This window comes from Opisthorchis viverrini (genome assembly GCF_000715545.1).
Source record: "Opisthorchis viverrini unplaced genomic scaffold opera_v5_280, whole genome shotgun sequence".
In the NCBI taxonomy this organism is placed as follows: Eukaryota; Metazoa; Platyhelminthes; class Trematoda; order Opisthorchiida; family Opisthorchiidae; genus Opisthorchis; species Opisthorchis viverrini.
The window spans coordinates 628,361-681,616 of NW_008751939.1; the positions used below are offsets into that span (position 1 = coordinate 628,361).

The following is a 53,256-nucleotide window of genomic DNA, read 5'->3' on the forward strand; positions in this document are numbered from 1 at the left end:
TATATACCCTTGCGGTAACGTGTCTAGGATTACGCAAACGTCATTCCGTAGTGAGTACTTTCACCGTAATATATATATATATATATATATGTATATAATCACCTCGAGTTTCTTCCGAATGCTGCACCAACAGATGTGGACTCATAGTGGGACGAGATTGCCACCTATTTATATAATGCTGGGAACTTTGCCTGTAGCACAGCACCACCAGGCTCACTCAGGCACTAGATAACAGACCTAACGATGGCGCTCCTTAAATCTCGCAGAAATATCCTATCCGGCCGTGAACATAACTTGATGCGACCAATTATCAGACGTCAAGTGAAAGTGGGCGTGCACGCCGTCTGTGAAGTGTGGCGGACACAGAAAGCCAAGAGACCCAGGAAGCCGGTGATGTCCGAAGATTATTTCAGTTGATTCGTGCGACCGGCCCCCGGAAACCACCTTTGATTGAAACCATCAAGGATCGGAAGGGAGTGACCATCTCGAATAAACAACAACGCTTCAACCATTGGGCGAAAAATTTCGAACAACAATTGTCATGGCCACCAGGGGGCACTCATCTGTAACCCACAGGTGACGTAGAGCTCGGGACGGTGAATGTAGAACCGCCTATGGCTTCCGAGGTTTATGACTGCATATGCTCTCTTAAGCGTCGCCGAGGTTCTGTCCGGATGACCTCTCTCGGCATTGTTCAAAGACGTGGGTGAAGCCCTCAGTCAGAGCTTGTCTGTCTGATCTGTTTGCTTGCATTTGGGAAGACGAGACTGTCCCGAACAGTTTGAAGAGATTCGGTGATAGTACCCATTTCTCAAAAAGGGGCTCGTAAACGTGGCAACCACAAGGGAATCAGCTTGCCCCCTGTCCTAACGAGACTGTTGGCGTCACTGGTGCTTCGTTGTAAAGCACCGAGTCGAGAGGAGCAAACGGGATTCCGGCCTGGTAGGAGTTGTGTGACCTAATCTTCACACATCGTCAGGCACTAGAGCAACGACTCAGTTTTAGTATTCCTGGGTTTCCAAAGCGCATTCGACTCGGTTGACGGGTTTGTTATTCTTCTCACACTTGTCCATCAATGAATGCTCCGGAAGTTCATGAACATGATAAGCTCTTTGTATTTTCGGACTCCCGAACATGTGAGTATACGGTGAGCTCTCGAAAAGCTTCCGTACACAAAGCGGTGTCCGTCGAGGATGCCCACCCTCTCCATTCCTTTTTGACTTCGTGGTCGATGAAATCATGAAACGAAAGAAGGTCTCCAAAACCCCGGTGTCCAAATAGTCTTGTCGATCTGGTGTACGCAGACAACATCGTTCTCATCTCTGAAGGGGAGGAAAAGGCGCAAGTGTTTTTGGATGAACTGACCAAGTCCTTTGGTATGCAATTTTCACCCACAAAGTGTAAGATCATACTCGTGGAAGTGCAGTCACTAAACACTCTACTTACAATCGAGGTAGAGGTACTGGAAGTGTTGGGGAGTTTTACATATGTTGGAAGTCGTGTTAGTTCTGATTGTAGTGTGACAGATGAGGTGAATGCGCGAATCTGCAAGGCTCGGGCCGCGTTTGCTAATTTGAGACACCTATGGCGTCAGAATGGTTTATCTCTGAATCTGAAGGGATGTGTGTATCAAGCTATAGTACGGGCTGTCTTGTTGCATGGCTGTGAGACTTGGCCTATTCGAGCAGCGGACCTGAGACGTCTTCAGGTGTTCGACACTCGTTGTCTCAGAAGCATGGCTCGTGTGGGTTGGTGTCGGCGAACCCGTGAGAAGGCAGTTAGAAAGCATGTTTTCGGTTGTGTAACGGGTACTTCCATTGAAAAATGTGTCCAGCACCAAAAGCTGCGTTGGTTGGGACATGTGTTACGTATGCCGAACCATCGTTTCCCGAAGAGAGTGCTGTTTTCCATGCCCAAATCAGAGTGGCGTAAACAGAGAGGTGGCGGGGGAGTATGAAGGAGATCACGAAACGCTTGAGTGCTGTCGGTACTACTCGCCTTCCAGGGTGGGGACCGCGTGATCCTCACTGTGCCTGGTTGGAGACACTACAAGATATGGCTGCCAACCGATGTCAGTGGCGTTCTTGTTATTAGTTTCTATCCAGATTGCCTGAGTGAGTGTTTGGAGGTATAGACACCTCGGAAGTATTGTGTTAAGCTAGCACTAAGTCCCTTTCCCGTCCACCTTTACTCTTTTCTTTACAATAAGGCTTTCAAATAAATCATGGTTGTACGGCAGTGAAGCATCGGTGTTGAACATTGATGTCATGCTGTCGATGCTGATGATGACCATAATCCCGCGATGTGTTTTTACTGGCTTACAATGGCTGTCGTAAGCTCTCGACTTTGTATATGAAAAAACTGCACCGAATCCCGTGACGTTTTCTAGTTCTTTTTGGTTTTCAGCTCAAACACACGTTCCACTTGGTATGTCATACCGAATCCAACTTGCAGAAGTTGATTTGGGCAACCTACTGTTTGAAGACAAAGCTCCTTTGGAGTTCGACTCTTCGGGAAGTGTGTACGTTTCTGGTTGTGTTGATGGACTACCCCTTTCTGCCACAGGTCAGATCAGCACTTGCGTGATATTGCCAAGGAATGTACTCGTCATTTCTTTAAACTTTTCTGGGCCGTAAGTTTGGGAAGCTATCCATTCGTGTTATTTTTCAGTTGCCAACTGAGGTTGTGGATAACGTCACCATAAGTAAAGTAAGTCTGGTCGGCTTTCCATTACCCTGTTTTTCGCTTCTTGATGCCAAAAGCATCTCATTTTTGTTCGCTAGCCTGTTTCTCATGTATGCCCAGTATAACCTTCGTCAACCCCACCACCGAGCCACAGCAAACAGAGTCCCTCATCCGAAGCACCACTATACCTGACTTCGGAAGTCATTGCACTTTGTTTAGTGAGCAAAATTGTCACTGTCTGTTTACTAAGCGTTGATTCACTACAAATTGGTTGCGATTCTGCTATTATGTTCACTCCACATGATTGAAACTTGGAAGCACAGCAATGAGCTCATTATCCGCATGAGTCGCACTGGAATTTGGGTGCAAGTGAAGGGAGGCAACGTAGTAAGTATGATGTCGAGGAAATCTACCCTTAGTCTGACTCTGAATCCCCGCTTTTTCCTAAGAGTTCTGTTTCCGGAAAATTCGGAACATGTTACTGTCGTCATATTCTAACTTCTAGCTGGTGTTCCTGCTAGATATCCACTTCAAGGATTTCAGTCTTGAGTGCGCTTTGAGCCCAGAATATTCTGTGTACGTACAGTTTGATTTTGGGTGACGAGTGTTGTGATTTTTTTACATTTAGAGTAATTGGCAGGTTGACACATCCATCGACAAGCGAAATCTCCATATAATGAAAGTGGTTGGCGACAGTATAATATATTTCTACGAGTCTTTGAGGAGTAACCACTAGACTCGGTGACCAACCATCCTTAGAAAGCTGCTTTCAGATGTATGTCTTTATGTCTAAGAGGGCTTCAGAGCAGCTTCTGACCCCAACACTAACATCCAACGAGCGACCTCTGAACGGCAACCCATTTGCCATTTATTTGGCGTCAACATTGTAGGTCTTATCTCACGTAGGGTTGATAACACCACGGCCTGGTACTTTTGTGATTATAATGCTCAACAGTCCAGTAAACAAAGCGACGCCCAAGATGACTACCCCAGACTTGTCAACCGTCTTACAAAGCTCCGGATTGTAAGATTATGAGGATAAGGAACTCCGTGGTACTGTATGAGCGAGGCACAATAACTTGGTTGAATGAATCTAAGGATACTAGGGATTGCAATGCCTGAAATTAACGAGTGTGTTAAAAGCAGGTTTCGGGAAGTAAGTTGGGTTATGATTCATTCAGGCAGTGAAGAGTATGTTAGATGCTGTGAGAAATGAGCAAGCAATCGGGCCTCAACAACTCCCTTTTGTGCTATAAGGTAGTTGGAAGAGGCCCCGTCACAGAAGTGACAACATTATTCTAGGGGGCGACTAATCCGTTTTTCATAACGGAAGCACTGATAGCAATCATTTTGATCTGTCGTAGGAGTTGAAACCTAGAAAGTGAAGAATGTAGAACGAAAAATACATCCCCGTTGTAGATCAGGGGCTGTTGGTCTGTCAGCCGAATATGACAATTAGCTCGAGCTTCCCGTCGTCAACGGGAGAAACATCGGCGCGCACCATTGATATTCCCTTGGTTTGGGACAGTAATAAAGGAAATATTTTCCACTTGAATTAAAGCATTTAATCAGAAGAATTAAAACCTAGGTGCGGTAAAATCGAACTAGGGTGAGTTTGTAACGGACAGTAAAAAAAATCGTTCAGCTGTAGCACCCTTTCGGTGCCTAGCTGCCATGCCACCAAAGGGGCACGAGGGCTGGGATACTGACTGGTCGCCCAGCCCTATACAAGGGAAGTCGAGAGGCAGAGGTCGGATTCGAACCACGGACCTTCCGGTCAGTAAATTCGCGCTTGAGCCATCTCGACTCCAACGGACAATAAAGAGTGAATGTAAGCACAAACCCCACCGTGAAAAATGAAAGTAATGAAACAGAATCACTCGGGGACTGAACGTCAGTTAAATCGTTCGTTTCAGGTATTTACGTCCAGATGAGAAACAAACAGAGTGATGGACTAAGTTGTCGTCCGTGTCTTGGCCTGAGGGCAAGCTTTTTGTCGTTTGGACCGGTACGATCCAACCCGGAAGCTTACACCGATGAACCACATGGGCATTGGTTCCTCGCGACGGCAGCAAAGGCCGCCTTCCGCCTGGTGCGTATATTGACAGCGCTGACAGTCAGGGAGAATGTAATGACCAGAGGTAGTTTTGCCGTCAAAGCACGTGGTCTAAATTCAACCACAGTTTTTTATTTCTCCGGCTTTGACAACCGGGCAGTATGTCAGCCGTCATAATTCCTTCAGGTTACGTGATAGCCGTGCACTGAGAAGTTTAACTATTGAACGACTGAACTTTTCAAAGGACATCTGCTACTTGTTGTGAGAGTTGGTCAGATTAACTTTAAGAATGTTCTCATTGTTGTCAACTGTTATATTGTGTTTTGTGAATGAATGCAGAATCTATGGTTAATAGCCAAAAAAGCTGAATTGTGCTGAGCAGCTGGTGCCCATCACCCACCAATCACCAGTTGCACGCCACTAGGTTCAATGAGCGTAGTGGCATTGCTTAATTGCTACTTTTCATTGGGATATTTTCCTTTCTCTCTCAAGTGACAAGTCCGAATAAGCGTAGCATGAAGGGAAAGATACACCGGCGATGGGTTGGACTCGAACTGCCTACCTATTGCTTATCGGACGAGTATTGTTGTGTGACCTCCGTCATGGATATGCGTCCGAGCTTCACAACTGACTCACCGTTCCTACTAACAGACTAACAATTGGTGTTTGTTAGTCATTAGGAGGCCACTTATATGGCTTCCACATAGGACCAGACGTTGAATTTGTTCCGATGCCGAAAGGTTTTATGGTGTATGTTGTCAGAAAACGGAAGGGGATTCGGTTGGTTTTCTGGATAGTATAGTCCAGATACCTGGAACTGGGTATCAGTGGTTCGAATCCGTCCTCAGACGTTCTTTTATGTCACGTGTGCATATTGTTCATGTCGATGTCATATAAATTCGCCTCTACCTTATAAATATTTCCTTTTCTTAGAAGTTAAAATTGGTACTCGAAATACTTTCCACGTTCAAGCGCGTCGGTTCGTATACCGACGGTTTTTGTTTTGGTTACTATGTGGCTGAATACTTCGAACATTTTTGCATCTTTCTTGAAAACTAGCAACCAACATATTAGCCTAGTTAGCTAGTTGTTACGGTATTGGAGCTGATCGTGTAAAACACCAGGTCAGATTAATCCCATCCCAATTAAGCCGCGTAGCGCTTTGTCTGCTCACAACCAAGTACTTACGTTAATGTTTTCTCCACTGTTTGTGGTTTGAATCCACTCCTGGTTGATTGCTTTTGTTTGGCCCCCGAGAGCCTGATAGTATCTCCGCATCCGTGCTTCCCCCGTTTACCGTGTCAGTCATATGACCAGTGTCACAACCGAGAAACATAGTCTGTATACTGGCAACCATCCGGAGTTAGTCTCTTCAAAGTGGTTTGATAATGTCCTTTACGTCTTTTTCGTATGTCTTTTCTGTACGGTGGTTAAGTACTCGTGATCTCACTCTAATGTTTTCGTCACTGGCGTTAGTTATTATAAAACCCTATTCTAAATGTTCCAGCTCCCAAAACCAACATTCCGTCTGCCGCGTGAGAAAAGAGTACGTGATTCCTTCTTAATGTACCGACGATACCCACTTATCAGATCCCAGCTGTACGCGACTTAACCAGATGGGAACGTTTTGCAAAACTAAAAGGGATCAAAAACAAGAAAAAGTCACGTAAAGTTTGGGATCCGACCACACAGTCTTGGCGGCCTCGATGGGGCAAGGATCGTATTAATGCTCCCAAGGACAAGTGGTTTATCGAGGTTCCAGATAATGCGGGCAAGTGCTTTCTATAGACTGTTTGTAAATTTGCTGTGAACTAGATCCTTATGAAGACCAGTTCGCCAAACTGACCAAGGAGAAGAATGAACGCAGAGCGAAAAATGAACTGCAGCGGTTGCGAAACATTGCACGCGTAGTCAAACCGGGCCAAGGTATGTTTTCTCCGTGATGCTTGGACTTCCTAGTCAAAACTTTGCTGAAACAAACGTTTTGCGCCTATACAAACTTTCTTCCTCCAGTACAGCCCTACGCCGTTCGTGTTTGCATAGGATTTCTTGTTCCCTGTCGTTGACTAGCGTTCCTTAGGACCCGATGGCACCAACATCGAAAAAAGCACTCACACAAGAGTAATACGGCGTCTGTGAATCGGCCTATACAGACGACCTGTGCAAACTATGGTCGAGATTCTCGCCTCTTAGGGTGTTTTTGAGAACAGCTTATTATGGTTGGGTGTACATGAGGAATGATTGTTGTGGTCCAGACTTTCCTGAAGTGCAAAAACATTTCATTACCGATCGCAATTGTCAATTACGAAAAAATCGCCTAGCTCGTTGGACAGCCAACAATTATCTATGCTATCCGACATACTACAGAAGCAAATAGTCTAAGTATGTGTTACGAGAGACTGACTACATTCAACCACACGTCGTAACAAGTCACCGAAAGTGGGCAGTACAAGATGTTGGGTTCAATGTATAGTAAGAATGCAGGTTCGGCTAACCGTACGAAACAAACGCTATGATGAAGCGTTCTTCCCTACTATTGGTATGTGCCATCATTGTAACTGGTCATTGCTGATAATAGTAGAGTCTTGGATGTCACCTGTGTACATGCAGGAAAGTCAGTCTTACCTGATGAGTTGGGTTTTACTCTGATATATCGTGACAGAAGAATTCCCGCGAAACCGTTGAACGATAATGTCACCCACACAACCATCCAAGATTTACCGGTCAACTACACAAGTGAGGAATAATTTAAAGTGAGCAAACTAATTGAACAAATGATCCTAACGAAAAAGATCGAATTCAAGCACTGCAATCGTAATCGCACCTTGCACGCTCATATGACCAATTCAAACCAATGATTTCTTCAAAGCGTCGTTGCTGGTCCCCACCACACCAAGTTTGTGAAGCGGTTTAAATGACACAATGCATCTGATTTTGTTTTTGTTGGATTTTCTGCCAAATCCCGTCCTTCGGACGTACGGTGAACCAGTCTGGAAGATTGAATTCATAAGTTCATTCCAATCTGAACCGATTTAAAGGATGCGTTTAAGAATAACGATCTTCAAAGCCCTACTGCCAACCTGTGCATGCCCATCATCCTAAACTCCGAGGGACAGTGCCATTCATCCGTCTTTTTTCTTGTGAATCTATGATTTTGCTGTGGAGAGTCCGCGTTTGAGCTGCAACTTTTCTGGTTCCACACACTGCATAGTGTCCTTATTGCATCTTTCACTCTCAGATCTTGTGGTCCCGTTTGCCTCCGATTTCTTAGCCATTTTCTGGTTCAAACGCTTCAGGAGTGAATTTTAGGCAACTCTTACTCATTTTTGTCAAGTCCATAGCCTTCTACCTTGAAGTTTTATACTCCAAATGTTCAACTCTGTTGGATTGAACTCAACTGTCCTTGACTTAACGAATAATTGACCTAATTCATTCAGTCGGTGAACCGCGACACTGCTTCTTTTCCCAGTTCATCGAGAGTCAACCGCTAACAGATTCTTCAGTCTGACTGCACCACAGAATTTTGCGTTTAGACAATGGTGGTTCCTGTCTCCTTCTCATATACAGCCTGCCGCGGATGATTCATTCCCAGTCACCAGTTCCCTTACCCAGCTTCATTTTATCACGTAGGCTTCTTCGCCTCTTTTGATTTTACGCCATTTACTATTGTCCTGAAAAATCTCATTTCTTCATCGTACATTTTGTAGATACTCTTCCACTAAGTGGTTTGATGTGCGCTAGTTTATTAACCGCTATCTCCGGACCTGTTCTGTTTTGAAAGATTCTGAGCTTATCCGAAAATTAAACCTGTAAGTCACCATGAACTGATCGTTCTCTCTTTTCAACTAAACGAACAATTCACTGGGTGCTTCTCAAGTTCCCCACGATAATAGTGAAAAATTAACTAATAACACTTAACCCCTCTAGTAGTCGAATTTCCCGATAATTTTCAACGCGAGAACGAGGCCCAGAAATTACTGAAATCATGCTACACTGAAAACTTTGGGTGATTGTGCTCTGCTAATTGTATTCTTGTCCCTACTCAATGTGGGTATTGTGTTGCTGGCAAACGAACAACAATAGTGCGATAGAAGGAACCATTAGTAGGTCTACTACTTTGCAATAATTTCGGCCGGATATCACATTATTTCATGACTTGGCTATTATTGTATCCCTATGATATTGTTGCTCATCACCCTCTCACTTTTTTTTTATCTCCTCTGTTTCGTAGCTCCTCCTGTAGGTGTTTTATCAGAATCGCAAGGGTCGAGAAACGAACTGAGCAGGGCGCTCTCAATAGCCAAAGTGTCTGATGCCTCTATGGGACGGTTTAATGCCCCACTGGACGAACGGAAGATATCCAAGAAAACCGAGTAAGTCTCTGTATTCTGTCCTCGTGTTATCTCCCATTTTTCTAGGAAAAAGATGAAGCCACGTCTCAAATTGAGTCAGGTTGTCGGCTCTAAATCCACAAAGAAGTCAGCAAAAACACGGAAGCCACCAGCTAAGAAAAAACCTATGAAAAAGAAAGGATCCCGCACTGGTAACAAGAAGTGATGAAAATCCCTCACAATCTTCGTTTTGCAAAGAGTAACCTTTGTACAGCTGGCAACCTCTTTCATACAACCCTTCCGAATGATGAAAAATACTTTTGCCTTAGAAGAATGGTTCACATTTGTCTCTTCGTCAGACGTTCACCGCATTTCTTTTGTTCGTAGGCGCTGGTGTTGTGAACACTGTTGTTCGTACACGGTTGTAGTTAGATGGCGATTCACAATGATATTTTCAGAAGTACTGATTCTTTGTTAACTAACACAGTAGCATGATTAATTGATGTTCTTCAGTCGAGTTGAATGTAGCCGTATACACGATGGGTTGACTCAAATCGAACTCGAATCGACCAATCCTCCTACTTGCCAGCATATATCGCCACGTTTTTAGATTATGGCCAACACTGTGCTGACAGATAAATGGCCCCCCGTGTACCACACAGACGCACTTCTAAAGAACGATGCAGCCTTAATCTCGTCTGGTGATGATGCAAAATACATATATGTGATTTCTGCTGGGTTAGGAGGACCGCTGAAGCCTAAGCTGTTGCTGTCCTTGTAGCGTCATTATCGACTCGAAATTTCTGGACGCAAATACAGTCGGTATCACCGCACTTTTGTGTTCATGAGCCCACAGGTTACAGAAACGCAATACTAGATGAACAAACTTCTGTAAAATCCATATTTATGAACAAACCGTCGGAGCAATTAGAAAACTGTTTCGTTAAGGCTTCTTTCGGTTTTATTAACCTTTCATAAGATTCTGGGCAGCCACCAGTTCCGGACAGTTTCTCCGGGAGAGACAAACGAGTTTAAAGAACAAGTGATGTATGCACTTTGTGGTGACAGGAGCACATGACTACCCGTCAAAACGTGGTGTGTGAGACGTGTTGACTACAGTTAATTGCCTTTATTCTCCTACCCTTGTCACTGATGTCGTCTGACCTGAATGCCTTATGAAGTTGTGTGCCAAAATATGAGACCGTGTTGTGTGTTTGCATGGTTTTTCAACGTTGCGTATACGCTCGTGGCTTCGGATTTTCAAGGATAAAGTGATGAGTGGCTGCCGTCTTCTTTGATCCGAGTATTCTCGTCCTTGGCTTGATAGAGAAATGGTACTTTTTGGGTTTGTGATACAAGAGCGCCACAGCACGAGGTTCATGTTTGATTGACCATGCAGTAGGCTATACACACCTAACTGCCCAGGTACTGATGCCCCATGTCATAGATATTTATCATCACAAGTGGCTGGCTTCTTCATCAGGCTTCATTTGGATCGTTCTTACCCGGACCAGACCATCTAGTGTCTGAACAAACGACGTTTTGTGATTGCGGTGCTAATCTCGGGTAGTCTCACTCACTACATGTCGCTAATTTATGCCCTGCCTTGGTTTTGTAGCACCACCGATGATACTCACAGCTTGTTTATGATCAGTGTGACGGTGTGTTAACATTGAAATCACCGTGTTGTTACATGGTGCATGCAGACCTATCGCTCACAGGGAGCACCGTGATCAAGATTTCGGGATGGAGGCAGCCTAATTCCGAGAATTCAATATTCCGACATGAGAATTTCTTTATTCCTCCAAGCAAATATCAGTGGAATCTTGTTAAACATAGGCTAAATTTCATAGTGTAACGCAGATGTGTTTTATTTTATACAACACCGGTCGGGTGATGCCCCTTTTGAGTATATCACCTTAATGATGAGTCCCACGAGTGGAATTCGAGTCGCTCAATTTATTTGCTGTACCTTAAAGAGACACGAAGACCGAGAAAACGGCGATATGATACGTTGATGCACCCAGAAATATCAGTGTTTGTTGTAAGGATATCAACCTCAGTCGTTCCGTGAACTTTAGTGATGTGGTGAGGATAATGCTCTTTAGGGGAAACGGTGGAGAGAATTAACACATTGCATATAATAAAAATGTCCATCTATGCGGTTTTCTATTCCGTTTGAACGTACAAACATTCACCTGTTAAGTTTCTTAAACACTCAGCCGGGCGTACCACAAACGGGAATGATCACGTGAATGCAGACGATGGATTCGCACAATACCTGACCAGCAAATATTTCGATACCTCTGAGGATGTCACATCCGTTATCATTTTACCGTCACTTGCACCCTCCTCAGCAGAGCCACGTTTGTTATCAAGCTAACGCCGAAGTCCATGTGAATGACATTACACTTACAGAGATAGTTCAGTGGTTAGAGCACAGATTTACTGACCCGAAGGTCCGTGGTTCGAACCCGACCTTTTCCTCTCGACTTCCTCTCTTTAGGCTTGGGTAACCTGGCAGTATTCCAGCCCTCGTGCTTCCTTCTGGTGGTATGGCACCGAAAGGGTGCTACAGCTGAACGACACGATATATATACACTTACAGGTGCTTCGATGGAATTCTCGGATCTTTTCACTGGCGAACAATTCTAAAAATTAAACCGGATGTCATTTTGTAGATTGAGCGGAAGCAGAAAAAGTATGGACAAAAGATTAAAGTGATATTTTGGGGTTTCTGAGCCAGGTATCTTGACTCAAGTTTATTTGACCTTTCAACGAAGTAAGCCCATATAATTTGAGGTAGCACTTCATTTCAATAGCTAATCAAGAGACTTTCAATTCAATTCAGTGACATTTGACCAGAATGAGGTTTGTTGTAATCCTGTGGAAAATGCTGACGGAAGGCGCAATCCATAGCATATGTACGATTCCTACACTTTTTTGCTGGCAACCACCGAACACCGTAATTCCCGGTGAATTTAGAGTAGGTTCAACAAAACACGATGTCTTCACTTTAATGGTAGACGACGGGCATCGCAATCTAGCTTTCCTGTATCTCCACAATGAACTTGACGACGAGAATAGAACACTGTGAGTGTATAACTTGCCGACACCTAATAACAAGTCTATTAGTGTTGTGAATGTGACACCCAGCACAGCACAACTTCAAAGCGTCAAGCTATTTCTCCGCCACTACTTGTCGCAATCTAGTTTTGAAGTGTGAATATTGGTAACAAGAGTCAGTTAAGGTGGAGTCCAGTTCCTCACGTCCGGTTAGCACGACAGTATCAGGTCATAAGACTGATCGTAAATATTTTCAAACATTGGCCTAAACCGATGATGAGAACGACACAGACAACATACCTTCGAGCCTAATAGTAGCACTTCCTGCAGCAAAGAAGGAAGATATTTATAACTACAGCTCTGCATCTGTTGAACGGTCTGTGTGGACTTGGAAGGATTCAAATGAATGGGCAGATTCGCCATTCTTGCGTCCAGTTAGTCGTCGCAGAAATCAATTTTACGCAGTGATGGTGACTGCAACCTGTGGATGTTTGGGGTGCTGACAGTTTGTTCCCAGGCGAAACACTGCACTGAATGCTTCAGGTGTCAACGTGGAAACTGGTTGTAAACTGAAAATCTCGGGTAGATGTTCCCAGAACTACTCGTCTGTACAATCAACCGCAACTAACTCGATTAGATGCATTGCTTACGGCCATTCAGCACATCATTTGATCGGCCGTGTAAAAAAATTTGCTCCGAATATACTAGAAAGCCCGAATCACCAGTCACCTGCTGAACAACNTCCGGAAAAGAATCAAAAGTGTTACAAGATGACTTAGGGTGCCTGCCAAAATAAAAACTCTTCTCGTTAAAGTGGACTTTGCTACATAATCGGTGGATTTATTTGTGTACCAAATCTCCCTGAAATAATGAGTTCTCCGAGTATCTCAGTTGGATAAGATCTGTTGCTCTCCCATCTAACATGAGTTCAATGCTTCATTCACAATGACCAGTCCCTTATGTGATTAGACCCTCTGCGATTGAGGAATTGCAAGACTACATTAGGTTGGCGTACTGCAGCCCAGCAGCCCAAATCAAATGCATCAGAGTTCGCATTAGTTTGGTTCCGGATCACATTTTAACCCGATACTTTTGAAGATATTTTGACCGTTAGTGCATTTCTGTTTGATGACAGCTAGTCATCAAAGGAGAATTTATGGTCGAGCCACAATCCTTCTTGGTTGTTTCGTCCAACTGCCAGGACGTATTTTATGAAGCTATGACAGCACTTGACTGAACTCCCCATACATTTTACGACAGATCATTCGTCCCGCGTGATGAGATAATAATGAAGCTTCGGCAAAACAATTTGCGCTACCATTAACGCTAATAGTTTAAGAGCATGTTCATGAACATAAAAAGTTAATCCGAGCGATAGATATGGAAGAATGTATGGGAGAATTTGAGATAAAACGGGGACAGCGGTCCATTCGAAGGCTTGCCATCAAATATTCCAGTCAGACAAGATGACCCCCATCTCACAGTGAAAAAATGACAAACAATGTTGAATGCTGTTCAAGACGCTGGAACAGTCAAGACTCGCACATCAGACGGTGTCCGTCATACTGAGTCAGGTGTGAGAGTCACTGGCAAGAATAGGTACTCACCACCATGTGCCGTGAGTACGTAGAAGGGCCAACATGGCGAGCAAACACAAGTCAGTGCCCTAGTCCAATAACAGCCTTGGTGAGTTGAGCAGAGCAGATCTCTCAGTATGAAGGGACCATCGGTTGATGGACCGAAAATTCGACATCACAATCGATTGAACGTAGCGCTGAGGTGATGGCGAAGGAGCAATCATCATCGCCATACTTCTGCTTTTTCTCATTCCACACAGTCACTCCGCGCGCATCCGAGACTATGCTAACATCTATCACGGTTGCTCGGCGCTTCCGAACAGCGATTAGGTCAGGCTTGATGAAAGACATAGATGTAGGTGCTGTCAATTCCACGAAGAAGATGTGTCCCAGGCGACGGAGACGTTTCGCGAGTACCCTACAAGCCGATTATGACGAGCACATCTAGAACCACACGTGAGGAATATGCATCAAACTCTCTGGCCGACCACAATTTTTACGACAGAAGATCGTCTGGCCACCATGACCAAGCTGGACGCTTTTAACTCTCGTTCTAAGCAGGTTGCACTGGAGCTGGGTGCCGCGTAACTTTCCGAGGAAACACACTCTGGAAACACAATCCATCGATTCCAAAGAGGCGAGGCGATCAACTCTTGTAAACTTTAACTGCTAACGCCGTTGTACAAACTATCGCTTTAAGCAGCCACCAGCTCCTTGGTTTTTACCCATGCACCGTGGACTCCGATCGGAAGGCTGAGGTCCCGAACAACCTTGCCAAATGTGGAATCGTGGACAACATTGCGGAGTACTCAGCACTGGGTGGATAGAAACTTTTCCATACGCACTCTCCACCGCGCTGGGAGGGTTGAACTCAGACTTGGTATACCAGCTCCCCCATGTTGTTTTGCAGGATGGATAAACCTTTCAAAATATAAAAAACCGAAATGCGGTTAAAAGCAGCCACTTGAGAGTAACGAGGGAGGGCGTGTAGCAGCGATGTAACTCCTAAACAATCGTCTCGACGTAGAAGTGCAAACCGGATTGAGGGCAGTCGCAACCTACGGCCCCAGAAATTAGCGACCACCTAATGAAAGCATCGAAAAGAATGAATGACACGGAGATCAGTCCCATGTGGTTTGGTGAAGGTGGGTCTGTGACCTTCGGGACTACAGTAATACGAGCACGACATAAATGCGGCGGACAGTCCTCAGATAAAGGGAGCAAGTTGAAGTACCCAGCGAGACCGTTGGCAGTGAACGGGTGGAGTATCCTGGACATGAGGTTGTTCACATCTGGGGGTGAATTACCCACTAAACGGATCGTACTGGCGGCTTGCTCACATGTATTTGGCTCGATCGAACCCAAATCGTATGGTTACACTGCTCGAACTGGCCGGCTCTCCACATGTTTTGGAGCCGGGAACACCTGTTTCCAGTACTGCTTGGCGTCCAGAGTTGGGCCGCACTCACATTTGTATAGTTTTTCTCATAAGCCATCGAGCATAGCAGACGCTACATATTTCCGTCTCTGATGATAAAGGGTCAAGATAGCGACGTACTCGGCTTGGCAGATCCACCATCCGTTGACCGACACACAATGGGCTTTCTGACAACGGCGTCGCAAGATAGGTTTCCACGTGTGTGGAAATGTCTTACATGCGTAGAGATCCACAGGTGACAGGACTTGCTTCGATAGCTACTTCAATGAACTATCAAGATGACTGGATAAAGACCCTGTAGTCGCTTCAGAGATTGACTCAACTTCACGTTATGGTGTCTGAAGCACTTTTGCGCCAGTAAGACACCGGGCGAGTTATGCTCCTATCAGAACAAGTGAACTGTGTATTGGACCATCTTTAGACTCCCACTGGGATACTTCAAGATTCATGCCTGGTTACAAGGAAAATTTTACATTTTTGGCATAAAACGCCATAGAGTGATAGCACTGGTCATGCACTGCAAACAGATATTTCTAACGTTGTGAATTCTCAGCCAACCGCTGACCCAGCTAGCTGATCGTCGTAATAAATGACGGGTTGGATCGCTATCTTGCCGAAATCATCAGGGATACTGAAACCAATATTTGCTTCAAATAGCAAACGCTCAAATTAACGTGTGGGCCGCCGAAACAAATAGCCCGAGTTCAAGTCTCCCGACAACAGGAGCTCCTTTCTTTTGTAAAACAGTGTATGAAGAATGTCTTCCTATAACTGAACTACCTGTTCCTCGCTGAATAATGTGAAAGACTGAGGACATGTGTTGTAAGTGCTTCACGAGACAATTTAATCAATACCAGAGATTCAGAACCGTCGTTCAAGAACATTGATAAATTTTTATGATGCCTATTAGGACCAGTTAAACTGGCCAACTAGGCTGCAAGAGCAGAAATATCGGTCAGGTAATTACGCGGTCACGAGTTATGGTGACCTTGACCAGACCAATTAACAACATTGGTAGGTATTTTTAAAGGCTTTAGGCCAGGTAAACACTTTCTGATTTGTCACTATGTTTCGTCCGACGAACAGCCTGTCTGGTAGTACCCTGCTAATAGGTGCTTTTGGCTTCCCAGTTTAGAATATGCTGTCAGGAGCAGCGACCAGCATGCATCGTTCTGGAAGAATAAACAAGCAAAAATGCACAACAGACCCTTCTATATGCTTGATTGGGCATAATCGCAATGTTGTTCAGTCGGTTCAGTTTCTCAGTCGCAAACGGTGCACTGGCCCCAGCCGCTACATGGTTCATTCACTGAGGATAATCATAGTACCGTGTTAGTCACGTGTTAGAAGCAATAACCTTACCAATTGATTGACGTTAAACGATTCTGTTTTTCCGGTGTGTTAGGGATCCAAGCAGATATGCAGCGAAGGCGGTAGCCTGGATGCAAGACCACCCTTGGTTGTGTGACACAGCCATAAGCGTCAGGGCCACCAGCCGTCGGTTCGTTCCGTCCCGGGGCCCCCACCTGTGGAGACGGCAGCTACTAAAGTGACTGAGTTGACTAGTAGGAGCTTTCATGCTTCGTTGTGAAGTCATAGGATTAGTGTTCCTCGGTCGTCCCGATCCGATACAAGGCTGGGTGCAGATGGATCTGGGACCCAAACGGTAATCTGGCATCTGGGCACGGCAGCTTAAGTTATGGAATGCAACCAGCTGATCTACCGAGGAGAGTGAACTTTCCCTAGAGACACCGGGCGTACCTCAGCATTTCTGATCTGATGTTACATCAGACTTGCGCAATGCTTCGCAAGCACCGCTGATCGGACATGTAGTCTACGAAGACCTGCGCGCGTCTCTGTCTCAAAGTGGTACAGATCGAACCGCAGCAAAACACTCCAATCCTGACAACTGAGGTCACATCGGTGCCACAAGCGTTGCCCAAGTCCTCCCGATTCGTGAGTTGAGTTTATCGTGCGCCGGTCCTCCATGACATACGCAGCTATCCAGGTGGGTCAACTTAGTTTCAACGTCGATCGGTTAATCTATCATGGCGAACATCATTTTGGAAGCTATGGAGAAAATATTGATACCCCGGTTGTTTTCGCACGATGTTCTTGCTTCATTTTTAAAAGTAGATGTCATCGTCGACGGGGCTCTACTCCGTCGATATTTTTTCCCCGCTCCAGGCACTTTCAAGTAAAGTCAAGAAGGTAAACCCGAGGGAGTCTCCACCTTTGAAGAGTTCAGGATGAAAGCCATCTGAACCGGAGACTTTGTTTCGCTGAAGCAATAAAATAGAACACTGAACTTCCGTTGCCCATGGCACCCCGGTGTCGACATTGTCTCCAGCGGTTAAGCTGAAGTGCGCCCCAAAGTCGTTGGCTGATCGTCCAAGACGATGTTTTTGTGAATGAAGTGAGGTCTCAGCTGTTTCGAAGGTTGTTTCACTAACACTCACCTACTCAGGGTAATTTGATCGGACTAGCTAAGAGCAGACTTCTTGTTCAATGTTCAGCTTATCATCACTTTGCTGTCGTCCCGACTCAAATAATCATCTACCACTGAATGATTGTTACATCCAAAAGTTAGCAACCGTAATATCAACTGGTCAAGAAATCGCACAACAATTTGAACATTCCGAAGTTTTGGAATTTCCCAAATAGTTTGTCTCACACTGTGCTTACCGGCTTCTATCAATCTGTAAAAAAAAATTACATTCCCATATTTGTGCCCGTGTTCGTGGTGTTGCATTTCAATTTAACCACAATGGGATAATTAGCCACGAGCTTGTATTCGGAGTTCGGACTGTCCGGTGAAACTCTGCTTTCTAATTTCACTCCTTATGACTGTGTTTAGTGACTCATCTACAGATCTGTTTTCTTCTAACCTATGGTTATCCAGCTCAGCAGCACAGTAGGCCAATTGCTCATCGGTTCAGTCTAATGCCCTGAACAATAATGTTTCCAACGCCATGATTGTGCAACTAATTCTAGCATACTGCAGTCCAAATTGGTTCTAACCGTTGTGTTTACACACACCCCTATACTCAGGGGTTTTGATAGCTAGTGTCAGTGAAATTAGTGAGTGAATATCCCAATTCTTGGACCACCCGATCGCTGTATGTCATTCCCGTGCTTACTTCAGGCTGTGGCACTATTCACGATAACCGATTTTTATTGGTTTGCTACTTGGGATTCTCTAGTTTTTAGGCCCACGTAATTGCCTGACTACTTATCATTTTTTCCCTAAGTAACTGCTCACAGACCCGGTCCACTCAGAGCAGAAAAGCAGAAAAAAAATAAGTATATTGCAAAGCCGGACGCTGCTTTGCTCCGTGACATCCAATCGTATTGGAACAAAGAACTTGTCTTCTGTGCCGCAGCACAGATGGGTTGAGGTGTCTATATACATGACTGGTAAGTGCTCACCAGTGCAGCTAATTATAAAGATGATGGTAAACATGGCGGCTCACTCACTTGAAGCTTATTGACGCCATGCCCGCAAGTAGGAATTATCACAATAGAACCAATCAGCCATTGCGGAAATCTTCTTCCGGTACGCCGGACAATCCCTTCGGGCGTTTGTGATGTCACGTAGTATTTCGCGAGTAGAGCGACATATTCCGGAGAACTCTTTTGAAAGTTTTATTGCAGCAAACGCTTCATCCATTTCTCGTTTGTTCCAAACCAATTCGGCTAGCCCAAGTAAATGGGGTACAGTTTGCGAAATGTGTCCGATTTTGTCAGGTTCTTGGACCGTTTTTTCCGATTCGGAAAGCCTGAAGGTAAGGAAGATGCAGAAATGAGCAGCGGACCGTGGGATTTTTTTCCTCATCATAGGTATTCACCTCTAGTTAGGTGTCTCGAAGTGACAAATCAATAGCTGCCCTTCATGAGAAAGGAACAGTAAGAAACGAATATGACAGCCGAAAAGTGACTGGCTGTAAGACGTGAATACGGCCCTCTTCGAATAGACTGTGGTTGGTATTGTGTGCACTATTTTTACCCACACTGTCACAATTTGCCCTCATCACATCTATGGCTTCTGAATGATCGGTTTCCCCATCGAACTGGTCACGAAGTTTGTAGTTCACAATCACTGACACCAACACCGTCGAAAACATTAGGGCGTCACTGTCATACAACCATGTCACTTTATATCAATAGAGCTTTGTTATGGTAGGATGGGAAACGAGGCCCGGGGGAAGGTCTAGTGCTGTTATTAAGCACATTAAATGTAAACTTGACAGGATTCTCTGAACTCACAACATCTATTGAATTTCATATCAGTTCTACCGCCAGATGAGGGGAAATTGAGTCTCGAGATGGTCATTAGAATTCTGTCATTCAATACGTTACAGAACCTAGAGTTCTATACTTCACCATAACTATTTATTTAATTTATCCCTTCTGCTGTCTAACTCGTAGTCTTGTAAGCTAGTGCACGGCTCCTGAATGTCAAAAGGCCCGACCCCCCACTTTGTTATCCAATAGCCCCAATGCTTAGATGGTGTTCGATGCACATAGCGACTGTCTTGCTTTGTTCAGTTGATTGGCGCTTAGTTGTATGTGGTTGTGTGATTTGTAGGATTCATTTTGTACATCCCTAGCACAGTTGTTCCGGTTAGTTCACATCAAACGGGAAGCATTAGTTCCGAGCTTCGCTCCTACGAGAGCTCATCAGCGGTGCATAGCCTTGGTGATGCAGGAGTTTGAACTCGGGACGTCTGATTCCACCAACGTACCATGGAAATACCTGGACACAGGAAGTTGTTCACATGAGTGAGGTGCTTGGTCTACCCGATGGTTCTAACACCACCCAGAAACTGCACCGGTTAGACCGATCGATGGATGCACATTTCAGGACCTCTCTGTCAGGTAGCGCCACGAACATTTGAAACCCGCTGGACAATTTTTGATCAACTGTGGGTGGTTGCGGAGGGCAGCGTGATGGCTTGTTCGTGGGACACCCAAAATACATATGCCTAGCTAGCTACCGCTGGTTAGTAAGCAGTTTGTCGCTACTTAAAACTCCGGAGTATCCCAAGGTAAAAAACAAGGTGACACCAACAACCCATACCATAGGCATTCAATGACGGACACATGACAATGTCTCAGATTTGAGCAGTGATACATATCCATATGTTGTCCGGATTGTAATTTCCCTTTAGAGAGTCAACATGTTTTTCCTAGGAAAAATCTTTCGGAAAGCATTCTCAATCTGCTTTTAGTGCACGCTTGTGTTCCCTATGGATAGTAGCGATTACTCGCTAGACGTGGAAATCGACCTCTGACGCCAGTTGGGAAAAAGAGTTCAAGAAACAGAATCATAAAAAGCCCCATGTTCCGCTTTTCTCAATGAAAAACACTGCAAACAGGATTTTCAAGCTACTGAAGTAAAAAGCCATAAAACTGACCAGTTTGCACGCACTAAATGCGCCACAAACGTTGGAGCAATGCCAGAGACAACAACATACCGATACCACTGCTGCACAAACACATCAGTTTCTTTGAAAAAAGCCCTCTGATAAAAATAAGAAAAATGGAACAGAGGGAACTAGGACTGACCTACCACAAACAGATGAGGTACCTAAATTTCCAAAACTCAGTGAAACAACTAGCTAGAATTTGATAGCAGAGTTTAATAACCACGGACACTGGTTAGCCGCCATAAGACTGCAGAAATTTAGAGCTTTCTTGGTGCCGTCCTCCGGGATGAGCCCCAGGTAATTGTCTCCGTGCTTGGCTGGAATACCGGCGGAATCAGGTGGTTTGTTCACCTCTCCCAAAGTGTGCAGATGGTAAATTCGTAAAGTATCTTCAGGTGAGTGGTATACCCTCGTGAGGAAGGACAATCCCACAACTCCCTACGAAATAAGCAAGTCTGTTTGGAAATTTCAAATAATTATTCAGTGTTCCGGTCAATGTTAGGGATATTAGGGAATCCCTCTATGAGAGATGTCCTAGAGGGAGGGAACAAACTGTTCCATACCAACGTTATATTTGTTCGACACAAGTATCCAAAATATTAATGTGGTTTGCGTTACCTAAGATTCGTTTGCTGAAATAGGATCGGTTGCCCTCAAAAACGGATGGTAGCAGGCAATTTGACACAAAATCTGTGTCAAAATAAAACTCCCGCGACTTTTGGATGCCAGCTGGCGTATGAAAGATTTGGTCCCACCCGCCATTCCGGCGTTGGGATCATCACGTTGACTCCATGCTTATTTCTCTGCTTAATTCCTCTCCCATAGATGGTATTTGAGAACTGCACTTGCATTTTGGCCGGATTTATGGTGCATTAGTCAAGGTGATCACTGTGCCGTGCCATTCAAAGGACTAAGGGGGACTGTGTATTCATCGTATTAAAAAGACCCTATTATGGATAAGTTGTAAAGTGTTGCCAGCTCACTTACTCCATCCTGTAGGACGTCATTGTTGACTCAGCACTGTGAACCTCCTTCTGTGTGTCTGTTGTGTCTGATTTCAAGGATGATCCTTTCGATGCTTCAGACATTTGGAGAATATTCTTCTGGGGGTCCGTTTCCGTCGGCGCTAACTTCTCTTCAGTCTCAAGAGATTTCACAACAGATAGTCTGGACATCATGAAGCCGGAATCCTTTCTGCGTTCTTCTTCTTCTTCAAGATGCTTTTTTTCCAAACGACTGAGTTGCTCGAATGCAGGGCGAATCCTGAATCCTGACAGCCGATTCCAAAAGTGTTGATCACATAATTCCAACATCACCTCAAGCATTGCGTCTTCCAACTTTCGACCTTCCCCTAGCGCAGTACCACGTAAGTAGGGTTTTTCCACAAAACTAATTAACAAACGCCCGTATATTGATGTCAGTGTGTGCCTGCCTGTCAATCTGTCCGGAGCGTACTCCCGAGCATGTAGGAGGTGAATCATTAGAAAAACCAGTGTGTCCGTATGGCAGGTGGAGGACTGAAGCACTGCTTTCATGACCAACTTACGTATTTGGATATTTGGGCGCAGGAAAAAGTCAAACACCGGTGATTGACTCAGTTCAGGCATTAGACTACGATTGAAGTGCAATGGCTTTGCCGCCAATTCGTTCAGAAACAATCGAACCACGACAATCTGTACCGGGTGTTCCATGTCACCAACCAACTTTGTAATGGCTTTATTGTTGTTAAAGACCTTTAACAACTGCAAAAATGCTATTTTTGCACGGTCGTAGTATTCGAACAGCTCTTCGAAAATACAGTTCCATGATGAATTATAGCAATATGCTTCAATAGAGTTAATCAGAATCCGTAACAAATTTGGCACAAAAGGGCTAAGGAAAGGTTGATAGTTTATTAACTTCAAAGGTGCCAGAAATATTCGCTGATACTTGCGAGTACGCACCGATTTTACTGAAGGAAGGTAAATGGATCTTGTTTTGCAGGATTGTCTCCGTATCCGTTTCCGCTCATACGCGTCTGGGTCCACGTACTGGTGAACTTCGCATGGTCCGGCAGCCGTCAAACTGACTGCAAACTTCGGGTGTGGTATCTTTTTAATTGACTTTAAAACCCGCTGTGATGGATCATCCGCTGAAGGCATTTCGGGAAGTGCATCTTTAAGCATTTCCGTGATTTTTACCGATGTCGGGACACGTTTAACCAATCGGCTGAATTTAGGCTCTTCTGGTAAGCTGCTAGGCAAGTAAAATGCTTTTGGAGCAGCTGCATTAATTTCCTTCAAGTCTTTTGACTGTGACTGGTCAATATCCGAAAACCTGACTGTCAGAGATTTTCGCTTTTTGTTCATTCTAGCCAGTATCTTTGCATACAAAACTGGTCCAATCGACTATCTGCTTCAAACTTGTGCACATCCAGCCTCGGGATCATCTGATCTCGGAGGTCACGTGATTTATGTCCCGAGGATGGTTGACTATTTCTACCGGACAACCATGATGGTCAGACCAGGTTCGATTGAAATATCTTCACTATAAGTGATGATGGTGTCCTAGGACGATAAAGTGTGGTTTTTGTAATGGATAGATCTTGCTACGGGTAACGTTTTTAAATGCATTTTGAATAGCTAGAGGAGGAATTATGGTCGTTGCAACCGTTTTATATTTCTGGATTTAACGCTCATTGATGGTGCACTACGGCGTATCTAGTAGGCGTCGTGAATGTCACCTAAAAATGCCAGCACCTTAAAAGCAAAGTAGTCTCGGAATGAACAGGTGTTCCTACTGCCGAATCGGTTAGTATAGAGCACTAGTGGGTAGTCGCTATTCTCCTGCTGCAAACGATCAGGGACTCGTTGACTGATTACCACTAACTTTCTGTTGAGCAAGTTGACTTCTCTGATGCCAGTTTCCATTGACAGCTTACATGCAAGAATTTCAAAGTTCAAATTTTGGCAATAGATCAGTGTAACAGACTCTGAGCCACAAACTAGTAGCTTTAAAACAATTAAATATTGTTATTTCAGGATTTGTCAACATGTGTGTTGTGTCAGTGGAGATTTAACTGTTGGAAGGAATGTAAGCGCCAATGATAGGCCATCGGTCCAAATGTTGCTAACAAATCGACTTTTTTAAAAAGCAACTTGTTAGAGCTTCGGGTGATGATGATGGATGACTGTGTCGTTACCGTCATGGACTAAGTGACTTTTGATATCATGTTCAGAATGCCGCCAAACCAACTAGTTTTCCATGGGAAGGGGCAGAGTGATGAGGCTAAATTTAGGGTGAACAGCTAGCGGGCCGCTCTGTTCGTCAGGTTGGCGGAATTGATTGTTAGATGATCGATCTTATTCACTGGCTGTGGGCAGATGGCCTGAAAAGATCAAGTACCAACCGCGTGATGGCAGCCTATTTGGCGAAATATCTCGAGTGGTGTATCATCCGAGCAGGGTTTTAGAAGGATACACATTCCTTTGATGTTTACTGAATTAAGTTGAGGAACAAGAGAGCCACTAATCTTAGTAGAGTGTTGGACTCCAGATTAGTTTCGTTTGCACACATCAGCCAAACCCCACTGCCATGAGGGAAATATACATAAACTGCAGCCTAACCATCAAAACAAAAGCAGAATCATTCTACTATACAAGGGAAATTCGTTTCCAATTTGGCAGTGGGTGGCTGCAAGCATTCCAACAATGGTGCACAGCCAGACAAAAACTATGTAATCCTGGGGGCGAGATGATCAAAGTGGTTGGAGCGCGAATTTACTGACCGGAAGGTCCATGGTTCGAACCCGACCTCTGCCTCTCGACTTCCCCTGTCTAGGCTTGGGCGACCTGGCAGCATCCCATTCCTCATGCTTCCTTCGGGTGGCATGGCAGCTAGGCACCGAAAGTGTGCTACAGCTGAACGAATTTTATGTAATGCTGAATATACGCATTGTGGTTCCTACTAGCAAGGTTCTCAGCTGGCGCAACCCATTTCAACGATGTTTCATAAAGTTTGACCTGGCAGATTTCTTCAGTTTCGCTAAAACGAGTGTATTTCTTCCGCGTACAGCCTAAAGGAAGCCTGTTACAGCATACACAGGAAATGATCAATAAAATGGATTACCAAACTTTCGCTTTGTAGCGCCATGTATTATGCCATGTGTTTTAAGTAAGGTGTAAAAATTCAAGTTTTCGTCAATAACTCAATATGGTTTATTTGTGTACATAGTAGTATAACTGATAAGGGGCTTATTGGACAGATGGCTGCGCCAAAACTACAAGATCAAAGGTGAGAAGACTTACGAAAGCTGGATGACTGTAGTGTTAAGCTGGTGTTTTCCTAACTTTAAACACATCTTTTTGAAGGCAGTCTCTTATATGGTACATACAGTGGACCATCGAAGGCAGTTTATTTCACATATGAATCTATTACCGGAAAGTAGACCCAGCTCAACTTAGTCCCAATCCATTTAGGCCACTTCCTTTTTGCATGTTTCTTACTTGAATTGCTTACTAAGTGCAATTGTTCTAATCCAAGAACTATAACAGCGAAGCATCAGCGCTGAACAGTAATGTTATGCTATCGGAGATGATGATGATGATGATGACGATGGTGAAGCATGAAACAGTTTATTAGGGGTATACCATTAGTATTCTCTTTTGTTAACAACAAAAAACCACTTGGTAAATCGGAAGACGAGAAAGTGACACTAATAAAAACTGTGTTTTGAGGGAGTGAGGTTATAACAACTAGGTACACCTTAATCAAGCCCAATACAATATCAGAAATAGAAAGGTTCAAACGAAGGATTTATCGTTCTGAGTGCAAGTTGTAATAGTTCCACCGAGTTCGTTTGGGTGCAGGTAGTCGTGTTTCTTTTGGCAGATTCCCTTCTACACGATCCTGGTTGTCCGTAGTTTTTTATGGTTGAGCCCGTCTGTGTTCCGACGAGGGAGTGATGCGTGTGTGTATGCTGGATTTTGTTCCGTCCTTATCTATAGGTCGTTGCAATGAGTTGGACATGAAAACAGTGTGAAATCACCTGGTGTGGTTCAAAAGGTCATGGAACGGGAGTTGACATATTGTCGCGTTCATGTTACGATTTTGACGCGTGATTGTGAGACAGACGAAATGGAATGGGGGTAGTAGGTGCCGGTGTGAAATTGATTAGAGGAATAATTAAGCAGAAGGGTAAGCGTTACAATACTAACAGATGCTGTTTCACAGTACACTAAGCTTTGAGGGCATAGCACCACCACTACCTTAAAACCACTCTTGAGGTACCAACAGCAATAGCTTCTGATAGGTTTCTACTGCGGTGAAATGTTGTAGGTAACCATTTGCAATCAGTGGAACTCATTGTAGGAAGTGAAAATTAACCACCAGGATGTTTAACAGAACAAATTAGATATAACGCTGTACCGTACTACCAAGGTTCAAAATTTCAATACGCAGTGGCTCCAGGATATCCAATCTGAAGCAAGAAGCGTTTGAGAAAGTTCGAATTTCTTAAAGAAAAACGAAGAATATATACAGAATTTTTCATGATCTTATTGAAAGTACCGATTTTTTTTGTGGGTCTCAAGTTGTCTGGTGTGGGAAGTAAATTCTCCAACAGGAAGACCTAATTTTAATTTTACTGACTTGTTCGGTCCTCGTAGATTACTGACATGTAAAGCAGACCTCCCGTGAACCCTTTGCGATGTGTTGTTAGCCGGGGTGCTTAGTTGGTTGCTAATCTGAGAAGCTCGGTGTTTGTGTTGGTAAGGAAGTTCAGGAAAAGTGCTGATCTCCTTGAACCTGCTAAGTGTTAAAATCTCCTTGAACTGGACACTTGTGGAGCGACTCAAAGGAATGGTTTCAGATGAACGGATCTTCCCAGCACTGCTTTAACGAGCACACCACTCAAGTGCGTTAGTCCAGCTAGAGTAACCGAATTCTTACCGTCAACATTTCTTCAGAAAATATAATAAGTGACTGGCCAGAAGAAATTCCATCGAGGAACAGTGCTGTCCGCTGTATATCTGTGTCGTTTTCTGAAATGAGTGCTGTTGTGATGGCCTTTAGTTGGTTCCTCAACAGTTTGGTTACGTGACAAATGTGTCTAATGATAAGCCGTCTACCAGTTCTATAGAGGGCATCCCATCGGGACAACGAATTTTACCGTCCAATGAATCGGACGTGTGTTTAACAGTCCACTGGTAGATCCGCCAGCGAAGCATGCATTCACATGCCAAGGATGTACCGCATCTTGTGACCGGCAGTGGATTTTTGTGGGATGATTCCCATCTGACGAAACACGAGCTGGTAGATGCTGAAGTGGTCAGTGCTGAGAAACCGAGAAACGCTGTACAGCCGTCCCTTCGTTTGGAAATCATCAAGATTACGCATCCCATGAACCACTAGAAAGACTCCAATTTAATGTCTTTCATCGGCCAAATTTGGCTGACCAGCATTTAGAATGGATTTAGCATCACCGTATTTAAACAACACAGCCTTTTTAACGTGATTTGACGTGACTAGTAGCCATTTGAGTGAAAACAACCCGGACGGAAGCATATAGGGTAACCCTTGACAACGGTGAGACAGTTTTACAACCGTAATTCAGGCTTTCAGCATTGAATAGCTTTAGGTGTGGAATGATGTATGGATTGATGAAGGGTCGATCGTATCGTTTACTGGGGAGTATATCAGTGAAAAGTCTCGAAAATCCCTTTGCCATATTCATCCTACCGATCCGATGAATATTGTGCTTTGGTAAGAAATACAGAACATCCTGCTCACTAGTTTCCGACGTTTTCACTTCCCGGCGTGAGTCGGAAAAGTTGATTGACCAAGGTGTGCATCCTCAGCACTGTGCTCATACAGACGATAAACGCACACATTTCTTGTCGCTACTTCTAGCCGCTATGCCAGCATATTTGCCACAGACATTTTACTGATCTGATTTACTCACATTCACCTTTTCCTCTCAACACGGGTTGCTGTTGCTCGTATCGTTTGCACTGGTACTGGTGACCATAGGTTGGTCGGATGCACCGATTGCTCCTGAGACGGTTGAGAGAAAAACATTTAGGGATCGAACTGAGCGACTAACCTCTCGCTTACCGAACAGGTGCTCCACCAACAAGGGTATCCAAGTAAATGCCTGCTGTCTATCAAAACTGCAGACAACACACGATTAGCTAGAACGCTGCCCGATAAACTAACAGTTGCCCTCAGTGAGTATCAATGATGAGTTGTTTGTATGATTGATGTATGATGAGCCAGACGTTGGTGTGGCGGAGATACTCGGACGAACTTGAAGTAAAGTGTTAGGACAAAGATTAAGCACCTAGTAGCACCAAAAATACGCCAGGGATTACACTCCACTCACTATACTCCATATAATGAACGGGTGATTTGAACAATAAGAACATCCATCCCGTTACCAAACCTCTAAAGAGACATCCTAATGGTGCATGCATACTTCAACCCTTGAATACTGAGTGGAGGTGTGGTGGATTACGTGTAGGTTAAGTCCATAAGTGTGATGTAGAGCAGGTGTCCTTGGTTGGTTTGATTTCTCGCCCCAACAGGCTTTGTTTTACGCACAAGTAGCTCATGGACTTAAAGAGATCCCTTGATAAACAAGAAATGTTCTGACAAATACACTCACTTGTATATCAATTTGGCCTTGACGGGAGACTAACCTGGAACCCAGCTGAGTCCATCGTTTACGATATTATTAAGCAACTGAATGTGCTGCACCAGGCGCCCCGTGTCTCCCTTTACGATATTCGAATATCACGATACATTGGATAGATGTAATACACTCATTGGGACTCATCAGGTAGGCGCATCGCGAATAGTATACCCTGAGAAGATAAAAAATTAGAGATTCAACTAGGTTCCAGGTGCGTCTCCTGTGAAAATCAAATTGACATGAAAATGAGTATATTTGTCGAAATCTGTTCAAGTTCACTCAGAGCAGTGTCTACCTGATGAACCCCAAGAAGGGCGAAACCAATCATCGGCTGTCGAAGAGAACTCTATTACGCCTAAAAATGTTCTGATTTCTCCATCCTGTATTTGTTAGTGTGGTATCTCGACCCTAGTGAATGCTCCAGCCTCTGTCACTAATACAATCCCATCATTTCACCTAACTTTCTGATCATCCAATCCACGTGTCGTATGTGCGCGCGAATGGGGACAACCACGCACTTGTATTTGGCGAATGCAGTATGCGTGAGTGAGACGGGCAATTCTATCAACGCTGTTGAGCGTCAGACACGACAGTTCAGCGGTTAAACCGAGTTAGGTGGAGATGTACACACATCTGACCCTCTTAGGGAGGTGGTACAGACAGACCAATTGAGCTCGAACAAGTAAACTGGTGATTTAGCGATGAGCACACACGGACAACCACAGTTGACAAGCTGGTTAACCAAAACGGCCTTAGCTGTCGCTGGTTCTCATATGCAGTTGGTGCGCGACAGCGAACTGTCAGCTGATGAAGCACCGCCGGAAGGGAATGTTCGTTCTGAAATCATAAGCGCTCACAAGCGGTATGATTCGAACAACGGTCGGTTGAAACTCCTCAGCTCCTTAAGGAAACTTCACGTGCAGTTTACAAGTCTCTAAGACCAATTAACAACCCAATGGCAAGTCGGTGAGAGTAAAACTTGTCAGTCAAACTTTGACGTTTCACTGTAATTTGAATTTCTTAATCAGGACATATGTGGAGAATCGTCTTCGGTCTCTATACTGTCAAACCCAGGAGCTGGTGAGGAAGGAAGATATAAGGTTTTGATTGACTGCAACCTTGCATTCTTGCTCTATCCTACGGCGAGAATTGCCTCTTTTACAGCTTCACTGTCATTAAGTGTTTTTGCCAGAAAAACTCCAAACCATGTGGAAAATTATAGGTGCGAGTATTCTGTGATTTTCTGTACTACCCGGTATCTTGTCAATTTTGACTCATCGCCTGACGCGTTGGTGTCACGAGTTCACTTCTAAGTTGTCTATTTTGGGCCTACTTCAACGTGCACATAAATGATATAGCTGAATATGGGTTAATAGGTTGTTGGACGTCCGTTAATATATTACTAAAAAGGCTAGTAAAGGTATCAGAAGCACTTACTAACCATCAACCTGACGAGGTCACTCACGGAGTCTCCAGTGCAAATAGAATCTTGTCTGAGCGACATGACTCTGCGGCTCCAAGAGGCCAAAGTATAAGGCAGAGATACATTAAATCCACAATATATGTAATACCTGCACTACTTTACTGCGACTTTCTCACATAAGGATGAGTCAGCTATATAAAATTACCCGATGGCCACTGCTTATGCTGCACGATCCCCAACGAGGTCGGGGCACAGCGTTATCCAGTTTCTGTTCAACTATATAATCCCGTTGGCCTTAGCTACAGACAGTCAGGTTTTCAAGTACCCATCGGCAGCGAACACTGATGTTATGCTGTCAATGATGATGATGATGGTGATGATAACGATGAACTTGAACCATACGGATTTGAAGTTGGCACACGGTAGCTGTCAATGATGATGATGATGGTGATGATAACGATGAACTTGAACCATACGGATTTGAAGTTGGACTTGATAGTGACGGTACGGCAGGTGTGCAAATCTCACAAATGAGGGTTTGGGTGATGTAAGGTGAATGTAGGGTTAGGCAAATTTTATGCTTCAAGAGGTTTGTGCACTCGAAAAATCACTTTACCATTCAAGGGTGAATAACCGGTTCCGACAAACATCCACTGCGTACAATGGTTGCAGTTATGGAGAATGTTACATAGGTGTTCCAATAGGCTGAAGACGGAGTGTGCTACGTTTTGAGTTCAGAACCCAACCACAAACCAAAAGTCAGGATAGTTACATGATAGTAATCCAACACAATCAGTAATATGGTAATATATTTTGATCACAGGTTCTCAAGCTGATTTGGCCTAAACGCCACCGTTTTGCTCATCCATCATAACTCGTGTTCTCATATGCGCGAAAAATCGTTGCGATCGATCTCTTCAAGCCTTCATTGTACGTCAAAGGTTGCCCAGTTAAATCTACCGATTGTTTTCCAAGCCCTTCTGAAACGATAACTTTTCCAATTGATCGGCCAAAAAATTAATTTTATTCAACCCCCAGGTTACCCTGACCACTAGACCACGTGAGGAACCCACTTTTGCAGAGGCCAGAGAAATTTCACTTCTTCTTAGTCGAAATAGTTTTATCGGACGTCAGCTTTCGGAGGGAGGAGCATGCTTGCTTATATGAGTCGTGAATGATCTAGTATGTTAAAACGAATAACCTGTGGCCTTGCAATTTATGATGGTCAATTCCGAGTGATCAACTGCTAACTGGTTCGTCATCATCCACTTGTCTGCTTCACATGTTTGGGAATAGGTTAAACCATCGTTTGGGAAGTAATTATTCACGTTTGACCATTGTCCGGAATCGGCTATAAACTACCACCCATCGTGCACAATCGAAGCACTTCAATCGCCTAAAGCAACCAACAAACTGTTGTCCATGAGCCCCGTAAATTCTTCCTCAAACGCACTCATATTCGTGGTAAGTCAACACGATACCCACGATAAACCTCTGAAACTGGAGACGAATTTCGCATAATAAAACACTTACTCAACCTCAAGAAGTCAATACCCTAGAGTCACATAAGAAACATTTTCAGGCATCAGAGTTTCAGGATTGTTACCACTCTAGAAACAATACATTCGCAGTGTCATCGAAAGTTAGTCAAGAATAACAAGTAAAGGAATGACTGATGTTGCAAGTGTCGCCGCCACACACCTGGACGAAGTCAGTGTTATTTTCTTGTCTTCGTTTGGTACATCGTTGTAGAATTGATGGTAATTATGATAAATAGGTAAAGTGATTAATCTCGTTTTCTTCAAACACAGATTCTTGAAAGGTGATGATGACAAATACCCTCATTTGCATATCAATTTGGCTTTCACAGGAAACCCAGCTGCCTCATGTGTAATAATGCATCTGTTTATCGTCGGCACGCAGGTTCACCACGTTGATGAACTGGTGTGCTTCTCGACCGTTGGTCTAAGACATTGCTGAATACCGGAGACAATCACTGTCGTTATAGCGATTTCATAATCGGTTGGAACCAAGGTTAATTAATTGTTGCAGATTCGAAAATACATCACAGTTGAAGCGATGCAATAACACTCGCCGAAGGTAAGTGCTCGAGAGAAACACCGTACCGTCTCCTCAAGTCAGTTTTCGAAGCCTCATGATCAGCAGTGTCCCGAACATACATGAGCCTTTCTTTAGTGTCCAAGAAGTGCGCCTGAGTCCAAGTTAGTACAAAATATTGAATTGTTTCATTGTTTCATTTATTCAGTATTCGGCTACCCATACTTCAATACCTGCGGCAAGTAGCCGAAATGCACTGCCAGTATTCTTCAGTTGTTCAACTACAGCCAGTGAGCTCTTGATACGGTGTGACAAACAACACATGGTTTCGATACCTGATCCTCAGGCTGTTATGACGAAATATAAAGTACCGTTCTTCTGGATCGACCAACTCCCATGAAACATTAAAATAGACCAATCTGAGAAGGGTGGTCGCTATCAGTAAGGTTACTTGCCCCACTCACTTTCTACATTTATGTAAATTATTCTTGTGAGGTGCACCGCTGCGGCTAGTTTATCGTGTTGTATTGACCTTTATTTGATCTTCATCACTTATCCGTCAGAAATTCGTGATATGGGCGATTCGTTTTATATCGTTTTTAATGAGAGTCCCTAATTTCTTGTTACCTAACCGCATTTTGAGATTAGGAGCTGCGTACTGTTTTGTGTTCACCACAGCTGATGTCGCACCATTTAAGCTGTATGTACTGAGGAGTCACCTCAATGCGTGATTATTTTAGCCACCATGAACAGGTTGAACAGGGGTCGAATTGCTCTAAACTTCTTCAGTTCGACATTTTTTACTCAGCCGCTTCAGCGGAAGACAATGAGAAACACAAAGTGTTGAAAAGATCGACTACAGCCCTTCTGGATGTATGTGCACAGAATCTGGTGGGATGATCTTGATTCCCTTTATAGGAAACGCAACGATACCTTCGACGTCATTGTTGACATTGGTGCTACACCACTAAAACCACAAGGTTCATCTAATCATATTTAAAGCCTTAGAGTGAGAAGGAACGAAAAAGTACCGATAAGTTGACCTATGTCAAGCATTCTAAGGTGCCTACACCGCCAGGTGCTCAAGCAGACAATCTGGGAAGAAACTACTAGCTCAAACATCACTGACATCGACAAGGCGCCATTTCTTGTAATGTCTCCAGCCAAGTGAAAGAGGGGTCACAAGCACTTCATCCTGGACTTCGCTGCACAAACAACACACAACCCTTCTTAATCTTCTTCACACCCTTCCGTCAAGTCAAACAGTATCCAACTCGCGGTTTCCGTCATTCTGAAGAAGGCGTGGAGAACTCGTCTCGGTAGACGGTGTTTCGGTTTGTGTAGCACATGATCAGGTGTTGAGGCTTGCTGAACGTCCCTTGGCTTCCTGCTCCACCCACTATGGTGTGCCAAAGGGCATGGTATCTTCAGACAATCATTTATGGAGAAAAAGGAAAACTACTACAACCATATTTATAGAGCAATGAAAGAATGTTTCACAAGGTTGTGCTAGAATCTCCGTGAGGGTCGAGTTAAAGATGCTCGATCCGGATTGACAGGCATTCTGACCAATAAGGGCATGCCTTCGTTTGGTCCATATCCTGCACGTGACACGTTCGTCCATATGATGTGATGTTCGGTTATTAGGGACGGTTGGCCTCCGGATATCTAGCCACCGCAGTTGATGGTTCTGGGTGTTTTCCGCGACTGAAGTACCTGCCGCACATCCGAATACCCACTTTCCAATCATCTCGTTAGTAGACCGTTGACATTCATCCAGAACCAGCAACGTTTTTGAGGAATTGGTGGTAACATAGCTGAAGACGCCTTACATTATCTGTTCACAGAGGCCACATCTCGCAGCCATACAAAAATAGTCCTCATTGTAGACTGGTACACACGACTTTTAAAACCCTTCTTGACGTCACAAGTGACGCGAATTAGCAAAATTGATTCGAGTCTTTGAGATTCTTGCACTGACTTCCTCAGACCCGTTTCCGTCAGAGCTAATACAACTACCGATATATGTAAAATTCTCCACAACTAGCGGTTCTTCTAAAATTGTGCATACGTACGTATGTACAATGTACGTATATATGTACATATGTTCTGATGCATGACTGCATTCTGAAGGTATAAGGTGCATGCCAAAAGTTGGGTGACGGTGGCCAGTCCATTCAACAGGGCTTGTGCTTCGCATTGGTCTTCATAAAAGAGACCTACGTCGTCCGCGTGCCCCAAATCAACTGGGTTTTCACCAGCAGCAACATGAACACCAGGGTTTCGAAAGACTCCTGGTGTTCGCCTCATTATTTCATGAGTATCGCATAAACATTATGTCATCACTCAGACTGCCTTGTTTCATGTCTAACAAGACGTTCTAAAATCATGAAACTGACCGATCGTTAGTTGAATCGCTAATCTTGGTCAAAATAAAAGATAGATCAGAGGAGCCGACACTACTGTCATTCAGCCGAAAAGCAAAACTATTCTTCAAAGTGAAAACATGAGATAATCGACTAAATATTTAGCAACAACACGACGGATTGATCGTATCTAATATGGATTGGACGTGCATTCGACTGTGCATTCTCGCTGACCATGAGGACGAGGTATGTGTGAGCACCACTTGGACCCCACTTTTCTTATTCTGAAAGGGTGATTAGACAGGTCCTTATCTCCGTACTGACATTGTCGGCTTTGTTCAACAGAGAGTTATCGGATTTTCTGAAATGGTCCAAACTGTGCATTATCGAGATCCTACTCCCTCAACGAGGTCTTCACAGGATGGTACTACCACTCAAAGGAAGAAGGCCTGTGCTGCGAATTTTCCTATTAGAAAGCACTAACCGAACAGTTACAGACTATTGGACAAGGAAGCCAAGCTCTCATATGCATCTTGTTTATAAAAACCGAGTACCCGTTTTCTTCTCAAATGCGTCTTCCTGAAATTTCCTGGATATTCATTGACTACCACACAAATGTAAGTGAAAGCTACAAAACAATTCCACAAATCCCGTAATAAACCTCACCTTTCGAATGACGCAAAGCGGATTTACGAGAAAACCACATACTACTCGCATGCCTCATGAGCAGTACCAACGGTTACACACCACATATTGTTCAGGCTGGTTTGTTTAAAGTGTCTAGAGTCATAGCCACTCTTCGACCGGAGTAAAGTTAATGAAGTCTCCAAGCTACTTTAAATCATCGGAAGCGATGCATATGATCTAGCCAGTCTGAAAAAGGCTTTTGATCAGCACTACATAAACTTCCCCACTAGTGTACCCATGATAAGATTTAATCCAAAAAGTATATTGTCGATCCTTGGTTAAAAAAACATTCATCCAGTCATCTTGGATGTTGCAAAATCTACGCTGTCGCAGGTAATACAAAGATATAGTCGTTCAGCTGTACCACCCTGTGATGACCATGATTGATACTCTACTCATTGCTCTATTCATTATTCTCTTGTTTTAATATCCCATATGCTGTACATATACGCCAATTCGAATACATACATGCTACTTGTTGTGCTGATCTGAATTCTGGATTTCCAGTTGGTCCGGTTTTACCGATATATGTGCGAAACTCAATTCTCACATTTTGGCGTCGCGATTGGAACAATTCATCATGCCTGCCGAAATGGAACCGTTAGATGTTAATTCAACTGCGCGTGACGTAGAGGATTATTTGGAACGATTCGACATATAGTGTCTCACAAAATCTGATATGGATGATAAGAAACTCACGGCATATTTCCTATATTTCGCTGACAAGGAGGCGTATACGTTGATCAAGAATTTTAGTATATCCTGAATCTCCAATCGATATTTCCTACAATGCACTGAAGAAAAAAGTCCTTCAACACTTCAAGCTGATTAACTTTGTAGCAGCAGAAAGAGCTAGGTTCAATATGTTGATCCGCTCCCGTTCTCAGTCGGTTCATGATTTTGTATTGCAGCTGCAGACACAGGCAGCCAAAGTGACTACGGTGCCCACTTGGAAGACCAGCTGCGTGATGGGCTCATTGCTAGCATTCAACTGCCCGATTTACAGCAGAAGCTGCTGCTCTGTTCGGACCAGAAATTTCAAGCTATTCGGAAAATATGTGAGCAGTATGACGATGTGAAGCATGCAACGAAGACTGAGGAAGCAGTCTTGTTAAATTATTCTGAAAGAAATAATTCAAGGATGCAGACGAACAACCAATTCAAACCTCGAACAAATTTTCGTGCCCCGAATCCATCAACATGACACTTCACAGATCGTAATTCTAATCCGATGGTTGAAAAATTTGGAAAATGTGAATCTTGTGGGCGAAACCATTCCAGATATTCATGCCCTCACAGACGAGCGAAGTGTTTTATCTGCGGTAAGCATTATCTGAAGATGTATCTACTCTTTCTTTGTCTGTTTTATCCCGAAATTCGTCACACGTATTTAAAACTTTGATATCTGCTGCTGGTTAAAAGCATGACTTCATTGTTGACACTGGTAGTGTTGAGTCCATTATTACACAATCAGATTTGACTGCATTCTACCCCAGTGCCTTGATATTGCCTACAGATGTTAACCTTCGTGGAATCACTGGACATTCTGTACCTCTAGTTGGTAGTTGCACGATCCCTGTGAGATTACCCCAAGGTACTTCTATCGATTGTAATTTTTTGGTTTCAACTCCGGGACCATCGATTATCGGACTCAAAGTTCTGCGCTCACTGCAAGCCAGTATCACCTTATCGACCTCTGTGAATGAGAATGAAATCAGACAACCCATTCTCAAATGTCCTAAGGCTTCAGGTGGCATGCAAATACCCTGGAGACGAATTAGCTTACACGGGCCGGTTTGTCAAGCGTTTCAGCGAGTTCATGCCGACTACTGTGGTTCTTTTCTCGGCTTTGATTTTTATTGACGCATATTCACGTTGGCCTGAAGTTTTTCTGACTAAGTCTCCAAGTGCCGAATTCACACAGCGGGCATTGAGGAAAGTATTCAACCATGAAGGTGTACCAACTGTTTTGGTCACTGACAACAACACACTTCACTGCAAAATTTCTCGAGGAATGGTTGAAGGGTCTTGGATGTCGACATCTGTTTACTGCTCCGCGACATCCCGTCGAATGGACTTCCTGAGAATTTTGTCCGAACACTAAAGTCTGCCATTATTTCACTCCCGCGCTTCTATTTGAATCTCGTTCGTTGCGTACAAGTCTTGACTGTGCCGAAACGGCTGATGTGACATTTTTCAAGGGTAATGGTTTACGACCTGCTACAGGAACAGTACTTTCATCAAATGGCAAACGGATGGTCACAATTCTCTATTTGGATGATCTCTCTTGTCATCGGAGACACATTGACCAGGGTGAGTTCAATACCAAAGGTCAGTCTGTTAACGGCACTCCTGATGTTTAAAATACTAATTAATCCTTTGTAGATGGTCTTGTGGTATCCGAACAAAACGCATCTGAAGAACGCACTGCCTGTGAAAAATCTGAAGTTCCCATTCCGAGAGGATCCGAAAGGTTGCGATCAAGACCACCACTGGAGTACAAACATCTACACGCTCATTCAAGGTGTGACGGATATGATGAACATGATACTCTATTCACTATTCTCTTGTTTTAATATCCCATATGCTGTACATATACGCCAATTAGAATACATACGTGCTACTTGTTGCGCTGACCTGAATTCTGGATTTCTAGTTCGTCTGGTTATATCGAAGCTTAATTCTCACACACCCCTTCAGTGCCCAGCTGCCATGCCGCCCAAAGGGATACTGCCAGGTTGCCCAATCCTAGACAGGGGAAGTCGAGTGGCAGAAGCCGGGTTCGAACCATGGACCTTCCGGCCGGAAAATTCGCGCTTTAACCACTGAGCCATCTCGCAGGACTCGATTTCATCACACTGGATCGAAGAATATCGCCGGAGGTCATCGTTACAACAAAGGAATTTCATAGAACAGCAGTCGGTCGCCACCTGTTGGATGCAGGCTACCTAGATTATCCAGACACACTGTACCAGCAAATCGATTGTGCCTGAACGCATCAATATATGGCATGACAGCACTTACTTTCAAAACTAAGGTAGCCGCTATGGCAATCCTAGTCTATACTTCGCTTTTACAAAGATCACGTGCAGCTACCTACGCCCTCTTAAAAAACGGTAACCAAGCTCATCCTCGAACACCTGGCAGACTCCTACCGTACCCAAGTGGGACTTAGAATAAGCCTATGTATTTTATCCCCTTTAAATGTCCAATGGAATTTCTTTTTAACACCTCAAGTCTCAAGATATATTCAATGAAAGCATGGCTAGCTGATGCCCATCAGGATGAATCGTACTGTAAGACCTCTCGAATTTGTGCTTGAGCGGGCTAAAAGCTCGCGTTGCACCACCATCTGGAAGGTTTTAGACATATAGATCGGCCGAGTTTCTTCACACACCAATCCGAGCAGCCCACTTATAAGATAATTGCTCTGACATGTGACAGACTCTAGGAAGGTGGCGCAGTACGTAATGGTCGAATTTAAGAATGCAAGGACCGAATAACTTAAAGTGAGATTCACGTACGTATAAAGCTACATTAATAAAGCGCGCACTGTTGTGTTGCATACAGCTAGACAGTCTGTGCGCCGTGTATGCTGGTGCGGTTTCTGCGGCATTTCGTAAACCTATTGATTGTGTAAGATCCCCTGCAATATGACATCTTTCTGTAGTCTGTCTGGGGCTACTATGTCGGAGTGTAAGAACCGAAGCGCTAATGTTCGATAAAACACTTTTATTCCTTAATCTTGATAACTAATTCGTACGAAATCACCGAATAACTGGAACAGATGACTTTGAACTGGCTGCTGCACCACCACCTGTGCTACAGATTACATTCGATTCTATTGTCCGACACGAGTAATGTGGATTGGTGGCTACCATATCAACCGAATCCGTGGACAGGCATTATCAATTTACCCTAATGTTTAAATAATGTACCTGATTAGTTTACTTACTGGCTTCTACCACCCTATTGCTTTTTTTAAGGCCGTCAACCGATTACTCTTGGTACACAATTGATGGAATAAAGACGAAATATTAGCAATAAATCTGAGAAATTTGTGGAGCTTTCGTCCAGTGAGTGAAGTCAATCTATGCTGAAAAGCCGAGATTGGCTTCACCTGCAGGACTAAATCTGCACACAAAAAACCCAAATGTCCTCACACTACCAACAATCCGAGAAATTTGTCTTCCTGAGGAAATATTTGAACGGACCAATTTAAAACTTTGGGCGTTTGTTCGCAGATGAAGTTAGTTCCAGTCCACGTAGTGGAAACAATAAACGCAATAAATTGCAATCACCAGCAATTCAGAGTACGAACGTACAAGTAGCTGCACCTGGATTTCCCATCCCTTAAACACAGTTCCAAAACAGTGGATAGTGACGTTCCTCTATCAGTGGAAATCAGCCGATTCACCGAAAATTTGAAACAGTGTATTCTTACTTCCATTTTCAACCTCATTTCGCGAGGCGTTAGAGACATATTCCTCATCCTTTCCAATGAGAATAAATAAGGTGTATTATGTAACCTAACTTTAGCTCGCACGGTCAAATCGAGTCGAACAAACCTACAAAACGCTGATGCATTTGGGGGCAGAAACCACGAAGTATCCACTAACTTTGTGACGGCAACAGAACATGCTGCGGTTTTCAAAGATATGCTTCTAAACTGCAGGGTGTAGTACTCTACTCCAAAAAATAAGGCGGTTAAAACACCTAAGGCACTTTTGTGACGATGGAAAAGACCAGGTCACAGACAGAAGACTCGTGTAGTTTCAAAGAACCCGCTCAAAGAGCTGGTCTCTTCTGTGTATTAGTAAGTGGTTCACATGGGATTGCCTGGGCCCACACTAATAAACAATAGTAAATACTGGGCTACCAAAATAATAGGAAGAAAAAAGAAGCTGATGTACAGAATTTGGTCGAAACTAGAAAGCGGTGAAAGGTTGCAAACGAGTGAAAGACGGTGTTGAATAAGATAAATGCTGGAAGTCAATTAAATGCGGAGTTGGTAATTCTTGCGGACAAGATGACTTGTTGAAACATATAAAAAAGAAGCCCAGAATAGAAACGTTTCAGAGCAGCAAGGCACAATATGAAAGGCGATCGTCCAGATCTATCAGGAAGTTGGAAGTCAGTTCAAGAAGTCGTAAAGTTTGCTTTGGAATTGTGCCGAACTGACAAACTGCCAGTGTGGAAGCTTAAGTGCGTCAGTGATGCACCGTTCGGCCGCCGTTTTACGTCGGTCGTTATCCTTTCCCACACTGTCTATGGCGGAATACCAGGCGAGGACTGTTGCTGGAATATCTTTTCTTTCATGGTCCTCCAAACTGCAACAATTGTCCTCGACAATCAAATCCAGATGGGGGTCGAAATTTGAGTCGCATAAACTGCGACGACGATTGTGATGCCGACAAATCACGAGCAACGTTACAACGGATAAATAGCAAACATTTCCACCAAGTGCCAAGAATAAAAGCGAAGGACAAAGTGAAGGTAGACTACGAAGAATCTGGTTGAATTCTTTCCAGTCGTTATCACTTTTAGCGGATGCTTCCACAATAGACTGTGGATCCAGCTGATCTCCCGAAGATGCCTAGAAGAAGAAGGGACCGAACCATTTAGATAGCTCCACTATTATAAGGATACCTAGAGTGTGAAGTTTGGAGCCAATATGACAATGCAACGCAATGGAATGAATGGGATAACTAATCCACCATATAATTACTCAGTAATAATCATGCTTGATCGAGAATGACCTTCGGATTTTCGCGTGGTGGTAGCATCATAGTTTGAACCCTTCCATAACCAACGGGCGTCGAATGCTGTTACAACGGATTGATGTGGATTTTATTCAGCTGAAAATTATCCTGTATTGCGACAAAGGTTAGTCATTAACCCCAGCCGATCAAACGGATGGGAAACTAATGGCTATACCAAACAAACCTGTAGACGCAGACGCTGGAATAGAAATGGAGTGAAACATCTCATAGTAGTGTCCATAACTGAGAGAGTACCCTCATCAGTGAAGTGCATCAATATTCGAAATGACGTACTTCCCCTCAGTATGGTGCAACTAATAAAGTTGGTAAAGATTGCTCGACAGCTCACTACTACTTGATGCACAAGCACGAAATAGACAGGGTGGAAATCCTGGGATTGTCGAATTGATGGACCCCAGGAAGGTTTTGATAAAACTTATAGGCAGTGTCGTATCATAAAGTATTTGGATGTTCCTATTCACACCGAATACCGTTTAAGTGTGAGAAAAGGCAACATGAAGGACAAACACCTCCAGTATAACACGATTTAGTCAAAACCAAATAATCATTGCATGAGGAGGCATCGTTGCGCACTTTAATGAACGGATCCACCTTGGGCCATGTATAGATTTCTGTAATTGATGATTGATGTGAAGACTTGATCTGGGGTCGGCGATCAAATTGTGAGTTGCATCTTTCCTGGATAACCACCAATTGCTAGGGCGAAGGAATGTGAGTTGAGCGCTATGGGACATAGATTGGCTGACTACTTGCTTCGTTCACATACCGATGTACGACCATTCAAAGCCACGGGATTGGTGAACTTGAATGCTTGTAAAGGTGCACATCATCATCATCAACAGCATGACATCAGTGTTCAGTGTTTCGTTGCCGTACAGCCACGATTTATTTGAAAGCCCTATTGTGAAGAAAAGAATAAAGGTGAACGGGGAAGGGACTTAGTGCTAGCTTACCACAATCATTCCGAGGTGCCTATACCTCCAAACACTCATTCAGGCGATCCGGATAGAAACTGACAAGAACGCCACTGACATCGGTTGGCAGCCACATCTTGCAGCGTCTCCAACCAGGCACAGTGAGGATCACGCGGCCCCCATCCTGGAAGGCGAGTAGCACCGACGGCAGCCAAGCGTTTCGTGATCTCCTTCATACTCCTTTGCCAAGTCAAGGGTTGGCTACGCCACTCTGAATAGGGCATGGAAAACAGCACTCTCTTGGGCAAACGGTGGTTCGGCATACGTAACACATGTCCCAACCAACGCAGCTTCTGGTGCTGGACACATTCTTCAATGGAAGTACCCGGTTCTGAGACAACGAATGTCGAACACCTAAAGACGTCTCAGTTCTGCTGCTTGAACGGGCCAAGTCTCACAAAAGGTGCACATAAAACTTAGATGAATAAGTTAGTGAATAATGAGCCCTAACAAACCCGGACCATCACAAAAAGCGAGTTAAAATTCACTAAGCATGCAAAAATTGGTCACAGTACAATCGGACTACAAAAGAATACTAACCTCAATTGAAATGACGAGCGTGGTTAATGTAGCTGAATAAGTTCCAAAGTTAATTTTATTGCTCAAGCTTAAAAAAGCCTGGGTGAACTGAGGACCTTTGCTCGTTCGAAATATTAGTGCGGAGACGGGACAGGGTTGCATCGGCCAGAGAGACAGTAAGCGAGGCACTAGTGCACCGTTTTGCGTGACAAGTACGGAGCCCTCGAGCGTAATTCGAAGAAAGTAGTTTCGAAGTTGAACGGACAAGTTGGGACGTAAAGTTAGTGCGGCGTGCCAAACAGCCGGCCTGATAGCATGCCAGATACTAGAAACAGCAACCAGACTGACGTCCGTAGAGGTCAGAGAATCTCTGTAGTAAGGCACATCCTCACCCCACTCGATCAGATCTTCATCCGCATCCTGATGCAGCTTACCATCATCCTGATGTGGGTTATGACCAAGGTGGAGGAGGTTATAATGATCCAAAATGGAAGAGCTTTGAAGTGATGTTTGCTGGAGAGTGAACCGCGTAAAGTCCGTCTGAAATTAGAATAGGGTATTCATAAGAAGTAGAGGTAACTGCATATGCCAGTATGAAATAGTTCAAGCCCCCACACTTCCTACGGATAAAAGGACAGATGATGAGGAATAGCGGAAAGTGACGCAGCTTGACTAACATACCCCATGTAACGGTGCAAAAGGCATGAGTAAGCCAATAAGTGGCAGTAAGCCACTTGGAAGAATAATACTTCAGACGACCGTCCTACCCAGCAAGATGAGTGCCATGTTGCGACGACCAAGATTGGGTTAAAACCAAACTGACGTGCAAATGAGCACATTTCATCAGATGCATTTGATTTGGGTTCAAGTAGAACATGAGGTCGACGGAAAGTTGGGGCCTGCGCCAACCTGATAACCCCCACGAGGGGCTTGACAGGTCGTGGTTTGTCGAAGAATATTCGACAATCTTGGAGTAGTGCTTTCCGTGCAGACGAGACTGGTTCTTGAATCGGCGAGTTAAATTTTTTCCTAATGCATGAACCAAACAAGGTAACTCAAAATAGCCCATAAAAAGGCTCATCAATGCAACATGTTTTTCAGGATCTAACAAAAGTTGCCTCTTTTAAATTGTCTTGAAGGTAGCCACTTTACTATTCATAATTCTGCAAGGTTATGGCATTTAATTGAATAGATGAACTGATCACAATCCATAGGTTGCGCTGGTGTCGTTCTGTGCTCTCCATACCAGTCGACCGACTTTCCTGAAGAGTCATGTATGCACAACCACGCGAAGGGCTAAATCACCACCATTATCAGTTTTAGCCGTAAAAACCACGTATATGTACACAGGAAACGAGCTAGTGAAGGTCAAGCAATGACTTGGCAGCGAAATAGGGAACCCATTGCCAGCAAACTCAGCTGCGCCGGTCGTTGGGTTCCCCGGGCGAGGACCCCGAGACGGGACAGACTAACGGTTAGGGGCATCGACAGACATGACTTAGTCACGTAGCCAATGGTGCCCATGCATCCAAGTTGTTGCCTTCAGTGCACAGCCTCCCTTTCCAATCTCTCCAATCTCTTACATGCGTAGTCATCCACTCCTAATCCCTTAGATTTTCGCTGAACGAAACCCTGATAGTCATAACCACCGTACAAAATACACACGGTTTTTACAGCTGAAGATGACGATAATGATTTACAACCTAATAAGTATCGAGAGAAACTCAACTTAAAAGAGGCGTCCTAGCTTTTTTCTGCAATTGGAAGGGATCACCGTAGGTAGTTATCTGAGATTGCTTCGCCAGAACCCGAAATATAGTTCACTATTGTAAGTATTCCAAAAATCATAAGGACGAATGAGACCCAGACTAACAGGTTATCACACACAGTTGGCAAGTTTTATGTAGAACCACCGATACGCAAGTTACCGAGAGCGTCTCACTTACCTCTACTAGAAAAAGTTCCACTAGGTTGGTTTGGTAAAGCAGGCGCAGTAGCATAGGTCCGGTTAGCTGGGTTGGGGCGATGGATAAGCGTTTGAGGTTCGGAAACAAACTGGCGATATCCGCTAGCGGGTTCTGGTGAAGTCGATTCGGACGTGCAGCCAACCATCGAGAATCCAATAGATACCAATCAGCAGGGGCTGATGCACTGTTTACGACTGCCTGGCCAAGATGTACAACAGGGGCGTTTTGAATGGTCGGGTCACTGGACAACTTGTTCAAATGTACGAGGTTGAGATCGACTAAGCTGTTCGAAGTGGTCTTTTGAAAAGTAAAATAGAGGTTTAAAATGGGAAAATTAAGCCACACTACTGATATGGAGAAATATATCAAGCGTGATACGCACGGGGATAAATAAGTTGTGTCCACATGTAGGGTCTACGTTCTATGAATATCCATGATTATTCAATGGGATTATCCCAGAACGTAGATATGGCAAGTTACTTGATCGTCGACTAGGCTACGACTTATAGAGACGTTTTATAACAGCTGTCATACTGAGTACGTAGTTGAATCATCCATAGCTATACACCGCTTTTACAAAACCGGAAGGGACCAAAAAGTGGCGCAGGCATCACAAATTTCAACATAATAATCCACTTTTGCGAATGATGCATCATCACAGCCGAATTCGCTCACGCAGTGACGTCAACATACATAGTTCAGCTGTAGCACCCTTTCGGTATCTAACCGCAATGCGACCCAGAGGTTGTACGAGGGCTGGGATACTGCCAGGTCACCCAAGCCTAGACAGGGACAACATACATACAATGAACAACATAAAATTACCGGAAAACCTTGGCAAGAAAAAGCTCACCTCCGTTAAATCTAGTACTAGGTTTCGTGCATCGGGTAAGCTGAGAAACAGATCTGTGAACCTCAGTCGTTCAACGCAAGATAACTGCCGTATAACTCGGCGAATAGTAGACAGAAGCGCCCCACCCGTGCCGTAGACAGACCCGCGAGATTCGTCTACTTCACAGTGAAAATCCAGAAGAAAGCTTATTACGGAAGGTGGGGGACGCGGATGATGGTGTCGATGGGGGTAACGGCAACTCTGGCTCCGTTGATAGACGTGACCACGTGCTGAGGCTCCCGAAATACCAGTGGGTCTTGGCATCGAAAAGGAACTTGAACGCACTTCTCCCAGAAAATTGGAGACATCGAAATTCTTCCAAATGGAATGTGAAGTAAAAAGGGAAAGATTAGAGTCTCAGCGGGAGGTGAAACATGGTAAAAGTGCATGCTAACAAAATCCAGCACGAGGTACATGGACCAAAATACTGAGCAGGAAATTCATGTGCATAAATTAATCCAGGGGAATGGCCACACATATTAGCCAGTTATAATCATTCTGCACAAGTAAATCCAGCACCAGTTATTAGTATCGTAACCAACAGATTGATGGTGACTACTTCGATAAAGACCGGAATATATCGAAAGGGCCACTTGACCGTCCCATGCATTTCATATATTGCTTCCAAAATCTTACATATAATTGAAATTACACATGGGATAAGGATGTGTTTGGCTGTCTAAACGGTAATTTTTTGGAACTCGAGATAGGTTATCGGGGTGGAGGTTGAAATTCTCAAACGAAAGACCCTGGTTCCAACCTGCTCCTCATTGCTATTATCCCTGTGTAGGGTTGAGCAAATTAGCAGTAGCTAGATTCCCGTGTTTCTTTCAGACTATGCGGCCCTTATGAACTGAAAAGAGTACCGCAGACAAGCTGACTGGCTTTTTATTTTCGGCTTACGCCGCGCTTCCGTATCATCAAGGAGCAAATTGCGAGGCGATTCTGGTTGGGAAGACGCAATTCATGCATAAGCACACCTGATTTTCTATGTGACACAAAAACACTCAAACAGAACATTGTGTTGGAGAGTTGCCCAGACTTGACCTTTAGTCAACAGCTCACTGTGGTCACCAGAATTACCAATGCGCGAGTAGCAGTCTCAATTAAAAACTTGAAATCGGGACCCGAAACCCACCTTCTTTCACTATCACTAAAGGAATGGAGTAACCCCCTCTACAACGGCTAAGGACAGGAACAGTCAAAGGCAACCAGTCCAGAGGTACTGACATAGTGGAGTACTTTGTTACTGGGTGTGTGAAGGATGTAACTGTAGCTTGGTATTGTGCTCAGCTTCATGTTTCAGTTTTAGAGGATGAGCAACGTAGCTGGCCAAACGCGGATAGTTTGTCTAACGTTTGCGGCCAGAAAGGTTGAAATTAATTAGCTAATATAAATTAACTAATGAATTAGATCTAATTAATCTAAACAGCGCAATAGGGATTTGAGAGAACCTACGGAAACTATCACTATGGAAGAGTGCCTACACAGTGGTTTTACTGTAATATGTTTGCGGGAGCTTATTTGAATCACGAGCTGATAAAATATTTCTCCTCACATATTAACGACTACATTTCCATGTGGGTATGGGCCTGTGCGATAGACAGGCTACCCTATTCTCCTCTTTAAAGGTCGACCGGATGACTTCAACAGATTCGTAACCAGGTAATTAGAAAACGGGGAATTCGATTATGTATTAGGAATTTCAATCGCGCAAGACAAGTAGTACCATCAACTGCTGTCGATCGGCCATGTGCTACGCATGCTGAAACGCTGTCTATTGAGACGACTGCTGTTCTCCGTGTTGGAGTTGTAGGTTGGCCAACTGTTAACAATGAGTTCGAAACCAACGACCTCAAAAAGAGGCCTTCTGTGGCTGTTATCCGGACAGCCGAGAGAAACGCATTGTTCGTGTAGCTCTTGATAGCGTTGGTTATCTCAGATGTGTGCTAATAAAACCAGCCTTTCAGCGTTTACTACGCACAGTCGACAAAAGACATAACTAATCCATCTATTTTCCCTGGGAATATTTTGACTTGTCACAGTAGAACAAGAATGAATCCAACGGGTATCTACCTAGGTGAAAAGTCTAAAGTGGTTCCAAAACGGATCTTGTCACACCGGGAAAGCCAAACAAAGCCTTTGTTGAGAAGTTCATTCACCGACCACCGTGCAGTAAGTTCTGCCAAACAAAAGCTGGCAAGTCACCCTTTTGCGCGAACGATAAGGTGGGGGCGGAAGGCATTACGCACGCATTTTGACCGGGTAATCAGCAGCATTGAGAACTTTACACTGAAGTTATTTGGTATGTTTGGCTGGGTGACAAACTGATGTAGCGACCTGAAGGTTATAACTTGTTCATCGATGACCAGTAAACAAACAGCTCGACAGTGGTGAGAAATTCAAAAGCCGCAGTATGGTTGAACCACAGGCTAGACCAGGAGACAACCTATCGGCGAGGAATTTGTGCACCCTAATTATCAGTACAAATTTTTTATTTTTTTAATTATCAGTACAGAGAGGTTGACTGAGTGGCGTTTCTCCTAAGGCCTACGTGCACATTGTGATCCAACGAAATGGCTTATTGGTCAGAGCGTGAAATAACTGACCGGAAGGTCCGTGGTTCGAACCCGACCTCCGCCTCTCGATTTCCGCTGTCTAGGCTTGGATAACCTGGCAGTATCCCAGCCCCCGTGCTTCCTTCGGGTGGCATGGCAGCTAGGCACCGGAAGTGTTACAGCTGAAGGAATCCGATTAGTGCCTTTCATCCTCTTGCTGACTGCAGAGAGGCGCCACTACCACTAAGCTGCAACACAGCGCGTAAAATGACCACTGAAAAGACTGAATATAACCAACGGAGTGCGTATTATATTGGCATATTTTTTCAGCCCAAGGTGAATTGAAAAGATGTCCTCTACGGATATCAGAACTATCGCTCTGTTCATATGTCCTACACTCGGACGCCCCCATAAACCGTTATCTATGAACTGTCAGTGAATTCCATACTCTCCTTCTGATGAAAGTACGCCCGGGTATGCCTCCATCTCCTGAAACCTGGGATGCACCCAAAGTTCTTTCGGTGGATGGGAAGAGTGCGTGATGAGGTTATTTGTGCAACGGTCATTCTACAGGTTGAAAAATTGCCATCAAAGGTCGGTGGAATCAATCAATCACACACTATACTCGGTTAGTCAGTGCCACAACTCGAGGTCCAGTTACACTTACAGGTACTAGACAAATCATCCGACCAATTGAGGCAAAAGGTGAAGCACATGTATAAGCTTGTTTTTGGTACAAAGTTATTGAAAATGACTACGCAAATTCAAGCGGGAAATTTTTACACAGGATTAAGCATACTATCATATTGCCCGAACTAGTTTACGATCTGCGGGATCGATAGAACAATTATGCGCGAAAACTTTTGCAGACTCTTTTATGGCGGGATGGAATGCACCGAAACATACACGTGCACCATTCCTTTTAGTCAGTTGTGGGAAATATGTTGGTCCTTCAGGAATCCACCCAATTAATGTTACTTGATCCTGGACGTATATGTAACAGATTGGCCCCCCATCCAAAAGTAGAAGCCGGATGGCTACCTGTGACATAGAGACTCATATATTAGCGGTGAGCATGTTTTCCAGGAGTAAAAAGGAAGCGACAAACAATCATGCGTTAGCTGAAAACTCTTCGAGACCATTATAAACGAGAAATCCGACTGCATTGAATGGAGCCACCCGTCAAAACCAAATTTGTGTGCAAATGAAATATGGGGTCCTGCTAACAGTTGAATGACTGTAAAACATTCGCCCGTCCTACGACCATCGCCGTCACATTCGGCGGTATACCCGAGCAGCATCACCCAAACCAATAGATCAAGTTCTCTAGAACAGCATTTCTCAGTTTAGTCAATTTACACAAATTTTCATGTCTGTTCTGGTTATTCATCGACAGGGACGATATAAGTAATTAAAGGAATTGATACGCTGGTGTGGCAGTGAAGCATTAGTATTACCGTTTACAGGGATGATGATAACACTAACAAATACTTAAGTGATTTTCCATATGAACGTAGCCCATTGTGGTACGCCAATGGTGGTAGAGCCACAATGACAGTCACTGGATGTGTAAATAAGCCCTTATATTCCACTGCATCCCTGAACGGCCCGACCATAAGAATTGAACTCATAACTCATAATTGTTAGCCTAAAGAACACCTCACATATCCCGATATTGGTTGCGGTAAATCCCTCACGAGTCAGCGCCAAACTGTAGAGTAAGTAATTTCGTGAGCAGGTTGATAAAATCTACCCACTTTTTTGTAAATAAATGGGGTGTATGGGCTACAGCTACGATGCGTGGCAATCCTTGCTAGGATGCACAACAGCAGTTGCCTTTTGTTTTCGGTTTGGTATGAGACGTTGTTGTAACGGTTCAGAGTACTTGAAAACCCGTCTTAGGAGAAATCGATGAGATTAAGTCATGCTACACGTGCGCAATCAAACCTGCAGTCATGTTGAGCCTAGCCATCGAAAGCAAGATGCACCACCCAGGTAATGCATTCGATATATATAGATACATTTGACCTACAAACGTGAGAGCACAGCGACATGATGTGACAGTTAAAGTGTGTGTTGTCATGCCCGGAAGCCTAGTGAAAGAAAAGAGCAGTCCCTTAATAGCCTCTTTGGTCCACCGAGTCTTAGTAATGAAGAAATTTTGTGTGTGAAGTTGGAGAAAACTAGCCATATTGCTTTGTGTAGGTTTGAATAGAAAATTGTGGCTAAATTTGACGACAAACCGATGCTGAAGCTAAATGGCAAGATGTATGCACACAAAATTCTGTCAACAGTATCAAAACAGACCGACGAGAAATGTCAAGACATTTCCTGGAGATGAGTGTCATGGGGCTTTAGAAATATTTCTATTAGGAAGTCAATTTCGACCGACAGGCGCGGCGTGCTCACTCTAGCGGCCCAAAGGATAGAAATTCCAACCTCTAGGCTTGCTTTAAAGGTGGTAATCTGGATAGCTGCCCATAAGCTAACTAAGCTGAAACGATACATATGGATGGCATAGGAACATTTAGGACTGCTCACCTCATCTGACGTATCGGAATCACTCTGACCAAAAAGTTCTCTTTCCTGAAGTTTTAACACTAATTCCAGGGTGGCTTCTGCATCAGGGTCACCCATAATCAATCCCGAATATTTTGAAAGGTGTACACTCTCACGGTAATAGTCATCTTCATCCTCCCATGACATCAAGTTGTCGTCTGTAGAACTAGTGGAACCATTCTCGCTCTCTGATTCTTCATCCAAAGCTGTGTCATCCTCTCCACCGGGAACAAAGCTGGAATTCGCGGGATCCTGAGGCACTGTCTTTTTCGAAGCGCTTGCTTCTAGAAACTTCGCAATCAGACTCAACGTTCGATTGAGCAGAAAGATGTCCTCAGTCCTCACAAAACGGTAGTGGCGTACATAGGAACCAATGGTGCGAAGGCAGCTAAGAGACGGAGTGAAAAATTTTGGAAATGAATGAACCAAGTAGAGGTTACTTGCTGCACGATGGATGAAAAACGGTGGTGGGAATGAGTACCTTTCAGTACACTTAAAATTGCCCAGTCGATCATTAGTCTTAACCACTAGCAGTTCGTATTTCAACTTACTGAGTTACAGGCACACACTTCTGAAGTATGCATGGACAGGAAGTACTGCCTGAAAGAAAAAATGCTACAGCAGCATCTAAACACGCTGGCATACCGATTCGCAAAAATAAAGTCGAAACCGCCACCAAATCCGACGAAAATACTTAATTCGAAGAATGGTGCAATTACGTTGCCAATAGCCTCATTTCATTAAGTTTGAATTAAATCACTTTAGATTTACACGCGAGAGAAAAACGAACGATGACGCTAATAGTTCAAAACCTGCTGAAGTATTCTGTACACTTTATACTCTGTACATATTTGCCAGGCAGCACATCGGCAAATCCTTCTGAAGTAACCGTCTATTCACATCGATTATTGCCTCAAATACTCGCAACGGCAGACTCAGCGGCGGTCTAGATATCTTCAAAGCAACAAAGTGCACAGCATTCAGGATATCCAATAATTTCGGAATCGGATTGATTCTTCGGCCTCCTCGCATGTGTCGTTGTATCAGTTAACCTAATAAATCACCCAAATTCTTGCGGAGGTTTGTACTGACGCCGAGGGCCAACTGAAAATATCGCTTATTGCTGTCAAACAAGACTGAAACATTTGATCTCGTCTGCCTAGACCGGGTTATGAATCGCACGGGTGTACGACAAGCACTATAGCGTGGGAAGGTGCAGTCCTGGACTCAACTCATATTCACGTTGAAGTCAGCTCTAAGGTGTAAGTTGGCCGGACACGGGTCCCATTGTTTACTGTGCCACATTTGCAGTGCGGATTTGTTGAAAAAGGCAATAAATGTAAACTGGTAGCGACTCAAAAATACTGAACAACAATGCTACTTATACGTCATCAAAAAATGAAAATGCTTGGCACAACCGGATCGGTTAACCGACCCAGGTTGGGAAAGCTAGTGATGTACACGGAAGAAGTCTAAAAGGAAACAGGATAACGGAATAGTGTCGATGCTGGAAAAATGACGTACCACGACATTCGATAACCCCTCATATCATATTGCAACCGCGTCAACGGGCGAGCTGGTGGTTTGAAAACCATTATTCGCCAGAGAGAAGGTGAATGGAAAACACGCTGCCACTGGCGACAAACACGAGCAGCACGGGCTCGGTCGTTCCAGCTGAGGTAGGAAAATACCGGTTCCAGGATAAAATCTGGCAGATTCATTGAGAATTTCCATCAAATTTGGTCCCATGGAAGTGGCGGATAACGCCAGACACTGGCCGTGAGCATGGCGAGACTTTCCATCAGTACACCATGGTTTACCGTAGATACCCAAAGGAAAAGAACAAGGGTAGAAGGCAGTAGAGCATGTGCCAACAGTACTTCTTTACCTACCTAATTTGTGTAAAAACGTACCGGAAACAGTCAGCTGATCACGTCATGATCAAGCCAAATCAGCTGCGAACCGGCTTAGAAATATAGAGGAAGCTATACTCACCGGCGGGCATTGAACGAGTGACGCAGCGACTGGCAACAGGGACCTAAACATATAGGCCTGGGTCCACTACATGACAGCTGATTCCTTCATAGAGATAAACTAGTTCTGATGGTACTCCCGACCGAATATGTTTTCCCAGAATATATATTCAAATTTTGTATGTTTATTCACCGAATATGCATATCTTTTTGTTAAACTCGGGTAAACCTGATGTTTCGATTGCACAATCCGATATCACTTTCCACAGATTCCGCGTCGCCTCTTGGCCGTCCATGGTTCCAGTAAGCGACTATGTCCAATTTGATCTTGATTCCAGGCATGGCGAATAGGGACTAGACCACACTATCAGGTATTATAGTGGCTACAATACCGTTCCTGAAGTCGATCAATTAATGAGCTGAAAGGAGCCCAAAAGAAACCGCACGTTCGACTATTTCTCCGAATCGGTTTCATTAATTCAACCGTCAACCTAATAAAAGTGATTGAGTTTTTGGACGACTGCTGACACCCAACTCAGTTATCGCGCGCACATATGTGCTTCATGACGTATCTGATATTGCCCTAAAGTCCGTGTACCGAGGTACATTGGCCCGAGGATATCGAGAACAGAGGGGATAATGGAATGACAGTCACGTGCTGGATGAGAAAGCCCATTCACTTCAATGATACTAAACTTTTTTGCTGGTTTGATAAAGCGGAGAGCGCGGCGGCTACTTATTGAAGGAAATAGATTTGATGGAGGAAAGCTACTGATTGCGTGATTGCGCCAGGTCTGTCAGTTTCACTAACCATTGATACGTGGGTCTGGGGTCTCAATCCAAGGAGGCGGCAGTTGTCCACCCGACTGGATTTACTGGTTACTGTTCTGATACTTCTCTGCGAGGTTAAGGCACCGACCGGAAGATTCACAGTTCGAATCTGACCATGGTATCTTGACTGCCCCTGTCCAGACTTGGACAACGAGGCAGCATTCAGATTCTCGTTCTTCCTTCGGGTGGCACCAAAAAAACGTTACAACCGAAAGCTTATTATTCCAACTTTATCAATACGTCGGCAGATTCGTATTCAGTTTTCTTCTAGAGGTGCTACTCGTTTACTAACACATAGCCTGGATGAATTGACGGAAGTTCGTTCAAGAAGTAGGAAGACAGCTGCATATGAGAGGTTGAAAAATTTCACACATCAGCATTTCACACACAGCATGACATCAGTTTTCAACACCGA

At 44.1% G+C, this 53,256-nt stretch overlaps 3 protein-coding genes across 3 annotated transcripts; 1 reads left to right on the forward strand and 2 right to left on the reverse strand.

The window, feature by feature from the left end:
* Positions 1-1,075: 1,075 nt before the first annotated feature.
* T265_09511 (hypothetical protein) lies at positions 1,076-10,930 on the forward strand (the record flags this gene model as incomplete). Its single annotated transcript, XM_009175599.1, has 12 exons — positions 1,076-1,224; positions 1,255-1,951; positions 2,006-2,114; positions 2,407-2,521; positions 2,566-2,632; positions 2,671-2,709; positions 6,249-6,287; positions 6,332-6,461; positions 6,557-6,667; positions 8,973-9,114; positions 9,160-9,284; positions 10,779-10,930. 12 exons carry the CDS (start codon positions 1,076-1,078, stop codon positions 10,928-10,930), a joined length of 1,875 nt encoding a protein of 624 aa, XP_009173863.1.
* Positions 10,931-18,493: 7,563 nt separating this feature from the next.
* Positions 18,494-22,936, reverse strand: T265_14871 (hypothetical protein; the record flags this gene model as incomplete). The annotated part of the gene is made up of 2 exons (XM_009175606.1): positions 18,494-18,932; positions 21,570-22,936. 2 exons carry the CDS (start codon positions 22,928-22,930, stop codon positions 18,638-18,640), a joined length of 1,656 nt encoding a protein of 551 aa, XP_009173870.1.
* A 16,652-nt stretch (positions 22,937-39,588) lies between these two features.
* Positions 39,589-52,099, reverse strand: T265_09512 (hypothetical protein; the record flags this gene model as incomplete). Its single annotated transcript, XM_009175600.1, has 6 exons — positions 39,589-40,381; positions 42,083-42,601; positions 44,008-44,325; positions 44,882-45,235; positions 50,020-50,425; positions 51,562-52,099. The coding sequence occupies 6 exons, from the start codon at positions 51,756-51,758 to the stop codon at positions 39,920-39,922; spliced, it is 2,256 nt and encodes a 751-aa protein (XP_009173864.1).
* Positions 52,100-53,256: the final 1,157 nt, after the last annotated feature.